General features: G+C 37.8%; 2 protein-coding genes across 5 annotated transcripts; one reads left to right on the top strand and one right to left on the bottom strand.

The window, feature by feature from the left end:
* Nucleotides 1-15803: 15803 nt before the first annotated feature.
* Nucleotides 15804-27976, top strand: LOC107825596 (wax ester synthase/diacylglycerol acyltransferase 11). The gene is made up of 7 exons (XM_016652470.2): nt 15804-16398; nt 16845-17083; nt 26224-26296; nt 26406-26473; nt 26581-26793; nt 27180-27317; nt 27504-27976. Exons 1-7 carry the CDS (start codon nt 15897-15899, stop codon nt 27657-27659), a joined length of 1389 nt encoding a protein of 462 aa, XP_016507956.1. The 5' UTR covers nt 15804-15896; the 3' UTR covers nt 27660-27976.
* Nucleotides 27977-28147: 171 nt separating this feature from the next.
* Nucleotides 28148-32906, bottom strand: LOC107825597 (filament-like plant protein 7). Of its 4 annotated transcripts, none has more exons than XM_016652471.2 (6): nt 32692-32906; nt 31707-31814; nt 31454-31601; nt 29510-31334; nt 29365-29425; nt 28148-28758 (listed from the first exon to the last, which is right to left on the bottom strand). In XM_016652471.2, the coding sequence occupies exons 2-6, from the start codon at nt 31806-31808 to the stop codon at nt 28342-28344; spliced, it is 2553 nt and encodes an 850-aa protein (XP_016507957.2). In that variant the 5' UTR covers nt 31809-31814; nt 32692-32906; the 3' UTR covers nt 28148-28341. The 4 variants fall into 4 exon arrangements, with proteins under 4 accessions (XP_016507957.2, XP_016507958.2, XP_016507960.2 ...); XM_016652472.2 differs by having other exon boundaries at nt 32696-32906; XM_016652474.2 differs by having other exon boundaries at nt 31454-31595; nt 32692-32900.
* Nucleotides 32907-62458: the final 29552 nt, after the last annotated feature.

The following is a 62458-nucleotide window of genomic DNA, read 5'->3' as shown; positions in this document are numbered from 1 at the left end:
AACTTTATTTATAACAGACAGGGGGACTTACAGTTATAAAGTAATGCCTTTTGGTCTCAAAAATGCTGGTGCAATATATCAAAGACTAGTGACCAAAATGTTCTAAGAACATTTGGGAAAAACAATGGAGGTTTACATAAAAAAACTCATTGAATGTTGTGTATTGTTAAGCAAAGTTGTGAACTTGTCAATATTTTGTTGTTGGTTATTTGAATGATGATTATGTTGTTGTTTTGTTATTGAACACTTTAGTAGTTATTGTGGTTATTAGTTGTTGTGGTTGTGGTTATTAGTTGTTGCTAATTGTTGTTCTTGGTTATTTGTTGGTGTTGTTGGTTATTAGTTGTTATTTTGTTGGGTTTTCATGGTTGAATGGTAGTAATGTAAGTTGCCATTATAGGATGTATATTGGTTTAAATTGGCAGGTGGTGTAGCCTAAAAACAACCATTTTCTGTCTAGTTTTTACCCAGATTTCCGACCGAATTTGGTCGAAAATTAATTTTTTTTTGCCCAGGAATTCATAATTTCCGAGCGAATTCGGTCGAAAATTTCAAATAAATTCCCGAGATTATTGAAATTTCCGACCGAATTCGGTCGGAAATTATGAATTTATATTTATTTTTTAAATAAATTAACAATTTACAAATAATTATTTAATTAAATAATATTATTATTTTTTAAAAGTTTCGACTGAGCTCGGTCAGAAAACTAAAATTAAAAAAAAATAATAATATTTTTTGATCGATTTCGGTCGGAAATTTGAAAATTAAAATAACAATATTTAATAATTTCGGTCGGAAAATAAAGTTTGATTGGCATTCAGCGAATGTAATTTTCCAACCGATTTCGGTCGGAAATTTTCGACCAATATTTCCGTCCGATTTTGGTCGGAAATTTTCGACCAATTGCGGTCGGTCTACGTTTGCGACCATTATTTTTCCGTCCAATTAAAAACAGTCGTAATTTGGTCGGAAATTGTGGACGGAAATCACCTGATTTCTAGTAGTGAATGCATACTAATAGTCTAAAGAATTATCCACTAATAATTTCGAGCCCGTTCGGATTACTTGAATTTAATAGCTTTAAGCAGGCTAAAAAGCACGGTACCAGAGCTGAATTTAGAAATAAGTAATTACGTTTGAATACAAATATTAGAACTAAAAATAAACAGTTGACGTGTTTGGGAATAACAATTAATTAAGAATGCACTCTTAAATTTCCTCTAATTATACTTGCCATATTTAATGCTCTTTCACGCAAGCTAGACATGTTACGAGCTTTCTTTATTGTAGTATGGAATATAGTATAGCATCAAAGTACGTGACATTTCAAACACTTTGATCGAAACCCCATTACGCATCCAAACATCTTCATCCCCTTTAAAAGGAAACCACGTAGCTGTATAGGCTAAAATCTGCTCTAAGGAAATTTAGTGTAGAGCGGCATAAAGGAAAGGTTCAGTCAAGGCCAACCAGAAAACAGTGAGATTTGCGGTCGGGCTGTCAACAACGACTGAGATCGAGCACCAAGGATAGAACAATAACGACTAGTATTTGTAATAGGATAATAAAGAGAATATTCTATTGAATATTCTCTACACTTGTACTATTAGGGTTTGTTAGGGACATGGCTCATATAAATAGAAAAAGAGATAATGGTGTAAGGTATGTAATATTTACTTGAGAAGAACATTTCTTGAAAAGAAGATTCTCTCTCTCTCCCTAGCAAAGATACAAATTTTACCTTTTCATCAATATTCTCACACACATTATTCCACACTCTTCTATCAGATTCGAGAATAGTTCCAACATTCTAGGATTCGTTTGTCATTTATCATTGTCCCGAAGAATAATCATCTATCTCCTTTATTATTGCGTGAATCATTCTCCTTATTTACATAAATGTCATTTATTGTTATTTATTGCTAGTTACTCCTCCATTATTGCTCATATCTTTTGGAATATTAAATATGCATTACTTTAAATCTCCCACTGGCTTTATCATATGCTATCCATGTTGTCAAGTTCTATATCTAGAGATATTATCATTAACTAAGTTTAACCCCTCATTACAAAAATTTAATAGTTTAACCGAAAGTTTATATTTTTTGGTCAAACAATTTGGCGCCGTCTGTAGGGATTTTCTAGTTAACTTTTTTAGTTTCTTTAAGATCTACAACCAACACGGATTGCTAACCAAAAAAAAAACAAGAACAAAATTCCTTTTCCTTATACACACAGATCTGATATGGCAGGTAATAGAGAAGAAAAAACGAGGATAGTGAGCGACCTCACGACCTCATGACCAACCTCTTGAACACCATCAATGAGATCTCTGAGGCAGAAGGCGAAGATATAACACCTAACGCCTCCCCCAAGCGGGCGGATCACCCTCTCTTCATGGTAGCATCACAACATCTTGCGGTAAAGGAGCTTCCGCATCCATGGTAGAAGAGATGCCACCAGCATTAAAAAAGATCCTCGAGGCTTGGCTAACTAACACGCTAACCGGTATCCTCCACAAGCCCGCTCAAGATACGGTTGTAAAAAATGCAAGGACTTGTGTTGTACCACCAGCGGCTGAGTGGCATGACCCGCTCCCCCTCCTACAACAAGTATTGCTCATTACGTTGTTAATAGTACATGTGACGACACCCTCACATCAATTTTGAAAAAGATGGATGAAATGGAGAACTAGAAGAAAACACTTCGGGACCAAATGAGAGAATATCAAGAAAGGATCGACAAGATACCAGGTTCCCCGAAGCTCTTGACAAAGAGAGATGTTGGACGGTTCATAAAACAACCATACAGTGATGAAGTCCCCCCGCATGATATACCAAAGACCTTTAAAATGTCGCCCTACCTGAAAATATATGACGGTACGACCGATCTCGAAGACCATGTAACCCACTACATCACTGTCGTGAAAGGAAATGAACTTGGCAAGGAACAAGTACCCTCCATTTTGTTCAAAAAATTCGGCGAGACCCTCATTGGAGGAGCATTGACATGGTATTCATAGCCGCCCGCGTGTTCTATTGAAACATTTGAGGAAATGGCTGACAAGTTCATAACGGCCGATGTTAAGGCCAAAAAGGCAGAGGCGAGAGTGAACAACATATTCGCTATCAAAAAATCATCGGGAGAAGGATTGAGGGACTTCCTCGCCCGATTTAACCAAGTAAGAATGACCTTACCAAATGTATCGAAAGGAATGACCGTCGCACCTTTCCAGAACGGGTTGAGAAGAAATGGTTCAAGGGCGACAAGAAACTTATTAAATCGGCTTATGAAATATCCCCCAACTACTTAGGATGAAATACACAACGCCTACTATGCCGAGGTCCGAGCAGACTAGGACAACCTCAATAGGCCAACTCATCGATTAACCTCGGTACAAGCCGAATCCAGGAAAGATCGAAGAAATGATATCAGGAGGGACCTTGTAGCTCCACGACCCAACCGAGAACGGCATCTTCCATACGTCAGAAGTGCCATTGCGATCCCCTCTCATAACGAAGAGGGCCCACCCAAGACAAGGACAAGGACTCATCGGAACGAGAGAGGTATGCCCCCTTTGTTATCTGCTCACAATTTTTGCGTGTCACCTTCAGAAATAGTCTATGCATTGGAGAATCTTGGACCGAAGTTAAAGTGGCCACAAAAGATGAGGTCAGATCCAAGCACCAGAAAGTCGAATGCCCTTTGCGAGTTCCACCAAGAACAAGGGCATAAAACCAAGGATTGCATCACCCTAAGACAGGAGGTCATAAACATGTTTCGACAAGGACACCTCAAAGAATTGCTGAGTGGCCGGGGAAGGACCAACTTTGCCATAGGACACGAAAAATATCAGGGACCGCCGAAACCGCCCTCACCAACCTACACCATCCAAATGATTATCGGTGGCAGCGACGATGCTTCTCTCAACAGTGTAAAGTTCACTACAATCCATAAGCTCAAACGGTCGATCACTCACTAATGGTATGACAAAATCGAAGAAAGTATCATCTTCGATAAGTCAGATACCCACAGTTTGCTTTTCCCTTACTATGATGCCCTTGTTATCACTTTACGAATTCTAGATACAGATGTGAGATGCATTATGGTAGACGGCGAGAACGGCGCGTACATTATCCACCCTTGGGTACATGCACAAATGAAATTTGAGGATAAGATAGTGTTGCATTGCATCACACTAATAGGTTTTAACAATGCAGGTGAGCGAACATTTGGAGAAATAACACTCCCCGTCCTAGCTGGCGGCGTCACTCGGGAAATTAAAATCCATATCATGGACCAGGATACGGCATACAACGCCATAATAGGGCGACCATGGATACACACCATGAGAGCCATCCCCTTTAGCTTGTACCAAGTCATCAAATTTCTAACTCCATGGGGAATATTCAACATACGAGGAGAATAATGCACTTCTAGGGAATGATACTGCATCACCCTGGATTGTACTGTCACTCAACAAATGAAGGGCAAAGCAAAAGAGGCATAGCAATTAACAAGGCCGAGGTCGATCTGTGATGAGGGAGAAGATGTCATCAGAGACCCTGATACGGTAGAAGCTGCGGAATCGACCATAAAAGACCTTGACCACGTTCAATTAGATGGCAACAACCACAGTAAGAAAGTTTATATCGGCTGCAAGCTTCAAAAAATAGGTAAATTCCGTCAATTCTTAACTACTAACGCAGACTTGTTTGCTTTTAGCCATACAGATATGCCAGGTATCTCGAAGGAAATCACTACACACAAGTTGAATGTCGACCCATTCCACCCCCTAGTGAGGCAGAATAGGCGTAAGTTCAACTCCGCGATAAATGAAGCAGTACACGAGGAGGTCAAAAAATTATTGGAAAATGGCTCTGTTAGGGAGTCAAAATACCCCCAATGGGTCGCCAATATGGTCATGGTAAAAAAGAAAAATGGGAAGTGGCAAATGTGCGTAGATTTTACATATTTAAATAAAGCATGCCCAAAAGATTCATTTCCATTACCTCATATCGACTAACTCATTGATGCAATAACCGGGCACGAACCGTTGAGTTTTTTGGACACCTACTCAGGCTACTATCAGATCCTCATGGAAGAGGAGGATCAGGAAAAAACCACTTTCATCACCCATCAAGGGACGTATTGCTGTAGAGTTATGCCTTTCGGGCTGAAAAATGCAGGGGTAACATACCAAAGGTTAGTAACAAAAATGTTCAAGTACCAACTCATCAAGAAGACATGCTAGTCAAGTCCAAAAGGAAAGATGACCACATCGACCACTTGAGAGAAGCCTTCGACATACTCAGGCAATACGGAATGAAACTAAACCCCGAAAAGTGTGCATTTAGTGTGGCCTCGGGAAAATTCTTGGGTTTCCTAGTGTCACAGCGAGGCATCGAGGTCAACCCCGACCAGATCAAATCTATCGAAGGGATACTAGAGCACTTAACCGCCAAAAAACAAGTTCAGAGGTTGACCGACCATATCGTCTCCCTTTCGAGGTTCATCTCGCGATCATCTGATAGGTGCCACAAATTCTTCTGTCTCAATAAGGATAACGACCTCCAATGGACCTCTAAGTGCGCCCAAGCCCTGAAGGAGTTGAAGACTTACTTGTCATTGCCACCATTGCTTTCAAAACCAGAACCTAGGAAGCACCTCCTCTTCTACCTCGCTGTATCTGAAGTAGCTGTGATCGCAATCCTGGTTCGAGAAAATAAAGGTACGCAGTCTCTCATCTATTACATTAGCAAAATACTATTCGATGCCAGGACGTGGTACCCTCACCTCAAAAAATTGGCCTAGCCTTAGTCGTAGCTTCACGAAAGCTTAAGACCATACTTCCAGTGCAAACCCATCTTGGTAGTCACGACGTTCCCCTTCAGAAGTATTTTGCATAAACTCGAGCTATCGGGCAGGCTAGCCAAATGGGCCATAGAATTAACCAAGCATGATATCACATCTCAACCGCGAACGAAGTTAAAGTCACAAGTCCTTGCTGACTTCAACCCAAAATTAATGCCCGAAGTCGAAAAAGAAGCCGCTCACGCCTCTCCCCATACACAAGAACTCTGGATTTTGTACATCGACGATGCTTCTAATACGTTAGGGTCCGGACTGGAACTCGTACTCAAAGTCCCAACAGGCGAAGTGATTTGCCAGACCATAAGGTGTTCGGACATGTAACAACGAGGTCGTAATGGCAAGGTTAAGGCTAGCACTCAAATATGGGTCGAGACGGGTAAGACTACGCTGCGATTCTTAACTTGTCGACAACCAAGTCAAAGGGACTTTCCATATCAAAGAGGAAAGGTTACAAAAATACCAGGCCGAGATCTGCAAAGTGCTGCCCGAGTTTGACGAATGTAAGCTCGACCAGATCTCTCGAGCACAAAACACCAAGGGCGACGGCCTCGCCAAATTTGCACCGGCCACCAAAACATCACAATTGGAGAAATAAACGTGGTCCACCTCCTCCACTCATCGATAGATCAAATCAAGGTACGAACCATAAACCTAACTTGGGACTGGCGCAACCGTATTGTTACATATTTGCTGGATAGCGTACTCCCAGATGACAAAAAAGAGGCCAAGAAACTTCGAATACAAGCGGCCAGGTACAACATCATTCATAACGACCTATACAAGAGGACATATGGAGGCCCCCTAGTGAAATGCTTAGGCCCAAATCAGACGCGGCGTATCCTTGAAGAAGTTCACGGAGGCCATTGCAGAGCTCATTCCGGCAATTGAGATTTGGTTAGATGCCTTATACGGGCAGGATATTACTAGCCCACCATAAAAAAGAGGTCGCAAATTTTGTAAAAAATGCAAGCAGTGCCAAAAGTACGCCCCAATGATCCACCAAGCAGGCGAGCACCTTCACTCAGTCACTTCCACTTGGTCGTTCATCAAATGGGGAATGGACATCGTGGGACCCCTCCCGGTGGGGCGAGGTAATGTATATGCGTACAGGAAGTGAACGCCTTCATATGGAGAAACATCGTATGTCATTTCGGCCTCCCTAAAAAGATCAGTTGCGACAACGGACCCCAATTTACGATAAAAAGGTCGCTGAATTTTCTGAGAAATGGAATATCAAAAGAATACTCTCAACACCGTATCACCCTGTCGGTAACGGGCAAGCAGAATCCTCCAACAAATCAATACTGAACATCATGAAGAAAAAACTTGAAGATGCCATACTACCAGAAGTATTTTAGGCGTACGGAACAATGCCGAAGACGAGCACATGAGAGACGCCTTACTCATTAGTCTTTGGGACTGATGTTGTAATATCGGTCGAGGTCAGAGAGCCTAGCCTGAGATACTCCTACGAGAGTGGGCCGGGGAACGACGAAAGCAGCAGGCAGGAGCTCGACGAAATCGAAGAACGAAGGGATATGACCTACATAAGGATGATCGCCCAAAAATAATTGGCATAACGTTATTATAACAAAAAGGCAAAGGTCAAACCACTCAAAGTCGGAGACTACGTGCTCAAAGCTTTAACACAAGCAAGCAAAGACCCATGGGAAGGTAAACTGGGAACAAATTGGGACGGCCCACACAAAATTATGGACACTACAAACAAATGGTCATTCCAACTAGAAACAATGGAAGGAAAACTACTACTAAACAACTGGAATGTCACCCACCTCAAGTACTTCAACTTTTAAGAAAAAGAGTCCTCTAAGTCGTACTCTTTTTTCCCTCACTTGAGTTTTGTCCCGATTGGGTTTTCTCAAGAAGGTTTTTGACGAGGCGACGAGGGGGACAATTCAAGTTGAAGTGCGAACGGACGGAGGTACAGGACGGCTAGTTCATTGCCCAACCTCTCAATATACTTCTACGGGTCGACCAATGAAGGGACTAAATAGACTGAGACTGGAATGTCAACCAACACTAGATAGATTGGGACTGGAATGCCATCCCGGAAAATATGTAAATTTCTCCAAGTGTATGAACAAAGCACAAATGCATGAAGTTCACCCATTTTTTCGCCAGACGTACAGCTAAAGCAATGTTGCCTTAATATCTATTCGGCCCTCGGTCATAACTAAGGATAGGTAATACTCGGCCTCATTCGAACTAACACATATTTGGCCCTCGGCCATAACTAAACATATGTTACATTCAACCTCGTTCAAATTAACACCTATTCGGCCCTCGGCCATAACTAAATATAGGTTACATTCGACCTCATTCGAATCAACACCTATTCAGCCCTCAGCCATAACTAAACATAGATTACATTCGACCTCGTTCGAGTTAACACCTATTCGGCCCTCGGCCATAACTAAACATAGGTTACATTCGACCTCGTTCAAATTAACACCTATTCGGCCCTCGGCTATAACTAAGCATAAGTTACATTCGACCTTGTTTGATTCAACACATATTCGGCCATCGTCCATAACTAAGTATAGGTTATATGCGACCTTGCTCGAATTAACACCTATTCGTCCCTCGGCCATAACTAAGTATAGTTTATACTCGACCTCGTTTGAATTAATACCTATTCGACCCTCGGCCATAAACAAACATGCGATATGTTCGAACCAACACCTGATGGACCTCGGCCATGATCAAACCTAGGTTTTTTTCTAATCTTGTTCAACCTACTTGAACCAAGTTTTTATGACTAAGGCAACCAAGCAACAAAAGAAAAGAGGCATACAAACTCGAGCAGAAGAATAAGAATCAGGTATGAGTAACAGAACAAGAATTTCATACTTAAAACATTTTTTTATAAAGGCTCGAAAAGACGCCCATAAAAAATGTACACAAGTGTGCGGGCAAATGGACAGCAAAAATAACTAATCGTTGCCGGACCCAGCAGCGCCATCAACTTGACCGCTTGGGCCATCTCAATCCGCCTCTCCGCTGTCGACATCACCATCGGGATACTCATCCTTATACCAGACATCTTGTTCAATCTGATCCACACCCGCATCCATCTCGTCATCACGGCTTCTGGTGTAGCGAGATCATAGCCACAAGAAATTCGAGTTATACGTGCTTTAGCATAAGCATCCTCGAAATCGACCACCGAAACTTTTCCTGCCCTTATCAGATATCTAAATATATCTAGGTGGGCCTTGGCGTGAATCCATTCCTCATACAGATCCCACGGAACATTAGGAAAAGCAAAAGTGCGAGAAGAGGATAGTTGAGCCAATAACTGTGCCTTCTCGTCCTCAAGAGCAATAACTCGATCACCAAGACCTGAAGCATCTTTTCCAGCTCCCCTATCTATTCATCAAGTCGCTCCTCTCTGAGCCTTGCCGCCTCCAAAGTACTCCCCCGTTCATAACAAAAAACGCGGACCACGATCTCCAAAGCCTTTGTTTTCCTCACAACCCCCAACCAGGTCAACTCTGCCTTCTCCCACTCTGATGCCTTCTCAGCGACCTCGCCACTCAGATTGGCCACCTTGATTTGACACTCCTTGAGCTCGGCGCGCAACAAGACCACTTGGGCTTGAAGATCGACACATAGGGCCTCCACCCCCTTGCTCACCTCAAGTTCTTCTATTATCCCTCAATGCCCCCTCGAGAATGCTGCATTTTCGATGACTCTTACCAACTCGTCATCTTTCTCTTTCAGTTCAGCTTGAAGAGCGTGGAAATTACCGCTCTCACCAAACTGTCTGTAAATCTCGCGGTGTTTGTTACGGTACTCACGATATTTCCGCTCCATCTTCTGAAAAATAGCCTTATGCCTCGCCTCTCGTCAGGCACTCTCGATCTCCAAAACTATAGTCTAAAAAAGAAAAGAGAATAAAAAGTGAGAACGAAGCACAAAACACTGAATTCAAAAAAATAAAAGCCGAAGAAGCTTACCCTGAGGGCGAGGCCAGCTATGCTCCTTGATAAGGTAGCATCATCCAATTTTTTCAAGAGTTTTACCCTCCACATCGGAGTAGAGAGGACCCAGGAAAGGGACCACATTCTCCGTGTTCACCAGTAAATCTCGATCCATGGGGATCGCAATAGTCCGCGTGGATCCCTCAAATCTCACTTCAAGTCAGGTGAACCCCTCCCCCATCATCCTCACCTCATCTGCATCAAGGTCGGAGCCCGCTTCATAACCATCTTCAATGACACCCTTACCTCTCACATCGGCCGACGAAGCAGGAACATTAGTCGGTTGCAAGGACGATTTCTTATCTCGATGTAAAAGATGCAAAACTCCCACAGATGGACCTACAGCTCTTGTCTCGGCCATCATAAAGGGATGCACCCTCTGTGGCCTCAGTTTATGGAGGGATCTCAAATGGCAACTCATCATCTTCAAGCACTACGGTCACCGTTTCATGATCACCCTTTACTGAATCCACGGCCCGGACGGTCCCATCTTCGACGTCCACCAATTTCCTTTTGCGGGAAATTAAACTCTCATCGATCGGCGATGACTCCTCATCTTCGTCTATTAGTGACGCAAGGGTAAAGGTGGAAGTTTTGCTGCAGATGCCGTCAACGACCGGGAAGACCTAGCCGCGGCAGAAGAAGGAATAGAAGCAGACAACCGGGTAGGCCTGGCCGCAGTCACAACAGGAATAGACTCTAAAGAAGCGGTCGTACTCTTACGAAATGCAGGAGGAGGAGCCTTCGATCTCCTCGAAGATCCTCGGGCTGAAAAAGAAATACTAAAAGATTCACCTCTTATACCAAACTATAACGAGCAAGCAACCATGAGGTCAAAAACAGTATAGATAAAATATATGAACTCACCGATCATGGAAGACGCAGGCTCGAACCTCTTGAGAAAGGCCGGCTATTCACAAATCCTCACTGTGTGAGGCAAAATCTGGCAAACCCTGTCATTAATGTCCTTGACCAAAGGAGGAGGCGCGGTCTCGACTGCATAAAAAAGGAACAAAATGTCGAAACACGACTAAAACTGGAAAAACAAATGCTTAATAAGGAGAAAAGAAAGAGATACTTACAGGCATAATTCCAAGCCTCAGGGAACCTACTCACATTGGCCACCATGTCCTCGATTTGACAAAAAAGTAGTTGAGCAAAAACTGACAATTTGCCTTATCGTCCATCTTCACCACCAAACATTTACTTCCTCAGTGGCGAAGGTGCAACATCATCCCCCTATGGAAATTGGGGGCGAAGAAATACATCAGGTGGCAAAATGATACCCCGACCCTGGCCAACTACATATATTTCGTAAGCATACAGATAAGCTTCTAGATGTATGGAGAAAGTTGGGTCGGGCAAACGCCGTAATAACGGCCGAATTCCTCTACCAATGGAAGAATAGGAAATGAATATCCGACGTAGAATAGAAAGCGCAATACTTGAGGGGGTATATTTCTCCATATCGCGCTCTGCTGGAATCAGATCGATATAGGTAGGAATTTTAAACTTTTCTCTAAGCTCAGCGAGATCGGCCTCTTTTATCGCTGACTCCAAGATCTTAAGGTAGTCCTCAAGAGCCTTTGAAAAGTCAGACCTAACTGTTTCACTACGAGGGATTATCTCATCCACCGTAGGAAATTTCAATGGCAACATAAGCATTATTATCTTGAGGAGGCATATGCACCGGCAAAGGGATAGGGTCAGTTGCCATACCAGAACCAGAGGATGCGTTAACTATTTTTTAGAGAGGATGATGCAAGTGCAGAAGGGTTGTAAGCAGCTGGTATCACCAGAATGAGGGAAAGCAGATACACAAAAGTGAAGCAAAGATAACACAAGAACTCTATATGTAGAATGGAGAAGGAGACATAGAGGTTTGATATTAGGAGTGCTAAATATAAACGAATGGTTTCATATCTCTATTTATAAGAGTTCAAATATCAGGATCGAGAAATCAAACTATCATTACCCAGCGCAAGAATCGAAATGGCAGAGGCACGGGAAAAGACGTAAGGCATCGGGAAAATGTGTCATAATGACACATGATGTCATGACGTCATATTGAATCGATGTGACCCCAAAGGTTGCAGCTCATGAAAGGTCACATTGTCACCTCGTCCGAAACGCCACTACCCGACTTGCTCGTCCAAATTTCCAGACCACGACAAACAGGGTCCGCTCATCAAGGTTGTCCGGGGTCGGCCTCAATAAGTAGAGGGAACTGTATATGCCAAAATCTGCCCTAAGGAAATTTAGTGTAAAGCGGCGTTAAGGAAAGGGTCAGTCGAGGTCGACTAGGAATCAGTGAGATTTGCGGTCGGGCTGTCAACAATGACCGAGGTCGAGCACTAAGGAAAGAACAATAACGGCTATTAAAGAGAATATTCTATTGAATATTCTCTACATTTGTACTATTAGGGTTTGTTAGGGATATGTCTCATATAAATAGAAAAAGAGACAATGGTGTAAGGCATGTAATATTCACTTGACAAGAACACTTCTTGAAAAGAAGATTCTCTCTCCCTAGCAAAGATACAAATTTTACCTTTTCATTAATATTCTCAAACGCATTATTCCACACTTTTCCATCGGATCCGAGAATAGTTCCAACATTCTAGGATTCGTCTGTCATTTATCATTGTCAGGAAGAATAATCATCTATCTCGTTCATTATTGGGTGAATCATTCTCCTTATTTTTCATAACTACCATTTATTGCTAGTTACTCCTCCATTATTGCTCATATCTTTTGGAATATTAAATGTGCATAGTTTCAATCTCCCACTGACTTTATCTTATGTTATCCATACTGTCAAGTTTTATATCTAGAGATATTGTTACTAACAAAGTTTAACCCCTGATTACATAAAATTTAATAGTTTAACCGAAAGTTTATATTTTTTTGGTCAAATAATAGTGTATCCGAATATTCACAAACAATCTTAAAGTGATCTAAATTAATCTCTATCTGTTCTTTTTTCTTTGGTACATTTTCTCAACTGCTAGATTGGATCAAATTTTAGTAATTGGTTTACAGAATAAGCTAAGACGGTGTTTGAATTGACTTTTAAAAAGTAGCTTATAAGTTAAAAGATAAAAGTCATAAGTCGGTATAGGCTTAAAAAAGTGAATTTTCAACAAAAATAACTTTTACGCCAAAAAGTAATAAGTTGAGGTTGCCCAGTTTATTACTTTTGACTTATTTTAAGCAGTTGTTAACTTATTTTAAGTACTTTTTGACTTTTGTCCAATACTGAAAAAACTAAAAAGAGCGTAAAAGTTGATCTGACCAGCTTAAAAGCCAATACAAACATCCTCCTAACTTTTGGCTAGGGGTGTACATAGGTTGGGTTGGTTCGGATTTTACAATAACCAAACCAAACCATTTGTGTCGGGTTATTAAATCTAAAGACCAAACCAAACCAATAAAACTCGGGTTTTTCGCTCTCGGTTTTCTCGGGTTTTCGGGTTATTCGGGTTTTTTCGGATTTTTTTCCGGTAAATCATCATAGAACAAAACATATAAATTGTGCTCAAAATATTTCTTTAATCCTAGTAAGATACAACTATATAAAGCATTTTCCAAGAAAATAATACAAAATATGAGATGTGTCATGGTATTATTCTAAAATATTCAACAATAAAGACAATAAAATTATGTAATATAAATATTGCTAATTAAAAGTCATAATAAAAATAAACATAATCTAAAAGTGCTAAGTCATGCACTCATGCTAAAATAAGTAGACTAATAAGAGAGTATTGATTACATGACTAAATGATAAAGAAAAAATAAAAATAGGTTATGCATTTTTATCTAAATTATTGCAAAACAAAAAATAGATATTCAATACATTCTCGTTCGTAGTATTGAATTGAATGTCTTTTGTTAGCATTAGTATTGATTTGATTTTGGTTTGGGCTTTTGTTAGCATTATTTAATTTACTAATGTTAATGGCTATAAAACTTGTTGGAACATTCAAAAGTTCCAAGTTCAACCTTGAAATAATACCTTAAAAGATAAAGTTATGAAAATTTTGAAGAAATATTTATAAATTACATCACAATTAGTATATTTATATATATTAAATATAACTAAAATTTCTATATATGTAATGTCGGATTGGTTTGGTTTCGGTTTGACTTTCTTTAGTTAAAACCAAACCAAACCAATTATGACCGGGTTTCTTTTTCCAACACAAAACCAAATCAAACCAAACCATCGTCGGATTTTTTTTCTCGGTTTGACTCGGATTATCGGGTTGATGTAGTTTGTCGGTTTCCTTTGTACACCCCTACTTTTGGCTTATGGTTTATTTTTTGTACTTTTCATGCCTAAAAGTAAGTGTTTTTAAGCAATTTATCATTGTCAAACACCACAAAAACTATAAAATTACTTAAAATCCAATAAGCACTTAGTTCTGGATTGCTGGTCTTCGCTAGTGATTAATTGGTCTTGGATAGAGATGCAAATCATTCATATATGTGATTTATTTAATTCAATCAACGGTTGAAGCTTTCTATTTCCTCCAGTCAAAATAAACAATTTCCCTATGCAAAATAATTTATTTTTAAAAAAAAATGCCACCAAACAGTATCATTAGCACTCATTTTTCTCAATAGGCGGCTTAATTCATAAATGAGCAAAACGCGCGCACATAGTAGCAGCTGATAACATGACTTGACAAATCTGGCATTTACGAATATCATTCAAACAAAATACATGGTCAACAATAGTTCCCCGAAATAAAGGAAAATAATATATCCGTCACAATCTTCTAGACAGATCATGAAAAGAAATAACCAAGTGGACCCAACAATTTTTTTTTTTCAAACAAAAAGAAAGATCCTCTGAACTAAGAAAACAAAAAAATTGTAGAGACACAAAATTCGGTGATACAAGCCGCTTTTGTGAAAACTAAGGGAGGAAATTGGTTCCCCCACCAAAAGTAAACTAGTGAATGTTGGTACACCAAATATTATGGCCAATAAAGCGCCACTGTAATATACATATCTCCAAGCCAGGAAAAAAAATTACATAGCTCCTAGTAATATTTAAATAGTATTCTACCCTTTGTGATTTTTAGATCGTTTCATTTGAATTAAATACAATTAAACTGGTTTAGAAGATAAAATCAATTTTTTGAAAATTTGAATCTTATCTTGATATACTTTAGAATAATAAGCACAAAGTAACGACTGTGGAAATAGCTTCTCAATTTCGTGAAAGTAGATATATTCTTGGAATACCGTATAATAGTAAAGTAGAACGTCACATGTGGCTGATAATAATAATAAGAATAATAATAAATAAATAAATAAATAATTTCAGAGTTGGCGAGTCACAAGCTCATGTAATACAGTTGATAACCTATTATGACATTCAATTATTTGTCAAAACCCAGCAACCACACTTCCAAACAGACAAAACAATATTCCCCAATATTTGTACTAAAACAAATAACTACATGTGTGTCTGCATATAGACTTTTATTATTTAGTTATAAGTTATGCTTACTTATGCAAGTTAGATAAATTAATTCTGCTAGTGCATTAATAAGTAGTATGGTGGATTGATAAAGTTTCTTTCACATTTAACCAAAAAATTTATCTTCGAGCGTGAGAATAAAATCCTACTTAATAAAAACCCTAAATTTCCAATAAAGAACTTTCTCAGACTTTGCGAAAAGAAAAAAAAAACCTTTCTGCCACGAAAATTTGAGAAAAAATGATACTGTATAACTATTCTCAAAATAATGGCAAAAAAATATATATTTCTTTTGTGTATATATATACATTTTGTATGTTATATACAAAGATATACAAATTTTATATATTTTTTCGACAATAAATATAAATAATTTTTTGGGAGTGCTAAAAGTTTAAAAAAAACCCAAATTTTGAATTAGTTGGGTTTACCGCAAAAGAATTTTTGATTTGGTGTCAGTGCAAGGTATTCCTATTTAAAGAAACTTCCTCCTGAACTTTGGCAGTTGTGTCTATTTCCCTATGACCATGACGATCGACAGAGACGAGCCTTTGACGCCGGCCGGCCGGCTATTCGTCCAGCCGGAAATGGACCAAGTTATCAACTGTGCCATTGCAGTCGACGATCCATTCGACGTTGACGCTGTCAAATTGGAGATAAGCAATTCCATATTGGTAAAACATCCAAGATTCTCCAGCATCATGGTCAAAGACTCGTGTGGTCGGGAACGCTGGCGTAAAACTGAAGTCAACGTTGATGACCACTTCATTATTCGCCGTGAACCTCTAACCGATGATCCTTCAATTTCCGATGAAGATGCCATTAACGAATACTTAGCAGATCTCTCTGTTTCGACGCCGTTAAGTGTAACCAAGCCCTTATGGGAATTTCACCTTCTCCTAGCCCATAAATGTGCTGTTTTGAGACTTCATCATGCTCTTGGTGATGGTATTTCACTTATGTCCATGTTCTTGTCTTGTTGCCGCAGAGCCGATGATCCTAATCAGCGACTGACTAGTCAAGGTATCTTGTTTAACAGTTACTATCTTATTTAAAAGTTTAAACCATAGAAATAAATTAGGGTTGTCAAATTGCTTTTGGCTTGTTTTAAATAATTTTTAATTTATTTTAAATAATTTTTTACTTTGCTAGTACTTTTTAAGTTCGCCAAACACTAAAAAAAAACTAAAAAGAGCTTAAAATTTGATTTGACCATATTAAAAGTCAATCCAAATAACCTCTTACTTTACTTAATCATCTCCTCAATACTGCTCATACACGCGAATCTGATTCTTTCTCTTTTGGGTCAACTGTATGATTTTATTTTTTTATAATGGGAAGTAAGATTCAAAACTGAGAACTTTGTAGTTCTGTTCTGATACCATCTTGAATATTGTATGGTCATCTTATTTAAAAATTTAATCTTTTGACATAATGTATATTTATTTATTTAATTATGTCTATAACAGGTATAGGGACTTCTACTTCGTCAAGCAATCATAGGAGATTGAGCTTAAAAAAATTGATGAAGGTGATATGGTATACGTTGGTGTATGTCATTGAATTTGGTTTGAGGAGTTTATGGCTGAAGGATAAGAAGACAGCCATAAGCGGCGGAGCTGGAGTTGAGCTATGGCCGCGGAAACTGGCGACGGCCAAGTTCAAGATTGATGACATGAAGACAGTAAAAAAAGCCATATCTAATGCTGTGAGTTTCTTCTAGCCTCTATGCTTATGACATTAATTAAATTGGAATATTATTGACTCTTTTTTTTTACACTTTAATTTGATTCCATTGATTCGAGTTATTTCATAGTTCACGACCACATATATGTGGACAAGACACCATGTGACCAATCTCATATAACGACCTTCCAACTTGACAAGCCATTTAATATATTTAACGAAACTAGAGGGAATACGTATGTGATCCACCTTAACGATAAAGTTGAGAAAGTACTCTTGTGGACAAAAATAAATATGCGCTCAATTGTTTTTCTTTTGAGTGTAAATTGTAATACATTTTGGAAAATTTTATGTTAAAGAAACAGATATTAGGACATTAAATTTTAACATATGGGGTCATTATTCCGCGGACCCCAGCCCGCACATAGCGGAAAACTAGTGCACCGGACTGTCCTATATGGTGGTATGATTGAGCAGTTGAAAAAGGTTAATATTGCCAACGACAATATATTCTTATCTATTCTGACTTGCCCAATATTTGTCCATTTATTATTTTGCCTTTTAATGTAAAAGGAAATATGGACATTAATATTTATAGTGAAGGTGCATAATTGAGTTGGGAAAAAAAAACCCTAATATTGCCAACATTAATAAATACCCAAATGAACTATTCTCCATCTATTTTGGAAGAAAAAAAATGTTTTGTCCACTTTCGTCAATGGGAATTTATGTTCAATACAATCATTCTTTCCATCAAAATGGAAGAATACAAGTGGCCTTGCATTGCCAGTACCTTTTGTAGGACTCGTAATCGTGCACACTTAAAATTAAACTCTCATAAGTTATAACTCCAGTCTGATTAAAATATTAACTACCCTATTTATACACTTAGCGCCTTATTTATTTTTTTTGGTCTAATTATGCATGTCTACAAATCATGTCCTATCAGCCTTTATAGGGACAAGCTTAGAGCCTTGATTATTCATTGCATTAGTCGTACTATTCCCTCCCGCCCACAATAAGTTACCAGTCTACTTTGGGCATACTTATTAAGAAAATATTAAATTTTAGATAAAAATAATTAGTATGACTAAACTACCATTAATTAAATATTACAGCATAATTTAATGTGAGGAATAAAAGACTTTTTAGGGATACGTACATAACGGTAATTTTGAAAAAATAATTTAAATTTTTTCTTGATTATATAAATGGACACTTATTTTGGACCAAAATAAAAAAGTAAATTGGTCACTTATCGTGGACCGGTAATGTTTAATTAGCCAGGGTCGAATTAGGTACACGTTTCGTCTTTCAGTTAATTAGTTGGCTAGTCGTTGTTCTTTTGTATAGTTGGAAAACACGTTAGGGAAATTAATGACTCAATCAGTAATTGATGCGTCTGAATTTAGACCGTATCATTCCTAGCTAGAATTAGTGGTGATATAAAAAGGCAAAATTTTGTGGCTGTGGAATGTACGTGGAGGGTGTGACAAAGCTCTATACGTGCTTTTGTCTTAGGGCTATTTTGCCATTAATTCATTCATTATCTCTCTATTTATCATTGGTTGTTTGGGAAGTGAAATGTTGAGTGCGTTAGCTTATGTGTCCCTATGTTTATTGAAAAATTCTTATTCTATTTATTTCAAAAAATGATGATTTTTCAATCTTAGGAAAAACTAATGATTTACTTGTTCTAATTTTGAACTATTTTCTAACACTCTCCATTATAATTGTTTTTGTGAAGAAACTATGTGATCACGCCCAACTATGCCTTATAAAAAGGATTAAGTGGTCGTTGGAAATATAATCTCGTTTACAAGTCCAGAGTCGAATCCCACATAGAACTAAGGTTTAGATACAACTATTCAATATTGCTAAGAAGATAAGCTCGAATAATTCCTATGTTATAATATTAAGATTCTTGTATCTAAATAACTAACCAATTAAATTAGTAGATTAACAACTAGGGATACTAAGGGTTGGAGACAAGATTAAGGAGGTCTAGAGTTATGATTTCCCCTATTGTCGGAATCCTTTCCGCTACGTTTTCTATAAATTTGCCTTGGTCTTCTCTACCGATCATGAGCACTCTGGTTGTCGTAACTCTCTCCCGAGTAATTACCACAATTTACTAGACATATTCTCCTGAATTACGCTAGCTGGTATTAAGTACGGCTCACTTGTATCGCACAAAGGTTTCGTTATCCCTAATCCCACCTTTAAACACTTCGTATTGATCCCTCATATACGTTAGGAGTGATGTTGTTCAACAACTACCTAAATATGCACTCTCTCCCAAGTAATACACACTAAATAGGCACAGTCGATTGAGAGCTCTTCAACCAACCACAATAATAACGTAGTAGATGAACAAATAGAAAAAATACTACGGCAAATCTTTATTAACGTAACAGGAAAATCATCCTCCAATAGGTTCCATCAAAACCCTAGATAACAAATTAGCTATTCATAATAGTATGCATAACTACAATACTAGAATTCATAACCAATAATGGAAATAGGAAGAAGGAAGTGAAAAACTCGTGGAAGAATTCTCCTTCTTGCTCCTAGTGTGTTCTTGCCTCCTTAGGTCGAATCCCTAGTCTCCACGGCGGCTCCGTGCTTTCCCTAGGTCTAAAGTGTGTCAAAAGTCTGTCCCCGTCTTCAAAATAGCGTTTTTACATGTATTTATACCAAATAGGATCGGACCCAAATAAACATTTTTTCCTACGCGAAATAGGACTCTGGCTCTGTAAAATTTGCACAGGTGCGTCGCATGGGGCGGCGCACCACGCGGTGTGCTTGTGGGGAAGTTCAGAGAGCTGATTCTGACAGGCTGCAGGAAATTTCCACAGGCACGGCACGCCACGTGGTGTGCTTGTGGGGAAGTTCAGAAAGCTAATTCTGACAGGCTGCAGGAAATTTCCACAGGCACGGTGCGCCCTGCGCCGCTCCACTCGCCGCGGTAATGGGAATTCGCGAAAATGCAAAAGATAAAAGTTGTAGCTATTTCAAATAGCTTTCCAACGATATATTGTAGAGCCCAAACGGAGTTCTGAGCGAAAAGTTATATGCATTTTACTAGACAATTCATAGTATGCCCGCTCAATTCTCCGTTTCGTTCTTAACTATCATCCTTTGATCCCCGAACACGATTATGGCTTAATTCCTTGGGCTTTTACTCAAAATTTAAATCTTCAAAATAGCACGATATAGCCAGTTTTCGGACTGGTCATTCAAAAATAGCCACCGTTTACGAAATCAATGAAAAATAGCCACTATTTTGCTGCAACAGAGACCAGTCCCGCATAATATATGGGAGTTCGGTGCATCTGTGTACGAACTCCAGCATATTATGCTGGACCGATATACTTTGTTGACTCCTGTATAATATACGGGAGACTAGAGCACCGGTGTTCCAAACTCCAGTATATTATACTGGACATTTATACTTGCTGGAACTCCAGTATATTATGCTGGAGTTCTAGTGTACTTATGCTGGAACTCCAACATATTATGCTGGAGTTCCAGCATAGTTATCCTGGAACTCCCGTATAATATGTTGGAGTTCAAGCATACTTATGTTGGAACTCCAATATAATATACGGGCGTATTTTCCGGGTTTTGAACAGTGTTTTCGCTCAGATTTATCTTTATATGAAAAGTGGTTAAATTTCTATTTCTTTTGAAACTGGGCTATTTTTTAATGACCGGTTGTAAACTTGGTTTTTTAAAGTTCTCCCATTTAAATCTCCAAATCAGTTGAATTCAATTCATAATATCTGCATAGCTCGGAATTACTCCTACAAGGCATAAAATACATATTTATTGCAAAACACTAGCGATTAAAGTTCAAACTTAAAGTGCAGTAATTTAGTTTGTAATAAGCGACTAAAATACATAATTATAGCCAATCATCAATACCCCACACTTAAACCATTGCTCGTCCTCGAGCAATCAAACTACACTTTATATAGACACGACCTTTTTAAACAACTTTTCTAACTCATTACACCAAGAATATTTAAAATAAACTAAGCACAATAGTGTAACATCTTCACCTCAAAAATTGACTCACAAGTACCACACATTATTCACAACTCACCCACTTACACTAACATAGAGATCACTGAAATTATCTTTCCTTCATGGATCAATTGCCCTCATACAACAAAAGAGAGTAGTTCCGTACAATATAAAAGTTATGAACAATTAGGAACTCAAGATAGAAAGAATTCACTCACTCTCTGAAACGGCATTCATATGCCACAAAAGATGCACCATAGGCTTGCTCGTAGTGTACTATTCTATTAATCGAGCTTATTCAGTCAAGGATCAAGTAGGACTTTAACTGGTTGTAATGTAGGTTGAGGGACGGGTAGGATACATTTAGATATCAGAGTGACTACACCTCCCTAAGCACTTTAATACATACATTTTAACATTTAAACCCCCACTTATGTCAAATCAAAACTCCACCTTCACATAAATGTATATTACCCCATACTTCTTTAAGCACAATTACATCAAGAATCACCACTTATCAAGGAATATTTTTCGCAACAATACAACTATTTTTTTCTTTCTTGTCCAATTCAAGTGGTTCTTACTTTTTCAAAACAGTGCTCCTTTCTTCTTATCTCATTAGTTCCCCTCAAAAGCTAAACCAACCACCTCACACTTTAACTTTTACAAAGTTCATAACAATTCAAGTGCTCATGAGGGGTTAAAAGGTTCAAATAAATGGTTAATTCAGACAAATGAGTAAGGCTTGTAATGTGGTTGCCACAGAAACAGGATTACATGCCCAAATGTGCTAACTATGATACATAACAATTAGGCGGGTAAAATATATATATATGGCTCAACAAAGAAACGCTTATATCACTTCCAAGACTGAATAAAACTACTATTTCGCTTTGCAAACACTCGGAGCAAGTTCTAGACATCAAATGCAATGCATAGAATAACACAAAATAGCATAGAAAGTCACCCATTCAATCTCCTCACCCCACACTTAAAATTGTGCATTGTCCCAATGCACACCATAACTAATAAGAGGGTAAAAGAAACTCCCTGGTAGGCCAAAGGTCGAAGCACTAGCAGCTCATGGGGTACTCAGACTTCTCCCAGAATTGGTCCTTCGTACGGGTGTTCCAACCATCTGGTTTGCTGTTTCATCCTTCCAATAGCTTTGCTTTCCATGTTCCTAGAAAATTAAAAATCGACCCACAAAAAAAATACAATAAAAAATAAAAATAAAAAAATAAAAGAAAGCAATAAAGTTGGGTTGTCTCCCAACAAGCACTTGATTTAATGTCGCGGCACGACGCGAATCACTTTCTGTCTCCACTTCGAACTTATGCATTGGATCCCAAGTTTTGATTCTGCTCTATGATCATGCTCTTGGGACGATACAAATTGTTGCGAGCCAAAAATTAAATGATACTTTATGAACTTTTTGGCTTTCAACCAAGGAATGTCACTTTGCCTAGACGACCTTGAAAATTTCAGAATATAGGGCCCATCTACCTCTTCCTTTGACTCTTGCATTGGCTCATACAGCTTAGTTTTCATTTCACTATCTGAACATAATGTAGAGAAGTGTTTGGAATGAGGTCCAACGCGCTCAAATACATGAACTTCAAGATTTTTAACCTCCTCAGCACTAATCACACTAGAGTCAACTAAATTTGTATCTTCAACGTCCCTGGTTGATTCTAGGATACTTCTTCAACATCTACATCCTCAAATTCTAGCTGGTTAGAGTATTGGGGTTCTACTTTGGACCCCTCCATTGGCACCTCAATTTTCATCTTTAATGCACGTTGCTCCTGGGTACTATCCATAATATTGGCATATTGAGCATTAAAAGCTTCAACTAGTTGATTCACCTGAGCCTCCAAGTTGTGAATAGTTGCATTTTGCCTTTGTAACTGGGCCCCCGGTAAATGGAACGGGCTGGAAAGAAACAACACTCGCAGTTGTATGACATCATATTGTTCCATAAGGCACTTTAGCATATTCTCGATCTTTTTCACGTCATCATCCCTGGGTTCTTTGTTCCTATTAACTTCACAAGAAAAAGAAGTACCATCAAAGTAAGGGATTGGGAGAAGATAAGAAATATAAGCACAACCATGAAAGTGACTATCTTGACCACCACACATATCACACACATTCCACACATAAGATTGAGTTGGTGCACATAACTCACTCTCGGAAATATTTTGATAATTTTGCCCTGGGTGATTTTCTCCACAATATGCATAAGAAGGATCAAAAGTAGAATTACCAACATCAAAACTTTCATAATTTCAAGATGTTATGTCTTTCAAGTCAAAAATAAAAAATAAACAAAAAATAACCAAATACAAGAAAACAAAAATTTAAATTCAAACTTGCAACCTAGAAATATGTACACCTACAGATATACCATTAGTTTCCCGTGCAACGACGCCAAAATTTGATCACATCCAACTATGCCTTATAAAAAGGACTAAGCGGTCATTGGAAATATAATCCGGTTTACAAGTCCAAAGTCGAATCCCATGGAGAACTAAGGTTTAGATACAACTATTCAATATTGCTAAAATGACAAGCTCGAATAATTCCTATGTTATAAATATTAAGATTCTTGTATCTAATTAACTAACCAATTAAATTAGTAGATTAACAACCAGGGATAATAAGGGTTGGAGACAAGATTAAGGAGGTCTAAAGTTATGATTTTTCCTATTGTCGGAATACTTTCCGCTACGTTTTCTATAAATTTGCCTAAGTTTTGTCTACCGATCATGAGCAATCTGACTTTCGTAACTCTCTCCCGAGTAATTACCACAATTTACTAGACATATTCTCCCGAATTACGCTAGCTGGCATTAAGTACGGCTCGCTCAGATCGCACCCAATGTTTCGTTATCCTTAATCCCACCTTTAAACCCTCTGTATTGATCCCTCATATACGTTAGGAGTGATGTTGTTCAACAACTACGTAAATATGCACTCTCTCCCAAGTAATACACACTAAATAGGCACAGTCGATTGAGATCTCTTCAACCAACCACAATAATAACGTAGTTGAAAAAATAGAGAAAATACTACGGCAAATCTTTATTAACGTAACAGGAAAATCATCCTCCAATAGGTTCCATCAAAACCCTAGATAACAAATTAACTATTCATAATAGTATGCATAACTAAAATACTAGAATTCATAACCAATAATGGAAATAGGAAGAAGGAAGTGAAAAACTCGTGGAAGAATTCTCCTCCTTGCTCCTAGTGTGTTCTTGCCTCCTTAGGTCGAATCCCTAGTCTCCACGGCGGCTCCGTGCTCTCCCTAGGTCTAAAGTGTGTCAAAAGTCTGTCCCCGTCTTCAAAATGGCGTTTTTACAATGTATTTATACCAAATAGGGTCGGACCCAGATGAAACATTTTTTCCTACGCGAAATAGGACTCTGGCTCTGTAAAATTTGCACAGGCGCGCCGCATGGGGCGACGCGCCACGCGGTGTGCTTGTGGGGAAGTTCAGAGAGCTGATTCTGACATGCTGCAAGAAATTTCCACAGATGCAAAAGATGCAAGTTGTAGCTCTTTCAAATAGCTTTCCAACGATATATTGTGGAGCCCAAACGGAGTTCTGAGCGAAAAATTATGGCATTTTACTAGATAATGTGCGGTATGCCCGCTTGATTTTCCGTTTCGTTCTTAACTATTATCCTTTGATTCCCGAACACGATCCCGGCTTAATTCCTTGGGCTTTTACTCAGACTCCAAAGCTCCAAATCACTTGAATTCATTTCGTAATATTTACATATAGCTCGGAATCACTCCTACAAGGCATAAAATACACAATTAATACAACAAAACACTAGCGATTAAAGTTCAAACTCAATGAAAGTGCAGTAATTTAGAGTGTAATAAGCAACTAAAATACGTAATTATAACTTATTATAACTATGTTAAATGCACGGTCATGGAGAGTAAATTGATTAAAAATGTGACATGGAGGGGATATATTGAAACTTAGAGTTCCTTTGACTTGTCTTTTTTTTTTTTGGGGTGTGTGTAGATAAACATCAAGTTTCCTATACAAAAAATTCCTCAATTTTTACCCGATCTCATCTTTTATAACAAACATTTGTCGAAAATATTGATCACTGAGTGTGTTTGTTCTTACCAGTTGATATAATTTTTTTGGAATATAAGCTACAGTATTTGATTTGTATTGTTTAAGTTTGATAAGATTGTCGTCAATTTATTCCTCATATTCTAAGTTCGATCTTATCGCAAAGAACGGAGTCAATTCGTCTTCCTCTTTTTTCCTTTTTCGTTCAATTTCATATCAAATCATTGTTGCATCAACAAAGAAAGTTATCATTTCCTCTTCCTCTTTATTTTTTTCCATTAATTTTCAAGTCAAAGCTCATGCGTCCCTCTTTTTCGTGTTTGGCGTGTCAAGTTATGGAAGTAGTCAAGTTTAAGGGGAGAAGTCATATGCTGACAAGTGACATCTAGAATCAAGCCCCACAAGATACCGCCATTAGAAAATATCTTCAACTAAATGACCAGATTTAGTTTTATGGATACTGTATTGTATTGTTTTGATAAATTAGATATTTTGTATTGTTTGTCGTCGCCTCATTTTATGATGTCATGTACCAACAATATAAATTATGAAGAATAAATTTATAATATTATTTTTAATTAAAAAAGTAGGGTATGGGGTAAAATTATTATATAAAAAGACAATATAAAATATAAAAGATAATTATTTAATAATAAAGAAGGACAAGATGAGAGAAAAAATAAGATAACGACACGATCATACAACATTGGTTCGGTCGTTACGTAAAATAACACTTTTCATTGTTAATGTAATGACGAATTTATAATATAATACAATAAAATTTAAGTAACAATCAAAATGTATATATAAATTATATTTAAAGTAGAGGCTCATTTAAAATAACAATTTAATATAATACAATAGGTAACAACCCAAACAAGTTGTAAGAGAGTGAAGAAAACCACAACCTTTGTCTACTCTCTTTTTTGTTTACAAGAAAAATATAACCTTCGTGAGCATATACAAAATCCAGGAAAACACCTTTTGACTAGTACTGATATATGCAAATGCTTTTCTTGATACTGTAGACTATCAACGATGTCCTCTTTGGAATCATATCTTGTGGGCTCTCTAGGTACATGGATCTTCGATCTCCCAAAGGTAAAAATCCCATAATTATTACACCACTTTAACCTCCTAATATCCTTCTATAAATTATTTAACACTAGAATAATAGTAATTAACTTGGTTCAATTCATTTAAATTGCAGCTCTGCAAGAAGGGCTTCAGATCACTGGAGTTGCCATGGTGAACTTAAGAAAACAATCTGGATTACAGGTGTAACTTTTGTAACTACAAAATTTAGCAATAAGAAATTAATTTGTCATTTGTACAATGTCACGCCTCAAACCAGACATTGCTAACCTCAAATTATTATTTTTCAGGATTTTTCCCAGTTGATGAACAGCAAATCGGGAGTAAGGTGGGGTAACAAATTTGGCATGCTTCTGTTACCAGTTTATTATCACAAAGGTGGAAGTGATCCATTGCAGTATGTAAGAAGAGCTAAAGCAATGATTGACAAGAAAAAATTATCACTAGAGGGCCCTTGCTCCTACAAAATTGGAGATATTATTATGTCCTATTTCGGACCTAAGGTACACTTCTTAGACGACTCCACTTAAATGGACAAGTTGTGTCAAAGTCAAAACATTTCAAATTAATATACTGAACCCCTCCAAATTAACTTTGCTTTGGCCAAATAGCGAGTCATAACTCAACTTGTTCAGCATGACTCAACCTCCTTTTTTTAAAAAAAATTTGCTTTTTTAAAAAAAAATATGAAAACTACTGTAGTTTTATTAACTCAAAAGTTTGATGGATTGTCGAATTACCAAACGGGTCATAATCCAACCATTCAAACTTGGTGAGTTACTAAAAAAAAATATATTGACTTTGTCACCTCTAATGAATCTCTCTACCTATGGCTGCAATTTTCGAATTGTCATTACTTATTCTACTGTTCTACGTTTGCGGTGTGCAGCTAGCTAGCTTGCTCAACTACAGAATTATTAGTAATACAACTTTTACAATCTCAAATGTGATTGGCCCTCAAGAGGATATCACATTCGTAGGGAACCGCATATCCTCCGTTAGAGTCACTTCTACCGCGCTGCCCCATGTAAGTTTCTTATGTATTGCCTCTTGTCTAGTTTTCTTTAGAATAACGGTGGTGTCTGGGCCAAATTTCGCATACACGATATTATCTCCCTCTAACATAAATTATCGAGTAATTCTATCAACTAAAGCTTAGACAGATGGGAAGAAATTTATCAGCTCAGCTAATGTACATGTTATATTAATGTAGGCAATCACAATGCATATGGTGAGTTATGCGGGGAGGGCTGACATGCAAATATTGGTGGCTAAAGACATCATCCCTGACCCTAAAGTCCTAGCCAAGTGTTTTCAAGATGCCTTACTGGAAATGAAGGAAGCTGCACGAGTTGTTTGCAAAAATTAAAAGGATATATTTACTCTCACACACTAAAAGTGTAAAGAATTTGTACACTACCAGTATAATTTATATCGTAGCAGGTTGATTGCCTTATTTCATGTCACTAATTCTACTTATTATGGGCAGTTATGTATAGTTATCTTTTAGGTAACCTGGTGGTATAAAAATTCTTTTACACTGTCAATGTAAAGAGAGAAATAAGTGAAGGAGCTGGGTTATTTAGACTTTAGAGGTATAGTTACATGTAAAAAAGTTTTGAGTATAGAAGTTCCTAGCACATTTTTGCTGTTATTGAGCAATAAATTAATGACCCTCTTTCTGAGTATTTTCTTCTTCCTTCCAGTTCTTGTTCTTTCTTTCTTGATTCAACAAAGTCATTGATTTTCTTTCATCTCTTGTAACATTGAGCAAATAAACAAAATTTTCAACCAATTTTATTTGCTTTTTTGACATGATCCAACCATTATTATAGAAAAGAAGCACCAAGATGGATCTGTAGCAAGTGCAAACAGAGGCTTTTTTACATGACAAGTACGTACAGAATACACTCAAATAGATCCATGAAGGTAAGTTATTGAAGTCAATATCCAGGCTGCAGATACATGCATTACAATAAGAGATATCTATGTGCATTATGTATGATCAAACTAAAAAATACTTAGAAGTAAAACCTGATTTTCTTGCAGCATTAATAAGTTTCAATGCCTAACGGAAAGGCTCTCTTCTTGCTTCTTTCTCGCTTCTTCCTTAGTAAAAGCTTCCTTAGAAAATTCATCCCCCCGCGCTTCTTGGTTGGTAAAATAACCATAGTTCTCATATTCGGAGTTTTAGCTTCAGACTGTGGGCTTTGAGTTGCATGAACTGTATTAATGGTGCTTAGGGGTTCTTCTAAGTTGGGAGAGTTGAGTTCCTCCTTTTGCACGTCATCCTCTGATAACATTCGATCGAGTAGAGACATGTGCTTCCTCATGTTCTTAATGCTACCATTGGTGGCACCAACTGTATTTTCCTTCGGCAAAGCTAAGGCCTTAATTTGCTTCCCTAGGTTCAGTATAGTCTCTTGACACTCGGCCAATTTTGCAGAAGCAGATGTTATTTCCCAGCCCTGCCAATTTGAACAATCATTTCTCTACATGATTCAGTAGATAAGGTACAAAATAGATATTGACGCAAATAGGTGTTCCATCATAAAAATATATACACTCACAATTCTTGTTGTTGGAAGTATCACCGATAAGGTATGGGAGTACTATTTATGCAACATATTTGTAATTCGTATAAAGAAACAATAGCCTGGATTTATTCAGGGTTAGCAATCAGTTACTAAGTTCGACAAATTATCAATTTGACTACTTTTTGACGCTTAAAGATTATGTACTAGATTTCAGGAATTACAGTAAGCTTTACTTGATCTTGCATACCTATTCATTGCAATGCTGCTACTTACAACATGGAAATAGTTGACTGAAATCTATTTAAGTGAGAGCCTGAGATCATAGAAATGCCAATACTTGGTCAATAAATTCTTCAGCCATCAATTTTATAGGAATTTCTGCAACAGATAAGGTAGCTAAAGAACCTTGAGTTTCTTAGGGCTTGATGTCACAAATAGATTGATGAAAGAAGAGAGGGAAACAATGTCATCTCTGCCTATAGGTGAGAAAATTGTATCTATATAAATAATTCTCAATTCGACAAAAGAGGAACTCACAGTTTTCTGCGGGCCTTTTTCTTGATCCATGTTGTCCACGGAAGTTGGATTGGCAGTAATACTGCTTATCAGAAATAAGAGGAGTTAGACCCTTCATTATCTGCAAACTACTAATTACGAGAACAAAGCAACAATGGATGGATACCTTTCAAGTTGAAGTTGAAGCTCGAGACAAGTTCCTTCCAGCTCTTCACAACAGTGACTTCTGTCTTCCAATTCTACTTCAAGAGAAGATAGTTTTTGAAGTGTTTCATTTAGTTTAACTTTGGTCACAGTAAGCTGCGTATCGAGATCTTCATTGATTGATTTCTGATTTTCCATAAGATCTTCCATCATCCTTTTAGATTCTTTAGCTTCTTCCAGTTCAACTCGTAGACTTACAATACTTTGTTGTGATTGCTTAAGTTCATTTGCCAAGTTTTCGCTCTTGTTCTTCATGACCTGCAGCTTGACTTGTACATCTTTGTTTGAGGACTTCATACTGTTTATCTCAGCTTTCAATCTTTCATTTTCTGCTTGGAGGATAGAACAAATTTTCTCCAATTCAGATATAACACTTTGCGTTGATCCCGGTTCAATTGTTAGACTTTGCATTTTTGGAGATGTTACCGGAGATTTCCAAGTAATATAACCACTGATGGGAAGCAGTTCAGACGGCCCAGTACATGGAGGGTTTACATTGTACAAAGCTACTCTAATATCCTCTAATAATTCATCAGCGCCCTTTTTTGAGACACGGCTTTGCTCCATTATTATTTTCAAGATTTCATGAAGCCAATTGGAGGATCTCTTGGACAGTGAATCTTGTCCTTGAACTTCCATTCCCAAGTCATATAAATCATGTTGTCCCACTTTAACTAGTTCCTTACCAGTCGAGTCGATCTGGTGTCCATGTATCTCTATTCTCGAGGAATCTGATAAAGCGGGACTTGCATCTGAGGGAGGATAAGAACTCCCTATTGTAGAATCAACAGCAACTATTGCAAGTTTCTCCATTTCAGCAAAATCATCCATCAAACACATCTCTGAAACCCCAATCATTTTTGAACAAACACTTTCATCTCTCTTGCATGTGTCGTAACTTGATATTGAGGAAGTTTCATTTGATAGTGGACTAGCCAAGGCCAGCTCTTTGGAACCCTTAACAGAAGAATGGCAAATCTCAACTTCTTTCCTTCCTAATAAATCTTTCAAAGCCTTGTTCTCTCCCTCCAGATTACACATGCGTTCAACTAGAAAAGTTATCTCCTTATGGCGAATGTCATCCTTCGCTGTGTCTTTAAGAATTAAACTTCCAGTCGGGGGATCTGACTTCCTCCTCCTTATGACAGTTTGACTTTTTTCTTGCATTTCAATTTCATTCTTAACCTTTGTCAATGCAACCTGACCAGGCAGCCGCTTGCGACTTAGAAGGCGTAATCTTTGACATTCTGCTTCCAATTTTCTAATTTTCTTCACATTCTCTAGTTGCTGCTTATGTGAGGCATCCAGAGAGCGACGGCTGAACTCCATATCTTCATTCCGAATATGGAACTCCCTCTCAAGCATCTGATATTCATACCTCAAAAAAGAATTTTCTTTCTCCACAGAATCTAACCTCGACATTAGTGCATTAAACTCTGCTTCTGCCTGTTTACTGCTCTTAGTTAGATCTTCAATTATCTTACCTTTCACGAGAAGGACCTTATTTAGATGAGAATTCTCATGTGTCAAATTTGTGATCCTTTTACTCGTTTCTGCTAATCTATCCTCTAACTTTTTGTGCGCCTTCTCAAATTCTTTTGACGTCCTCATTACAGCATCACGTACGTTTTGCTCCTGTTCCTCTCGGAGAGAAGTTAATTGCTGTATATGATCCCTCAGCGCGGTGTTCAAGTGCATTATACTTTCATTAGCAGCTTCTCTCCGAACGACTGCTTCATCTAGTTCTTTTTTTAAGCAAAGCACTTCAGCTTCTGCTTTCTTCTGACCTAAAATTGCATCTAATATGTGAGAAGGATACTAACACTTTACGGGAAATGGAAATAAAGGTAACCGAGGAAATGTGCTTTAGCAATATAAAACAGGAACAAAAAGAACAGTTAGTTACCTGCAATAGCTTCTTGTTCCATTTCTGCAGACCGTATCAATTGTTCATCTTTAGAATTAGACTCACTGAGCGCGGTAGCTAACTTCTCATCTAAGATTTTCAATGATTGCTCCAGAAATATTTCCTTTTCATTTGGAACTGTCTGTCCCTAGACGCAATTAATTAGTATCTTTTAGCACAAAGGAATGTGTCCGAAAGAATGTTACAACAGTGAGCTAAAACCTCTATCACATTAAAGTTAATCTTTAAGTACCTCCACTCCATTTACTTGAACAGGATGATCAGATTTGCTGATTGAAACAATCGTCTTCTCTGAAGATCGTTTCCTCGGCCATAACCATGACTTCTGGTCCATGATTTACTGCTACCACAAAAACTCAGTCCCGAATTTTCAAGAATTGCAAAGAGGAGCAAATGACAAGGAGTCAAAGAGCAAATAAAGAATAGAATTTTAGCCATTTGGTTTCTTATCTTTTTCCTTTTAAGCACTATAATAGAGCTACTGACTTACAATTTACAGAGTTTTACTAGTTAAACCGGCTGATTAGAACCAGGAGAAGGAAATTCAATTCACCACTGACACCAAACAAAACTTTGCAACTTAGAATCAACCTCTTCAATAAACTAATAAAACACTTTTCTATCTCTAAAGAAACTTAAAAGGCTTAAAAAACATGAACATTGCTTCAGTTTTATCAACAGAGGGCGAATGCAGCCCATATTTAACGGATTCATACCAGTAATTTCATCGCGGAACATAGATATATACGCAAAAAAATTTACTAGAATTTCAACAAATGTTAAATTCTAAATCCATCAAGAAGTAGCCATTTTCAACCTCCCCCCCCCCCAACCAACCCCCGAAACCCCTGTGAAGGTGCAGGGTGGCAGAGTGGGAAGGGGAATGGAATACCAGGGCAGAATTTAGAAAATTGTCAACATAACTCCCTAAAATCTTACAGTAGTTTTTTCCACTAAGAATGACGAAAACACCAATAAAAAAAGACCCAGAAAAGTGAATAAAACAGGCACTCAATACTGTAAGATTCTACAGTTTCAGCATGTTGATCATATAACTACAGACATATCGAGAGAAAAACAAAAACTCAATACTCCCTTTTAACCAAAATGCAAACAGATAACTATCATAAACAACAAATTAAACTCACTAAACGACATGAAGAAAAAACATAATGAGATTTTAACAGTGAGATTAAACTTCAGCAGTCAGCACTCACCAACCTCAATCTAGCATGCACCAGCAGCTACTGATCATTACAAAAATAACCAAAACTTGTTGAATTCTTGGACGTAACCTTACTACAAGCTTCAAGAAAAGTGGCTAGTAAAAAAAAAACCATTCAAGACAGACACCACCTGAAACTAAAAGACTGAAGAAATAGCTGAGAAAATGCATCAATACAGCCACCGACAAGTTACGCACCTGGGGAGTGAAATGAAACAAATATAACAACTGTAATGAGAGAAAAACAGATAGTGGGTGGGTCTCACCTTCACTTTGGCATAGGGGTAAAAATCCAAAGTCAAGAAAAGATTAAAAGTAGCTATGACTAGCCAGTAGCAGAGAGTAAGATAAAGTTTTTGGAGGGTCCATTTTTTATTTTGACAATCAACAGTTGTTGCTCTAATAATGTCTGAAAACGTTACACTTTCAAGACATGCACGGTTAGAGTGAATATCACGCTCCACTCAATATTAACCACGTGTAACCTTGTGGGCTCACTTTGTTCCATGCACTTACCGCACAATTTTTTTTTTACGCTATTAAGTTAAGTTGACAGACAAAACAAGTAACATTTGATATCAAAGTTAATAGTAACGTGAAAAATAAACTAATAATATACATTATAACGTGTTAAATTATGCTCTCTTCGTTTTAATGTGTGTGAACTCATTTGACTGGACACGCACGGAGTTTAAGAAAAGAGAGAAGATTTTTAAATTTATGGTGTAAAATGAGGCACATATATGTTGTGTGGCTATAAATCATTGCATAGATGAATTATTTCGGAAAGAGGTCATTCTTTTTTACACGGACTAAAAAAATAGATTTACGTAAATTTAAATTGAGGGAGTATTAATAATATAAAAACATTTGTATCATCACTATAAATGTATATAATTAACTCTCAGGAGGAACTTAATCCACCGAAGAGAATGTGACATAAATGTACGTGAAATAGGGTCAAGAGAATTGATTGTCGCATAATGATTTTGTCCCTTTATGGTATTCTATATTTTCCTTTGTATTCAAAGGCTAAAAGAAGCATATTCTTGTCTAACTTTTGTTTTGAAAATAATATTTTGTGGTCCCCTTTTTCTTAGGAAAGGTATCAAATTGGGGATCATGACTTCTCCTTTTCCTCGCCCATTGTGTTATTCTAATCTTTATTAATTAACTTTTATTCCCTTTTCATCATGTTTATTCCATAATATGGTGGAAGTGTAATATATTAGTCTTTATCTCAAATGAAAGCAACAAATGAGAAAAGTGACACTTACCTTAATGGGTTATGAGGAGAGCCAACCAAGTAGCTCACCAACTACGCTAACTATGTTTGTTTTATGGACTTAAATGTCACGTCTTTAGTTGTTAACTAAGTACACGTGCGGTACTTGACAACTCGCTCACGATCTTGCACAATTTGCTCACGTTCTTGCTATGCCAAGTCAGTCTTACTACACTCAAGATCGCTAAGAGAATGGAAGAAAGAACACAAGAGAATTGTTAAAGGAAGCTTCGTATTAGAGAGAACATGAATTGTTTGCTTTATGAATTACAAATGAATGGCCCCCTTTATATACTAGTCTCCCGAGGGCTAGTATGTAAATATTAATTATTACACAAGTCTTTAATATTTACAAGATAAGGGCTTTTTCTAGAATTCTCTACAAGCCTAGAAGATTCCAATGACTTTCCTAGCAAATCCATAAGGATCTAAGTTCTTCCTAAGGAAATGTACATACCTTTCTAGAATCTTCTCACAAATGCTAGCGTTCTTCTTATGTAAGCTTCCACATGGCATTAATATATGCCAAATGGAGCCTATGTGGCATGATGACATGGCGGGTCATCACATAAAGCTATATACATTAATAACATTGTAGAAAATTTTCTACACTATCAATGAATTTTAACATATGATAACAAGTAAGTTACTATATATAAGAATTAATTTCCAACTAATGTTTATGAAAAAAATTATTTATAATTATCAATTAAATGATCCAATTGTGTGTATATTATTTATACTTTCGTGGAACTTAACCTTTTGTTTTATTATGAGGAAAGGGGTAAATTCCTTTTTATTGTCAATTTTTTTTTTTTTTTCTGAATGAGGGTATGTTAGACCTGAGGAAGGGGTGTCTTCCTTGGAATTAGATCTTTCATCTAATTTATTGAGGGAGGATTACAATAATTAGGTCGTAACTTCAATTGTAGGTGAAATAAGTAGTAGCTTACATTTATTTCTCTAAACTTAAATAATTAGTATGCATCAATTTCGAATTAATTTCATATTCAGTCACTGAACTTTACCAGACTAAAAGCTCGCTTTGTAACTCTTACCATCATATACAACTGACTATAATATCTAAAAATATTTGGAACAAACAAAGTTGTTATAAAAAGATTTGACTGTATAATATATATATATATATATCTTACTATATAGATTGATATAGGTTTTATAATGTACTCGTATATAAACTATGTAATTACGTCCTACTGTCCTAGTCGGACTAGGCAATGCGAGGAGGGGATTTTATGGCATCCAACAAATCAAAGGAATGCACCTCGAGAATATTAATACTAAAAAATTTCTACAGCAAACACAATTTTGAGAAATAGCAATTTATTTGTACAAATTTACTAAACTTATCGGATATAGACAAAATAAGTCACTTCCTCAGTGTAAACAAATGTGAAATGAAGAAATAATAGTATTTATTTCACCTTACGAAAGCCAACTTGCTAAATTGTCATACATCGTACGGAAAAGTTTTACCATGTGCCTCACACGAGAAAATTACGAGAATTCAACCAACTCAAATGAATTTGTGACTAGGGTTCTGGTTGAAGAAACTAGAGAGAGAGAAGAGGAGCTCATCTCGTATTGAAGAAGAAGAAAAATAAATTAGTTAGTTTGTTTCTAGAGAGTTCTGCTCTCTTTATTTACATTGGGCCTATTATTTACATTGGGCCAAAATACCCCGAAAAATAAAATTACCCTAACCCAAAAATACAATATAACATAAATATCTGGATATCTAGGTTGAACCATCCTTCTTGTCTATTTGGGCCTTGTGTGTATCAGCAATTATTCCAACACCCCCTCCCCCCTCAAGTTGGAGGGTGGGAGAACCCCCAACTTGGGTAAGATAGCATGATGTAGAGCTCTAGTAAGGGACTTGGTGAATATGTCAGCCAATTGTGCAGATGTGGAAATGGTGCAAGGAGATGGGCCCTTCAGTAAACTTGGTCCGAATGAAATGGCAATCCACCTCAATGTGTTTGGTGCGCTCGTGAAAAACAGGGTTCTTGGCTATGTGGATCGCAGCTTGATTATCACAAAATACAGGGATAACAGTAGTAGTAGGAATGCCAAAATCAGACAACAGCCGAGCCACCCAAGAAAGTTCAGCAACAACCTTTGAAATGACGTGATATTCAGCTTCAGTGGAAGAAAGGGAGACTACAGGTTGTTTCTTAGCCTTCCATCCAACAAGACAACCTCCCAAGAAGATGCAAAAACCAGTAACAGATTTGCGAATATCAGGGCAATCAGCCTAATCACTATCGCAATAAGCAGTCAAAGTAAAGCCAGGAGAATTACTAAAAAAGACTCCAAAATCAGCAGTGCCTTTAAGATATCTGAGAAGATGAACAACAACCCGCATGTGCGGAAACCTAGGAGTTTGAAGAAACTGACTTAAGTGTTGGACTGCAAAGCATAAGTCAGGCCTTGTGTGTGTCAAGAAGTTGAGCTTACCAACTAAACTTCTATAAGATTCTGGTGAAGGGAGAAGGTCACTATAGTCAGCCTTCAACTTGGTCGACAGGTCCAAAGGGGAGACCACTGGAGACACCAGTTCACAATCGTAGGCATGCAACAAATCTCTAATAAACTTCTTTTGATGAAGCAGAAGACCATAAAAGGAGTAAGAGACTTTTATCCCCAAGAAATAGTTGAGAACACCTAAATCTTTGATTTTAAACTGAGAGTCCAGAAAGGCTTTCAAGGAAGATATCTCATCCAGATCATTACCAGTGAGAATAATGCCATCTACATATACAACAATCAATACAATAGAAGATCCACACTTTTTAACAGAAAAGGAATAATCATTCAAGGAGTGGGAATAGCCTCTGGAACATAAAGCATGAGATAATTTAGCATACCATTGCCTAGAAGCCTGTCTGAGTCTATATAAGGACTTCTGTAATTTGCCCACTAAAGAGGAAGAAGGCAGAGAAGCAGAACTAGAAACTAAACCATGGGGAAGTTTCATGTACATTTCCTCATCAAAGTCACCATACAAAAATGCATTATTGATATCCAATTGAAACATGGACCAATTCTATTTGACAGCTACTGCAACAAGACATTTAACTGTAGAAAATTTAATGACAGGAGAAAAGGTCTCATTAAAATCAATCTGTTCAACTTGTGTATCACCTCTAACAACCAACCTATCCTTATACCTCTCCACTAAGATCTGCTCTATATTTAACTTTGTAAATCCATTTGCAACCAATTGGTTTCTTACCTTGAGACAATTCAACAATAGACCAAGTGTCATAGCCTCAAGTGCCTCAAATTCCTTCTTCATGGCCTCTTGCCATTCTGGAATAGAGGCATCTTGGTTGTAAACTGAAGGTTCAGTAATAGTATTATCAGCTAGGAAATGAAAACAAGTAAATAAAGAAGCACTACGGCCACACAATGAAGGGGGAAGTTGACAAACATAAAACTGAAGAAGAGCAGGTGAATGGTGATCCCTAGAGGATCTTCTAAGTTGTGGAACAGTAGGAAGAAAAATAGGTGAAGAAGTTGAAGGAAGAGGAAAGGGTGAAGGAGGGGAAGAAGTAGTGGATACAGGGGAAGAAGACTCGGGAACAGGTGTTGGAGATGAGGGTGGTGGAAAAGATGAGGATTCTTCTTAAATAGGAAAATAATTAGGAAGAGGAGGAGAAATAGAGTTAGCACAAGCAAAAGGAAAGACAGATTTATGAAAAATAACATCTCTGGAGTTAGTTTAGTGGTCAAGTTATAAAGTTTGTAGCATTTCTTACCTAAACGGTAACCAATAAAAACACAAGGATCAGCCTTAGATTGCTTGTCTCTATTACATTTGGGGATAGTGTGATAGCAAAGGCAACCGAATGACCTGAGATGTTCATATGTAGGAGGCAGTCCATATAGTTGTTCAAAAGGTGATTTATTGTTTAAAAATTTGGAAGGAAATCTATTGATCAGATATGTGGCTGTCAAAACACAGTAACCCCAGAATTTTAAAGGTAATTTGGGTTGAAAAAGTAAAGCTCTTGAGGTTTCCAGTAAATATCTATGCTTCCTTTTCGCCACACCATTTTGTTGTGGTATATGAGGGCATGAGGTTTGATGTATGATCCCATAGTCAAGAAAGAATTGAGTAGCTATGTGACTGGAACCGAACTCATAAGCATTGTCACTTCTAAAAGCTTTAATGGAAATATTGAATTGTGTCTTGACAACGGCCACAAAAGCTTTTAGTAAAGGAAAAGCATGGCTCTTGGACCCCATAAGGTGAGTCCAAGTAACTCTAGTGAAATCATCAACTAAAGTAAGAAAATACTTAAAACTATTATAGGTTGGACTATGATAGGGCCCCCAAGTATCTATATGAACAAGTTGGAAGGGAGAGAAAGTTTTAATAGAGCTTTCTGGGAATGAGAGTCTAGATTTCCTAGCTAAGGGGCAAACAGAAAAAACAAAAAGCTGGGTAGCAGAAAACTTGCATGGAATAACAGAAATATCTTTCATTCTAACAAAAGGAATATGTCCTAATCTGTTGTACCATAAAATATCCATTTTATTAACAGCAAAATGATTTGTACAATGAGAATCAGAAGCTGCATAAAGTAATGGAGTGAAGGGGCCTGGAGAAGACAACAACGTTTGGTGAAAAGTAGGTCACAGTCTAAATAAGACACAAGTTGGTAAACAGAAATGAGATTGTAGTGAAAACTAGGAATGTACAATACATGATGAAGAATAAAAGAGAGAAAATATATTGAATCGGAAAGTTACTTTAACTTTATAACCATTTGGAAGAGTGATTAGGTAGGGCACAACAAGGTGTTTAATATCAAAGAGGAGATCTTTGTTAGAAGTCATGTGATTAGTGGCTCCAGAATTTATAATCTAACTGTTATCATTGACCCTAGTTAACATACAAGTACCATAACCAATTCCTACAGATTCAAAAGGAGGAATTATACCAGCAAAATTTACAGAAGCCATGAGACTGGATTGAGGTCCTTGTCTGATACATGACTCTGTTGTAGCAGGAGCATCAGTTGTGTATATTGCTCTTTTGTGAGATCAGGAATCAAAGAGGCAGATTTAGAAGAATGCTCAGATGGAGAATTGGAATCAGGATCAAGAGCCTGTTGAACCTCAACATTAGCAACTACTTTCTTCCCTTTAGTAAATTTGAAGTTAGAAGGGAAACCATGAAGCTTATAGAATTTTTCAATGGTGTGACCAGGCTTCTTGCAGTATCTACATAGCAGATTAGATTTATTTGGATCAAAATTAATTTTCTGAAAGAACTGACGTGGAGGATTGGCTGGTTTGCTGGTAGGGTTATTGAAATTTGCATTGAAAGAGGATGCATGAGCCTGAAACTTAGATGACGGATTGATTTGCATTTGCTTTTCATCTTGGAGAAGGATATTGTAAACACTATCAAGAGAAGGTAGAGGATGCATCATGAGCAAGTTACTCCTCACACCAACATATACATCATTGAGTCTTATAAGGAACTGATCACCTTATCCTTCTCCTTTTCTTTTTGAAGATCAGACTTGACAAGACAAGAGCATCTATTTGCATGATTAGTACACACATATCCTAACTCATCCCACAATTTCTTCAACTTGTCAAAATATGAGACTATATCTAAGGACCCTTGGAAGGTTGGAGCAAGTTCCTTTTTCAATTCAAACACCTTAGTCCCATCGACTGAACCATATCTTTTATTAAATTGAGACCAAATACTCTGCAGTCTCATAATACTAGACACTCTCAGCAATATCAGGTGAAAGTGAACTGGTTAACCAAGAAATAACCATATTATTACACTTATTCCATTGTTGAAGCTGAGGGAAATCCTCAGCAGGTTTAGGGCAACTTCCATCAACAAAAGCTAATTTGTTTCTAGCTGAGAGGGACACGATCATATTCCTACAACATCCCCCAAATCCACTACCAGTAAAAGGGACAGTAACAAGAGATACCCTGGGAATATCATATGAAAGTAGATATATAGGGTTAGTGGGGTCAGGAATGAACACTGATGCATTAGCAAGTGTAGTACTTGTCTCTACCATGACGAACAACAGAAATAGCCACAAAGAGAATACGATCCAAATTACTGAACAGAAGAATTACACATGCAATCAACAATCAACCAGAGATGATGCTCAAGAAATGAAGGGAATGTTACCAGCCTTTTCGCATCCGGAAAAGGTACGGCCTTCAATCAAACGAACAGGAAAACCCTAAATCTCGTCACAAACTTCGTGATTATTCAAAAAAAATCTTCTAACAAGAGTAATATGAGTAGAAAACCCTTGAAAGATAAACAGTTATGAAAAGCCCCAAAATAGCAACAAAAATCCATCAATCATCAGAAAATGCGAAGAACTTCGCGAACACTGTAACTTCGACGGAATCGATGAGATTACAATCGATCGAACGAGAAATAGAAATAGCAGATACTCTGCTCTGATACCATGAGAAAATTACGAGAATTCAACCAACTCAAATAAATTTGTGACTGAGGTTCTTGTTGAAGAAACTAGAGAGAGAGAGAGAAGAGGAACTCATTTCGTATTGAAGAAGAAGAAAAATGAATCAGTTAGTTTGTTTCTAGAGAGTTCTGCTCTCTTTATTTATATTGGGCCTATTATTTACATTGGGCCAAAATACCCGGAAAAGTAAAACTACCCTAACCCAAAAATACGATATAACATAAATATCTGGATATCTAGGTTGGGTCATCCTTCTTGTCTATTTGGGTCTTGCGTGTATAAGCAATTATTCCAACATCACACAACTAACATTAGTTGTGTAAGGTTTTATGAGGTCTCCTTTTGTTTCATAAATGTGTGGACCCCATTCTTACACTTTTTGGTCCACAAAATTTGGGTCCATAAGATTGTGAAACAAAAAAGAGACATTATACAATTAATGTTAGTTGTATGAGACACAAAAATAAAAAAATTCCATCGTACAGGCAAGTCATCAATCATCATCATATTTGTACTATTAGTAATACGTTTTTTAACACATTAAACATAGAGATCAATACTATTGTTGATCAAGCTATTAACCTAATCCTTAAAACTCTCAATTAACGTAGCTAACATCACTAGAATGGCGATATACAATCCGAAATATGCTTGACAATTCTTGTTTAGAGGGCAGCGTGGTTTACGATTGGCCAACATCAAGGGACTTTCCAATGTCTCCAACTAACTTCTTGTTTTGCCAGTATGAATTCATATATAAAAATAGACGATACTTTCACTAGAATTACATGTTGATGTAAACTGCTTGTTTATTGCACTTTTTATTTACTTAATTTTATTATCCAACCACGGTCTCAATTATTGTCAATTCTCTACGAATGATCAATTCATCTTTTAGATTACGTGATAGTTGTAATGAGAGATTTTACTGTAGTCGCTAGGAGATACTTCCACCGTTTCTAAAAAAGTGAACTTTTTAGTATTTGGGGAGTCAAATAAGATTTTCTTTGATGATATTTTTACAAATAATTTTTAAGTATTTTGAATTGTTAACTACTATGATTTATAGGAATTTTTATGTAGAAATATATAAACTATATCTAGATTCGCATTGAAAATTAATTAATTTGATTCTGAAAAGATATAAATTGAAAAGGAGGGAATATTACTCTCTCTGAATTATATATATGCACACGATACCTATAGGTTGTATTTGCATCACTATACAAGAATATTAAATGTGTTAATATTGGATTTGAGCCTTACAATAAACTATGGGCCCTCTTGCTATCTAGTCTTCTTAATCATCTCAATTCTCACTAATGAGAAAGGACATTTGATTAGCATCATTCACCAAATATTCAAGAAGCTTTCGCTTTCTCGGCTTGGTAGAGTAGAATATTTTTGTTCAATAATGAAAATAGACTATACATTACGATGATTGGTCCAATCACTGGTGCAGAAGCTAGACAGAGACAGAGTCATGGCCCGCTTAGTAGATTGGAAATTTTACATGTTTGACGAGGTGTGCTTTGTCAAATTTTAGAATAGTTTATGATATCTTCCTATAGAAATTAAAATATCTATACTACATATTTTTAATATTTCAACTACGATTTGAGAGAATCAGTCTGATGAAAAGTGAGTAAGTTTAAAGCTTGTTAATTACTTAAAAAAAAACCAAAAACTTTCGGAAGAGTTAAAAATTGTTGAATTCACTTGATAATATATTACAATAAAATCTCAATTTTTACATATATTTCTCTGAGGAATAATTGCTTATTGCTAATACAATTATATTTAGCTCACTAAAAAGTAGTCAATTAATAGCACTCCATGAGGTTATGTGATTAATTGAGTTAAAACCAGTGACGATTAAACCGAAATATTTTTCTTGCTTGAATTGTGCTAAGAGATAGTAAAAACTTTGTGAGAATATTTTTATTAAAAAATTAATAATCTTGCCTACAATAATTCCTCTGCGAGAATTAAAACTGAGGCAAACAAGATTACAAACTTGGAATAATAGGTTACTAAAAATTACTCTCACTCTACTATTTTATTAATTGGTTATTATATATCAATTTTGCTTCGTGAGAATTACAAAATCAATATAAGAATAACTTAGAAATAAAATAGGTAGAAGTGATAATAATGATTGTCACGCCCCTTTTTACCCCTCCAAAGGATAATGTGTTATTAAGGATTGTGGGTTAAAGAGCTTTTCCAATTAAAGTGACAAATTTGAAATAAGGATTATTTTATTTATAGAGTTGCCTAATTGATTTTTGTCGGTGTTCCAAGTCACATTTTATTTGAATCTCTATTCAAAGGAAGGTTTGACTCTATTATTATTGGTCTGCGAAAATAAAGTCTGGGTAAGGAATTATGTTGACCGGGGAGAAGGTGTAAGGCATTCCCCGAGTCCTGTGATTCTAGCACGGTCGCTTTATTGACTACATTTGGCTTGAATTAATTCTTTAATTGCTCATCTTAGAACCTACGTACATTTTTACCCTTTTACCGCTTTTTACTTGCTTGATTATTCACAACTATGGAATTATCTTAGAAAAGAGTCGAGCGTACGTGTACTCAAATTTGGAATTATGTATCGCGGCCATGCCACGGGAACCATACTCATAGCATGATGTTTCATTATTAATATGCCTAAAAGCAAACTACCAGTATTTATAAGAATTATTTCTAAACTAGTGATTAGTGTAGAGTCATGGTTTATGAAAGATTATTGTGGGATACGTGTATGATTTTAGCTTATTTGCAATTATAAAAGTCATTTACACTATGTAGTTTCCATTAGCACACCTTAAAAGTTAACTGTTAATCTAATAAATAAAGGCACTTTTGACAACTACGTACATCACATTATTAGACGAGTTAAAAGAAAACAATGATATATCTAAACAAATAACACGACTTTTCAACTTTAGCTAAACAATTTCCATAGTTTTTGTTGTTTTCTTTTTCTAAACATTGAGTTTTAAATTCAAAGGGAAACCATGCACTTTTCAACAATCTTCAAATAAATCAGAAGGCCTTAAACTTAAACTCACGTTTTCAACTAACCAAAGATAATAAAATTATTTTATGTCAAACAAACACAGAGATGCAAAATCAATAACAACCAAAAATTTAGATGAGAGAAGATCACATTGATGCAGTAATATTATCAAAATGCTAAAGAACAGAGGCTGACCTTTAAAGGACAAAACTTCTAAATTTAATTATATATTGAATCTCCCTGAATACATCGTAGAAGATAGTGCTGATATAACTCCAACACTACCCGAATCATCAACCAAAGACCACTGACAAAAAATCTTAAAGCGGGGACCTCGACAAATTTGACGGACTGGGCTCAACTTAAGAAAGAAACATGAGCTAACGAAGGTAGAGCTGCTGCGTTTTATAGTGAAAGAGAGATGGTCGGAGATGGTGAAACTCCGGCAAAATGCCGGCAAAGTAGTGAACTAGTGGAAATGATTATACATAGTTTCATAACTGATTTTAAGAGTGGGATGGAGAAGCCATAGCTGCTGCATTTTTCACATCTGCTGCTGCGTTTTCTATTGTGTTTGGAAAGCTTTCGGAGGTGTTTTTGCTGTGGCTATTGGGGTTGCTTTTCAGTGGGTTGCTAGAGCTTTATTTGGTTGGATTTTGCAGCTGATTGTAGGAGAAAGAATTGCTAGTTTTAATCTAGAAAATAGTGATGTTTCGTGGCCCTTTTGCAGGAGAATTGCATTACTTTTAATGGGTTTTTTAAAGGAGGAAGATGAGTGAAAAGGGGAGAATGTCGTGGCTGCGTTCTTGGCTTCTTTTTTCTCCCATGTATTCATCCATGTGTGTGTATTTTATGGAGGGGATAGGGGTTGTGAGTGGTGGACAAGTGGGGGACAAGGCGTGGGGAACAAAGGAGAGTGGAGTATGGACAAATGAAAGTGGGGGGACCAGCGTAGGGTACAAGGGAAAGTGGGAAATATAGGTGAGAAGTGAGGTATTGGTGAGATAAGTGGGAAAAAATTTAAACATGGCCAAAAATTAGGCGCTCACAACATTCCCCTCTTTCTTGGAAACATGAAGAGTTTTCATGCAAAGACAAGATGAGTGATATGACTAATTTTTGGCCATACCATTATTCAAAAGGGCAGAGACAAGACAAAAGAGTGCAACCAAGTCCTGGTTTGGACAACCTACATATTCCGAGTTATAAGGGAATCAGGTCGTGTGTAGTTCAAGGAAAAGGGTAGAATGCTGAGTTGAGGAGTCGAATGAGGTTCCATCGAGGCTCCGGTCCGCGGTCTTGTTTATTACATCAAAAATAAAAGAGAATTACATTACAGAGAAGGAAAATACAATATCCTATCTATAAATCTTCTGAAACTTGATCTTGTGTCTTGACTGGTTCTTCATGCAAACTCTGATCTGATCATTGATGCTTGCTAGCTGCACGTACTAGCTCATTCTTTTACGGCTTATTTTGATCAAATCAGGAAAATGCAATTCTCGTGATTTCAGTCATGTCTTGAGCAGTCCACATTTTTCATCTGCTTCTACATTTTGGATTCACTTTTTCTCTTTTCTTTTATTCTGGATTTATACTTCTTTTGGTCATCTCGAACCATGTGCCTTGAGGTAAGACATGCTCAGACATCAAAACAAACAAACGAAGGGAATTTTTCTGCCGCAGTTTTCACTAGGAAAATTTTATGAGTTATTGTAATAGAATTCTACACTACTTTATTAAAAACAATAAAGTGTTGGGATCGGTGTACCCTAGCAAAATATGATTCTTTGGGAATGGTGTACCCTGATTGTCTAAAAGGTGTCTCAACTAAGGATTGATGTACCTTGTGTTGGAAAACAAAACCAGGGATTGGTGTACCCTATACTGGTAAGGAAATATAATCAGGGGTTGATGCCATGTATTACTGCAAAAGAAAATGTAACCAAGGGTTGGCACCCTGTATTACTGACAAAAATGTTGAATCCCCCTAGGCGAAAAACTTCTACCTATGTTAAACTACAAAAACTAAGCCTGGGCGAAGTGTACTTCTACCCAAAAATATGAGCTGGATCCCCCTAGGCGAAAAGGTTCTACCTGGGTTTAGCTATGAAAACTAAGCCTGGGTGAAGAGTACTTCTACCCGAAAATATGAGCTGGATCCCCCTAGGTGAAAAGGTTCTACATGGGTTTAGCTATGAAAACTAATCCTGGGCGAAAAGTACTTCTACCCGGTAATATGAGTTGGATCCCCCGAGGGGAAAAGGTTCTACCTGGGTTTAGCTACGAAAACTAAGCCTGGGGTAAGAGTACTTCTATATGAAAATATGAGCTGGATCCCTCTAGGCGAAAAGGTTCTACCTGGGTTTAGCTATGAAAACTAAGCCTGGGCGAATAGTACTTCTACCCGGAACTATGAGCTGGATTCCCCTAGGCGAAAAGGTTCTACCTAGGTTAAGCTACGAAAAAACAACCTGAGCGAAAAGTACTTCTACCCGGAACTATGAGCTGGATCCCCCTAGGCGAAAAGGTTCTACCTAGGTTAAGCTGCGTAAAAACAACCTGAGTGAAGAGTACTTCTACCCGGACTTATGAGTTGGATCCCCTAGGCGAAAAGGCTCTACCTAGGTTAAGCTGCGTAAAAATAGGAGGTATGAACAATAGTGATGTATACCGAAAGTAAAAGAAAAATGGAGATTTAAGGAGCTTACGTTTAGTGATATTCGTTATTTTAGAATCACCATTCTGCATGCTTTGTTCCTGCTTCAAACAAAGAAATTTGTGAGTTTTCAAAGTGGTGGTTGGTTTGTGGCCTTGATGCCCTGAGTAATTTGATTCGCGGCCACTGCCGTCGAAGAACTGATTCTATCAGCGTGGCACCGAGATGCTTGACTGCTTTGTATTATTTTTTAGAGACCTTGGCTTTCCAAACTTTTGCCGAGATAGTTGGTCACATGAGACTCAACCTTTTCAACTTCATTTGCCTATATAGGCACTTCAATTTGATTTTCTCCTTCCAAGAGTTTTGATGTCGAAGCATCGGGTGCCATGGCTAGTCGAGGCCGACTTATGCCCCCTAACGAGGCTGGGTGCCTTTTTGCATATCAGCTTGTATCAAATAAGAGCCCTATAAATCAGTCTTACCATCCTTTTTACGTCCGAATTATCTCAAGTGTGATCCGGATGTTTTACTTTATTGTCTTACTTTCCGATGTAAACCCTTCTATATTCAAAAATTGAAAAAAAATCGAGATAAAGAGTTTTCAGACAAAGAAAAGATGAGCGATATGATTAATTTTTGGCCATACCATTATTTAAAAGGGGAGAAAAGAAAAAGAAAAAAATTGAGTGCAACCAAAACCTGATTTTAGACAGCCTACATATCCTGGGTTATGGAAGAGTTAGGTCGTGTGTAGTTCAAGGAAACAAATGAAAAGATGAGTTGAGGAGTTGAGTGAGGTTCCATCGAGGCTCCGGTCCGTAAGTCTGTAATTACATCAAAAATCAAAAAGAAACTAAACAAGCCTATCAGCTATGAGTTACAAGATTCCTACCTATAAGTCTTATGAAACTTGATCTTGTGTCTTGACTGGTTCTTTACGTAGACTCTAATCTAAATCTTGATGTTTGCTAGCAGCAGGTGCTAGTTCATTCTTCTACGACTTCTTCTGATCAAAACGGAAAAATTCAATGCTCATGACTTCAGTCATGTCTTGATCAGTCTACATTATTTCATCTTCTTCTCCGTTTTGATACTTCTCTTGGTCATCTCAAACTATGTGCCTTGAGGTAAGACCTGCTCAGACACCAAAACAAATAAACGAACGGAATTTTTCTGCCGCAGTTTTCACTAGGAAAATTTCGTGAGTTATTGTAATAGAATTCTACACTACTTTATTAAAAACAATAAAGTGTTGGGATCGGTGTACCCTATGAAAACATGATTCTTTGAGAATGGTGTACCCTGATTGTCTAAATGGTATCTCAACTAAGGATTGGTGTACCTTATGTTGGAAAAATATGGCTAGAGAATGGTGTACCCCGTATTAACAAAGATACAAAGGAGTGGATTACCCTACATTGAAGATCACATCAACTAGGGATTGGTGTACCCTACATCGAAAAACACAGCCATGGATTGGTGTAACCCATACTGGTAAGGATATCAAGGAGTGGTATATCCTACATTTAAGCTCGACTCAACTAGGGAGTGGGGAATCCTATGTTGGAAAATACAGTTAGGAATTTGTGTACCCTATACTGGTAGGAAGACTAGGGAGTGGTGACCCTATGTCTAAAATAAAATCAACTAGGGAATGGAAACCCTATGTTGGAGAAGGAGACTAGGGAATGGATACTCTATGTCTAAAATAAAATCAACTAGGGAGTGGAGACCCTATGTTGGAAAATACAACTAAGGATTGGTGTACCCTATACCAGTAGGGAAATGTAACTAGGGGTTGGTACCTTGTATTACAAAAAATGAATGTAACTAGGGGTTGGCACCCTGTATTGCGGAAAAAATGTTGAATCCATCAGGGTGAAAAAGTTCTACTTGCATTAAACTAACGAAAATCAAATCTGATTGAAGAGTACTTCTACCCGAAACTATGAGCTGGATACCCATAGGCGAAACGGTTCCACCTGAGTTAAGTTGCGTAAAAACAACCTGAGCGAAGAGTACTTCTACCTGGAAATATGAGTTGGATTCCCCTAGGCGAAAAGGTTCTACCTGGGTTAAGCTATGAATACTAAGTCTAGGTGAAGAAAACTTCTACCCGGAAATATGAGCTGGATTCCCCTAGGCGAAAAGGTTCTACCTGGGTTAAACTATGAAAACTAAGCCTGGGCGAAGAGCACTTCTACTCGAAAATAGGAGTTGGATCCCCCTAGGCGAAAATATTCTACCTGGGTTAAGCTATGTAAAACAAACCTTGGCGAAAAGTAACTCTACCCGGAACTATAAGCTGGATCCCCATAGGCGAAAAGGTTCTACCTAGGTTAAGCTATGTAAAACAAGCCTGGGCAAAAAGTAATTCTACCTCGAACTATGAGTTGGATCCCCCTAGGTGAAAAGGTTCTACCTGGGTTAAGCTGCGTAAAAGCAACCTGAGCGACAAGTACTTCTACCCAGAACTATGAGTTGGATCCCTATAGGCGAAAAGGTTCTACCTGGGTTAAGGTGCGTAAAAACAACCTGAGCGAAGAGTACTTCTACCCGGAACTATGAGCTGGATCCCCCCTAGGCGAAAAAGGTTCTACCTGGGTTAAGCTGCGAAAATGGGAGGTATGCATGTTGAAAATAAAAGAAAAATGGAGATTTTAAGGAGCTTACGTTTGGTGACATTCAAAGTGGTGGTTGGTTTGTGGCCTTAATGCCCTGAGTAGCTTGATTCACGGCCACTGTTGTCGAAGAACCGATTCTGTCAGTGTGGTACCAAGATGCTCTTCCGCTCTGTATCATTTTCTGGAGACCTTGGATTTACAATATTGCCCCCAACTATTTCATACCCAGATGTCCATGGTACCACTACCCTTGTCTCTAAAGCAATGCATTTTTTCTTTAAAATCAAACTTAGTTGTCTTGCATCCAGTATCAGTTTGTGTCTATAGTGCTTATCAACTTTTCTCATGAAGCAGGTCCTGCTCATGCGACTTTTCAACTTCTTTAAAACACTTGTTCTCCTTATTAAATGAGATCTCAGATGTATTTATGCCTTTGTCAATGCTATATATACCCCAAATTGTACTCGATATCACGGGGAAACTGTAGCTAGTTTTGTAGCCATTTTTTGCTTCGCCTTTGATGCAGGATTAGACCGAAAGGGAATTAAAGAAAAATTATGGGTAAAAACAGAATAATAATTGAAAGTGAAAAAGAACTGTGTTTAAACAAAAGGTGTCCCTTTCGGAAAAGGAATAGGGAGACTTATCTGGAGGTATGTGCCGACTTCAATGAATCATGACATGCATTTTGGACTGAACGCCTGATCTGTCTAAGTTGTCTAATTCTCAAAATCTACCGCAAATGTTCATCTTGAATTTGTCTTGGTTGTGCTGAGGTCGGAGAATCAAAGGCCCTCATTCGGCTAGTAGCGCCCTTTGCAGGTTTTTGCTAACTAACCTCTTATTTCTCTACTAACCGTCGCCTTATGGTGCCCATCTGGGTTTTTACCAATAAGACTCTCTCATTTCTCTGCTCAATGTCGCCTTATAGTGCTCGTACGGGTTTTCACTGATAAGACTCTCTCATTTGGAACCTTGAAACGAATTACAACTTTTGGAACCGTTTTTTATAGAAAAACCGTGAAATAAAACAAAACTTCTGCCCCAGTTTTAGAGTATTGGGAATATGGATTTTTTATTCTGATGGGACCGAAACCAGGGTAAGGTTGTCTACGTATCCTTTCAGAATCAGGTCAGACGTAGTTCAATAACTCAGAGATTTGTTGTTGTTTTTTACAAGTACACAGGTTCCAAAAAGTGAGAAACAAGGAAGACAAATACGTCTCAAAAGGATTAACAGAAGGGTGACACCTATTTGGAATAGCGAGCAAATGATAGCCTTCGTCACTTCGATCTGAGAAAATCAATGCGTAAAAATTCTACAGTGGGTATATATCAGACATAATATCTTTTGACTGCATATGCGTTAATAGTCATGTCTGGTACCCGTCCTTCTTCATCTACCAAGTGCAAGGCCCCTTTTGGTAACACTTTCTTGATGATGTAGGGTCCTTGCCAGTTCGGGGCAAACTTTCCTTTAGCTTCTACCTAGTGCGGAAGGATGCATTTCAAAACCAGCTGGACTACCTAAAACTGCCTTGGGCGCACTTTTTTATTGTAAGTGTGTGCCATTCTTTGCTAGTATAACTGGCTGAAACACATTGTTGCTAGTCGTTTTTCGCCGATCAACATCAGTTGTTCTAATAGGGTCTTGACCCACTCAATGCCTTCAGTCTCTAATTCTACAATAATTTGGAGAGAGGGAATTTCAACTTCAGCGGGTATTATAGCTTCAGTTCCATATACAAGCAGATATGGAGTTGCACCAACAGATGTGCAAACAGTCGTGCGGTATCCCAAAAGAGCAAAAGGCAACTTTTCATGCCATTGCGTGGAACCTTGGATCATATTCCTAAGAATCTTCTTGATGTTCTTGGTCGTCGCTTCAACGGCTCCATTGGCTTTTGGCCGGCAAGGGGTAGAATGGCGATGCATGATTTTAAATTGTTCGCATACCTCATTTATCAAATGACTATTTAGATTGGTTGCATTATCAGTGATAATGGTCTTTGGGATACCAAAGCGACAGATGATGTTGGAATGAACAAATTCTACCACTGTTTTCTTGGTGACTGCTTTGAAAGTGACGGCCTCCACCCATTTGGTGAAGTAATCAATTACAACCAAAATGAATTTATGCCCATTTGAAGCCTTTGGCTCGATTGGCCCAATAATATCCATTCCCCAAGCGATGAAAGGCTAAGGAGAGGACATGGGATGCAACTCCGAAGGAGGTGAGTGAATCAGGTCACCATGAATCTGACATTGGTGACACTTGCGAACAAATCTGAAGCAATCTCGCTCCATAGTAAGCCAATAATTCCCTGCCCGCAGAATCTTCTTCGCCAAAACATATCCATTTATGTGAGGCCTGCATACCCTCGAATGCACTTCACTCATGATCCGCTTTGCTTCTATAGCATTTGTGCATCTCAACAAGTTTAAATCTGGGGTCCTCTTGTATAGAATTTCCCCATTCAGGAAAAAACCACTGGTGAGCCACCTTATAGTTCTTTTTTGATCTCCTTTGGCATGCTCTGGATATTCTCTTATTTTCAGGAATCGTTTTATATCATGATACCATGGTTCACCATCTGGTTCTGTCTCAATTGTATTGCAGTAAACCGTGTTGATTCCGAACTTGGATTTCTAGTGGATCGATATGGGTGTTTCCCGGATAAGGGAGCATCGAGGCTAAAGTAGCCAAAGCATCGGCTAGCTCGTTGTGAAACCTGGGAATGCACCTGAACTCGATGGATTTGAATCTTTTGCTCAAATCTTGTACACATTGTCTGTATGGAATAAGCTTGATGTCTCGAGTATCCCATTCACCTTGGGCTTGCCGGATAATCAAGTCAGAATCTCCCATTACCAATAGTTCATGCACATCCAGATCGATGGCCATTTTCAAACCCATGATACAGGCTTCGTATTCTACCATATTATTGGTACAGAAGAACCAAAGTCGGGCTATTGCAGGGTAATGATGTCCAATAAGTGAGATGAGGATTGCCCAGATCCTAACTCCTTTGATATTGACAGCCCCATCAAAATACATTTTCCATATAGGGTGATCGTTTGGAACTACTTCCTCTATTGAGTTGACCTCTTTGGGAAGTATGTGTTAAGTGGCCTATACTTATCATCAACTGTATTCTCTACCAAATGATCTGCCAAATCCTGTGTTTTCATCGCGATGTGAGTGACATAGACGATGTCGAACTCTGTCATCAGGATTTGCCATTTCGCGAGCCTGTTAGTGGGCATTGGCTTTTAGAAGATGTACTTCAAAATATCCATTCTGGATATGAGGTAAGTAGTGTAGACCAAAAGATAATGTCTCAGCTTCTGAGTGACCCAAGTCAAGGCACAATATGTCCTTTCTAAAAGGGTGTACTTAACCTCATAATTGGTGAACTTCTTGATCAAATAGTAGATTGCCTGTACTTTTTTGCCTGTTGCATCATGTTGCCCCAGAACGCATCCAAAGGAATTATCCATCACTGATAGATATAAAAACAAATGCCTACCAGGTTCAGGTGGGACCAGTACATGAGGGTTTTGACAGATAATATTTGATCCTATCAAAAGCATTTTGGCAATCGTCCGTCCACTTGATAGCGGCATCCTTTTTCAGCAACTTAAAGATAGGCTCGCACGTGGTTGTGAGCTGAGCAATGAACCTACTGATGTAGTTCAACCTCCCGAGCAAACTCATGACTTTCTTTTTGTTCTCCGGGGGTGGCAGATCTCGAATGGACTTTATCTTAGATGGATCCAGTTCAATGCCTCTTTGGCTGACTATAAAACTAAGGAGTTTCCTAGATGGAACCCTAAATGCACACTTGGCTGGATTAAGCTTAAGTTTATACCTTCGAAGCCATTCGAAGAACTTTTTCAAATAGCACACGTGATTAGCCTGTGTCTTTGATTTTATGATGACATCATCAACATATACTTCAATCTCTTTGTGCATCATGTTGTGAAAAATGGTGGCCATGGCCCTCATATAAGTTACCCCTGCATTCTTTAAACCGAATGGCATGACCCTGTAACAATAAGTACCCCGTGGAGTGGTGAAAGCGGTTTTTTCTGCATCATCCTTATCCATTAGAATTTGGTGGTACCCAGCATAGCAATCCACGAACGATTGTATCTCATGCTTTGCGCAATTATCTACAAGAATGTGTATATTTGGTAAAGGAAAATTATCCTTTGGACTTGCTTTGTTCAGGTCCCTGTAGTCAACACAGACTCTGGTCTTTCCATCATTCTTCCGCACAGGCACAACATTCGCCACCCAGGTGGTGTATCGGACAGCTCTAATGCGCTCAGTTGCTTCATTCTTTCCTCTTTGATTTTGTCACTCACGTCTGTTTTAAATTTTTGTTGCTTTTGTTGGACTGGTGGAAAATCAGGATACGTAGGATGCTTATGAACCACTAGATCAGCACTTAAACCCGGCATATCATCGTAAGACCAATCAAACACATCTCTGTATTCAAATAAAAGTTGAATCAAGGCATCTCTGGTTTTCTGTTCAGTGTGAATGTTTATCTTTGTTTCTCTAACTTCTTCAAGACTTCCGATATTAATTGGCTCAATTTCATTGAGGTTGGGCTTAGGCTTGTTTTCAAATTGTTCCAACTCTCTTTTTATTTCCTCAACAAACTCATCTTCATCATATTCAACCTCTCGATGTATTATTTCGACATTAGACAGCTTTTTAAGATCTAGGCGTGAATTCCTCATGCATGTCATGTTATTAAAGCCAGCATTAACAAAACTGAAATAGAAATAATATGACAGGAATTAGAAAAAGGAAAAGATACATGACTTAATACGAAACTGAACTGCATTTCATTGAATTCGAAAGGATAGAAGGGTTAACATCGAAACAATCACACTGAGATGTTTGGATTACAACCCTGAAAGTAACCCAAAATACAGAAAAGAAGCTGCAAAAGAAAACTACCAAGACTCATTCCTTGTGGGGAGAGGAGCTGCTTTCCAGTTGGTGAGCATGGTGTCTGGGTCAATTAGTTGCATATCGGCACGACTAGTGCCTTCACCAGCCTGGATCATATTCACTTCAGAAAACATCTGGCTGAGGCCATGACAAATTTTACCAATGTTTGCATGCGCCAAGGAATTTTGACCCTCTTGAAGTCGTGGCTTGACAAAAGGTAGAAAATGTGAGGGATAGGTTGTTGCAAGACCCATCCATGCTTTTTGCGGTGCTTGGCTTTGTTTTTATCTGCTTGTGTTGGCCTGAAGCCTAAGCCAAAAGTACCCTGGTTATTGAACGGAGAAATAGGCTCCGAAATTCCTTGCAATGATGCCCCAAGCCTTTTCCTGGCTCACATCCCTGTCTCAATATAACTGCAGCCACCATTACAAATGTGGCAGAAAGACGAGGATGCAGAATGGGCTTTCCTTCCTTAACATGGTCCACAAAAATCACTTCGAAAGCAATGAACTCACACCCTTCTTTGGCCTCAATGCACGGGATTAACAAGTCTTTATAAATGGATGACTCATCTTCTCCGTGAACAATAATCTCTTACATGTCGTGTTCGAACTTTACCATCTGATACAATATGGATGGCACAACTCGAGCCATATGGATCCATGGCCTTCCAAGAAGAAAGTTATAAGAAGTGTCCATGTCTACTACTTGGAAGACAATTTCAAAGTCAACCGACCCAATTGTCATGGTGAGGTTGATCTCCCCAATGGTATCTCTCGCTGAGCCATCAAAAGCCCGAATGCGAACATTTCTAGGTCGGATTCTGTCTGTGTTAATTTTCATGCCTTGCAAATTAGAGAGAGGGCATACATCTACACTCGAGCCTCCATCAATCATGACTCGCTTTACATAATGCCCCTCACATTTGACGACCAGGTGCAAAGCCCTATTATGCCCGGCTCCTTCCTCGGGAAGTTCATCATTAGTAGAGGAGATTCTGTTCACCTTGAAAAATCTGTTGGCCATCTTCTCTAACTCATTCACTATGGTCTTCTCTAAGACATGTGCCTTGTTCAAGTTCTTGATCAGTACATGGGCATGCTCTTTTGAGTGTAGGAGCAGAGATAGTAGAGAGATTTGGGCAGGAGTCTTTCTTAGCTGGTTAATGATTGAGTAATCGTGAACTTTCATCTTTTTCAAAAACTCTTCTGCCTCCTCTTCAGTGACATATTTCTTTATTGGCAATTGTCCTTCTCTGATTTGTTTGGCCTTCCTCGACTCCTCTGGAGAGTAACACCTCCCTGATCGAGTCAAACCTCCAGTTTCCCCCACTTCTTCTATGATTTCCTTGCCTTTGTATGTCATCACAGTTTTGTTGTAGTTCCAAGGAATGGTTTTTGTATTTGTCAGAGGGGGTTGCACGACATGTCTGATTATGATTGGCTCTGTTGTACCCTTTGTACTGCCATAATTCTGCCATGTGATGTGGTGGCCTCCAAGGACATACAACCTTGGGATTGGAACATTAGAGGGAACTTCCAACCTCGTGACCTTAGGAACAAATAAAGTTACATTTTCTAAGCTCGGGGCGCCTTTATCCCATTTGGTTCCCTCATGAATTGTTCCCACGGTCATCTGTGCCCGATTAAACGGCTTGCGTTCCAGATCTCGTCCAATCATTCCTATAAAATGAACATCATTGTGTGCTGGCAATGGGTTGTTTGTAACATTGGGAGGGTCTTCGCCATTTGTTACCACAATCAACTTTTCAGTGATGAGTCTTTTTATAGCTCTTTTTAAAGTCCAACAATCATCAGTGCTATGCCCCGGGGTACCTAAATGATATTCACATCTAGCATTTGCTTGAAATCCATGTGAATTGGGATGTATATGGTGGGGAGCGATGGGTCCAATCACGCCCATTTGTTTTAGTTTCTGGAAAAGACTAGAAGTATGATTCAGCTAATGGGGTGAATTTTTCCACTAGCCTCTGCTCTCGACCATAATCCTGCCTGGGACGAGCATTGTAGGTTGTCCAAAAATTTTGTTGCTAAGGTCGGGGGTTCTTTGGAGCTGGTGCCCGTATCTGTTGATTGGTCGGCCGAACATAGGATTGAGCATTAAACACTGTATACTGTGGTGGGCCCACTGAGTATTGAGGAATTGATAGAGGATAATAATGTTAAGGGTAGCTGGATTGCCCCTATGGAACTTGTATATAAGGGTGTGATGCCCTTCTTTGAACTTCCCTAGATCCCGAAGTCATCATAAAACCTTCATCTCTCTTTTTCCTATTTGCAAAACTTCTCGACCCATTTTGGATCGCTTGGATGGTGGCTTTGAGAGTAGCCTAACTTACAATCCTGCTAGTCTTTAGGCCATTTTCGACCATTTCCCCTATCTTGATTGCTTTGGCAAAAGGCCTACCCATTGCGGACATCATATTTTGGAAATAATCAGGCTCTTGAGCCTCCAAAAAGACAGTGATCAACTCATGATTATCCATGGGTGGCTTAACTCTGGGCGCTTGCTCCCTTCACTTGATGGCATACTCCCTAAAGCTTTCCGTCGGCTTTTTCTTCATATTGGATAGGGAATTGCGATCTGGTGCAATATCAATGTTGTATTGGAATTGCTTGACGAAGGCCTGGGCCATGCCAGTGAGAGATGTCTTGGTCAATGAACCACTCAGAGGCTAACCCTATAAGACTTTCTCCAAAATATGTCATCAACAATTCTTCTTTTCCACCTGCACTCCTCAGCTGGTTTCAGTACCTTTTCAAGTGGGCGACATGGTCGCCGTGTCTATCATACTTCTTGAATTTTGGGGTCTTGAAACCTGGTGGCAAATGGATGTGAGGGAACATACACAGATCACTAAACGAGACACTTTTGTGACCACCTATTCCATGTATGTTCTTTATGTTTTGTTCAAGCTTTTTCATTTTCCTGGCAATCTCATTCGGCTCACTTGTCTTTGCAGGCTTTTCATTTTCTGTTGGTGACTCGTACTGAGGAGGCTGATTATAGGGAGCTGAGACCCTGAAAGCCATATTTGGGGAGTAGTATTGGCCATCATAAGCTTGAGGTAGTGGCTCGTTGTTGGGCCTGTCACAGGCGGTGGTGGAGGAATTGTATATAATGGTGCGCCAGACACGACGAGAGAGGTGTTCCTGACCGGTGCGACTTGAGGTCGCATATTAGAGCTACCATGGGCAGCATGGAGGCTGTAGTTTGGCACATACCCTGGTGGTAGAACATGATCGCTCGCCACGTGGAGCAGTGGTTGAGTAGCTCGAGGTACGGTCGAAGTTCCCTCAGAGGGAACCTGGGGTGGAGGTTGACCAGAAACCCAAGCTTGATATACGTCTGACAGTTGTTGTCTCAATTTTCTTATTTCCCCTGACTCTTGCTTGGCTGATTGACCCTGCGGATTGTCACTGAGCAACTTGATTTCATCACTGTTATCCATTACTACTAGTCTCTTAGATCTTGTGAAGTAATGATGTGTTGCCAGATTCACCACAAACCAACCACCTTAAACTTAACCTTAAGAGACAGCAAACATGTTAGGGTTAGGCATTTTATAGATATGAATTACACATAATATGCCATGCTCCTAACATCATCACCATTTCTAAAATGCTTTTTGGAAGGCTTCATGTTTCATTCCGGCTTATCAAGTTGCTTCTTATTGGCGCTCTTATTATCTTCTTCTTCTTCTTTATTTTGTTTTTGTTTTATTTTTTTGTTTTTTTACACTCCCCTCATGTTGATCCCTCAACTTAGATTCATTGAAAAATATTTTGATCGAACCTTTTGTGGGTTGACTACGTATCATGTCGCCGCATGAATTAGATCATTACGTAGTTCAGGGATGCAAGACACTTGATTGATTTTTTTTTTAAAAGAAAATAAAACAAACTAAAATATTTTTCATTCATTTTCAGTCAAATTTTTTTTATACAATGAGAGAAAAGGAAATATATACAAACTGACTCTAAAGGCATAAATATGACTGGAATAAAATAAACTTTTATAAGAATAAAATACTCCAAATATAAAATTAAAAATGCGACAAATGAAACTAAGAACTAATGGATTGTGCTAAAAATTTAATCTTCAATGGCCTTCTTGCTTAAATTGATATCATCAATGGTCTGCATCTCTTGGCCTCCACTCTCCCCCCAAAGTCCCGTACAAATTCTGAAATACTGCCGACAACTGTGGAACGAGGGCACGTGCTTGTTGACCAACTTCCTCATTGTTTAGACGGCGATGATCATCATGAACATATGTTGCTTTCTCTGCCAATCGAAGTACCTGCTCTTTAGCTTGCCCCATATTCCCGTGACTATTCTGCAACCACATCTGGGTAGTGTTGAGGGTGTGCCCCATCTGAGCCTCACATCCCTCATATACTTCAATGCGACAGTTTAACACACCTCTCTCAATCATCCACCGACGCTGCTCTGCCTCAAAATTTGTGTGCTGATGACACCTTTTCTGCCATTTATTTCTTCTAATTGTGCATAAAGCTGACTCTTTGAGCGTATCTAGTGAGCCCTTTGTGTTTCAAACTGCTCTTTCTGCTGATCAAACTCCAGTTGTTGCTGGTGCGCATTCTCTTCAATGATACTCAAATCTTCCTGCAATTTATGTATTTCAGCATTTTTGTTCGCCTCAACTCTTCTGACTAAACCATTCGTGTTTGCCAGTTCTTCTTGTAAGTTGGCTGCCTCATTTTTAGCCTGCTTTAGATCTTTATCCATGAACCTCAAGGCAGATTGATAATCTTTCTCAATATTTAAACGAATTTGAGCAACTCCTACTTGCTGCTGGGCTTGTTGTTTGGCTATGGTCATATGAGCATGCTCCAATTCCTCTTTCAGCTTTTCTATAGTTCTTGGATCATTTCTCCTCCTGTTCGACCCCTCAGGCCTATCTCTAAACGACGAAAGATCATGAAACCAAGTAATATATTCAAGGACCCCCTCTCTACGATCTCGGTCTTCTACCATCTCATTCAACTCTGAGACTTTACTTGCATACCAGATTTTCATAATTTCATCTTCGTCATGAGGTTGATCTTTACCAAAATCACAACAAAACTTGTTCATATCTCATGTTGGTGATATCTCCTGTCGTCGTGAAAACTGGCGCATTACCCAAAGTGGAGCATAGGGCTGAACACCATCTAATCCTACGAGTACCAAATAAGAATGGTATGCAGACTCACAAATGACCTCTTTAGAGGAAAACCAATTGAAGTTCCATATGATCTGTTTGGCAGACAACGTAAGAAGCAGTTCTTTCCAAGTGTCAATCCTTTCTGGTAAGTCACATTCGTCAATTCTTTTCTGGTGATCAAAAGTGTGATTAGGCCAGAACTCACTAAAATTGGTGATCGTAGGATGACGATAAAAATGCTCCAAAAACCATATTTGTAACAAAATATTGTAGCCATCAAAGTTTCGTGTGCCCAATTTACATCTAGTTAAAGCACGAAAAATGGAAGAAAGAATCATAGGGACCAAAGTATAATCCCCTCTTGAGGTCAGAGCCTCAACTACACCTGCCAAGCGGATGTCAATACGTCCTTCCCTTTCTGAAAAAACTACACGCCCCAAAAAAGCAACCATAAATGCAAACCTTCTGTGTATCTTCCATGTTTCCTTGTCTTCCTTTGATTTCAATTTTCCCACATTTCTTTCGAAATTGCATTCTAGGTCGTACAAGTGAAACAGAAATACCAACTTAACCCACTTGCCTCATAAACCTTCATATTGTCGGTAATTTATGTTCAAGAGTTTCAGAAACTTACCCTCATTTACATTTTTTGGTACTATGGGCCTTTGGCGGTGAAGATTACGGCCTCACCCCTGGAAATGAGCGATTTCCTCCAAGGTCGGAGTTATTTCACAGTCAGTAAAATGGAACACATTGTTTTCAGGATCTCAATGCGGAATCAAAACTTCGATCACATCCCTCCTGGGTTGGATCGGCATCATGTGAACCAAATGTCCCAAGTACTTCTTTATCCGGTTTCGTTCATATTCCTTAAAATCTTTCCACCAATCCCACAACAATTGTGGTATCTGATCAACAATAAGAAAATCCGGTATCCCTTTTGACCTGGGCCTCTTTTCAGACTTACCTCTTTCCCCACTCATAATGCACCTGTTTATCCGGACACTGGGTTAGGTTTTAATCAAATATACTATTGACATAAAATTTTTGATTTCTCGGGTTTGACTCTATAAAAACAAAAATAAAATAAAAAAATAAAAACCAAACTTTGGGACTAAAAAAATTTTAAATTAGTAATATAGTTATTAAATAAAAAAACTAAAAGGCCCAAATGACTTTTTTTTGTAAAAACAAGTAAAAAAATAATAAAAATAAATAAATAAACCAGCCTCCCATTTCGCATTTTCGATGAAGGTTTCAAGGCTATTTCGACAAAAAGATCGGATGTAAGGGCAAAAATGGTTAAAAACTGACAAAGTGACTATATTATCATTATTAAAAAAAAATAAAAACAATAATAACTAATAGTCCATGGAAAACTTTTTTTTTTACTTTTTTTTTTAAATTTAAATTGGGGTTGAACCTGATGAAGGTTGCCTATGTATCTCACATCCGGTGAGAATCAAACCCACGTAGTTCGGTTAAAATAACTTTAAAAAAAATATTTTAAAAATTATAATTTTAAAAACCCTTCAAAATTTTATATATAAAAAAAATGGGTACTTTATGAAAACTTGGCGGAAATTTTCTTTTTCTCTGTCCTCTATTCAATCAATCAATCCTAAAGACGGTGAACATTTGAGTGAAGCCTACCAAATAATGTTACATATAGCACATAAAGATGAATATGTTGGTCCTAAAAATTGGTAAATGTCTAGACGGGCCCGACCCCTGTGCCGAGTTCCGCTAAGTCCAACGCACATGATGCAAATAAAGCGTAGCCTACTAGGGATATTCATTGCTTTGTTCTTCTAAGTTTTCAAATCCTAAAGTAGATGGTATCTAGACTTGGCTTACCCGGGTGGACAACCCGAGCCGAGGAGCTTCAAGCATCACCAGTAGTAGAACAGCACTGGCTAGCTAACGGCTCTCCCGCTTAAACATGTGTGATTAAATCCTTTACCAGAAGCTGGTAGGCTAACTGGCTTTATCTCAAGACATAAATTTTGTGATGCTGGTAGGCAAACACAACATAACTACCTATCAGAAGACTCAGAGGGGTGCGAGAGAGGATACAATTTATATCACAGTTCAAATAAATATTAAAGCGGTAAATAAGCGACAAATAACACATTATGCTCCCAAACACAATATACAAAAATTAATAAATCCAAATAAAGTTAATGTACAAGCTCGAATTCTTATTAAGTAGGTCCCAGCAGAGTCGTCAGAGCTGTCACACCCCTTTTTACCCCTCCAAAAGATATATAGCGTTATGGATTGTGGGTTTAAAGAGTTTTTCCATTTAAAGTGACAAATTTGAGTAGGGATTATTTTATTTACAAAGTCGCCACTTGGAATTTGAATTTTGGGTGTTCCAAGTCACCTTTTATTTGAATCCCTATTCAAAGAAAAATTTAACTCTTTTATTACTGGTCTGCGAAAACAAAGTTCGGGTAAGGAATTCTGTTGACCGGGGAGAAGGTGTAAGGCATTCCCCGAATCTCGTGATTCTAGCACAGTCGCTTTATTGATTATATTTGGTTTATATTATTTTTAACTATTCTTGTATTTTATTCATTATGGTTTATTTATTATCACTAAATTAATTAATTTTGTTTACCAAGATGCGGTGCACATACAAGGTATTCTTCTTTGAAGTTGGATGTTAAACCAAGGTACCAAATGTACACATGATTATTTTAAAATCAAAGGTACCAAGACGCGGGAATGCGTACATAATCCTTTTCTTGTTTAGGACTATCAATCCAAGGTTCGGGTATGAACGTATGGGCTAATAGCGTATTTAGAATATTTAATTACTTTGTTTCTATTAGATTCGAAATATTTACCTGTACTATTATTATTACTATTTACTTATTACAACAAATGTATCTTGGCCTAGTTAGTACACTTCCCGTGAATCCTATTTTTAACATATGTAAAGATATCCCAATTTGAACACAACTATTTAAATATAGCATTGATAAAGAATAAAGAAGGCAAAAGCTAGAAAAGAATTATTTGCAATATACCAATTGGAACATTTGTGATAGAAACTAAATCTGCACCAATGATGCCGTCCATATAAACATAACATCACTCCAACTATCAAGAATTTATCAATTGGAAAAACTTTCGTGCTGATATCATTCTAACAAAAACCTACTTTACATTAGATTACTATTTTTAATCTAGAAACTTTACAGAAAGGCTTATGCACACATTCATCATTAGAACTTAATTAAATAAAAATGAAGTAGTTAGCCATGGTCAAAAAGAATTCAAATATGGTCAAAAATTAGTTACTCACAATGATTAATTAAAACTATTAATACGGCACAATACAAAGTATAAAAAGAAAGTTTCAAGCCAAGGATGTATTAAACTGAGATAGTATTATAAATATATATATATATATATATATATATATATATATATATATATATATATATATATATATATATATATATACACACACACCAACTATCCCAACAAAAG

This window comes from Nicotiana tabacum, chromosome 7, assembly GCF_000715075.1.
Source record: "Nicotiana tabacum cultivar K326 chromosome 7, ASM71507v2, whole genome shotgun sequence".
Classification (NCBI taxonomy): domain Eukaryota; kingdom Viridiplantae; phylum Streptophyta; class Magnoliopsida; order Solanales; family Solanaceae; genus Nicotiana; species Nicotiana tabacum.
This window is presented reverse-complemented; position numbering and strand designations above follow the sequence as displayed.

Bases quoted from the DNA above. Each gene is read 5' to 3' on its own strand.
- LOC107825597 (XM_016652471.2), bottom strand. From the start codon at position 31,808: ATGGACCAGAAGTCATGGTTATGGCCGAGGAAACGATCTTCAGAGAAG. The intron at 31,602-31,706 runs GTACTTAAAGAT...AATTGCGTCTAG, and splicing joins TTCAAGTAAATGGAGTGGAG to GGACAGACAGTTCCAAATGA. The intron at 29,426-29,509 runs GTATCCATCCAT...TCTGATAAGCAG, and splicing joins CTTCAACTTCAACTTGAAAG to TATTACTGCCAATCCAACTT.
- LOC107825596 (XM_016652470.2), top strand. From the start codon at position 15,897: ATGACCATGACGATCGACAGAGACGAGCCTTTGACGCCGGCCGGCCGG. The intron at 16,399-16,844 runs GTATCTTGTTTA...TGTCTATAACAG, and splicing joins TCAGCGACTGACTAGTCAAG to GTATAGGGACTTCTACTTCG. The intron at 26,297-26,405 runs GTAAAAATCCCA...TTTAAATTGCAG, and splicing joins GGATCTTCGATCTCCCAAAG to CTCTGCAAGAAGGGCTTCAG.